This window comes from Erithacus rubecula (assembly GCF_903797595.1).
Source record: "Erithacus rubecula genome assembly, chromosome: 18".
Classification (NCBI taxonomy): Eukaryota; Metazoa; Chordata; class Aves; order Passeriformes; family Muscicapidae; genus Erithacus; species Erithacus rubecula.
In genome coordinates, this window is record NC_136670.1 from 8,652,959 (window position 1) to 8,713,906 (window position 60,948).

Consider the following 60,948-nt stretch of genomic DNA (forward strand, 5'->3'; position numbering starts at 1 on the left):
TACAAATGCGTAAAGTTTGAGATCTAATTTTCTTTGAAACAGACTCAAAGAAGCCAATGGAACACAGTGCTGTGGGTTTAAGGCTGTGTTTACACAAGCAAATGGAGTTTTATTTTAAATAATTTCAAACTTGAAGAGCTTGAACTGAAAACACGAGGGGGAAAAAAATGGCATGGCGAGCAAGGGAGGGGCGTGAAGGGAATCTGCTTTTAAAAATCCTGTCTGGGTTCAGCTCTGCAGGCGCCCTGCAGGCGGGAACTCTCGGAGCCCCCGTCTTAAACCCCCTGAAGATGAAAATACGTGAACATTTATTTTAGACTCCTCAGCTGCACGGCTCCCTTTAGGGAAGCGACGGCTCTTTGAGACCTGGAAACGCACGATAATTATCTCCTCCCTGAAAACAGCTGTGGAGTGACTCTGGAGAGGTTTAGGGAGTGTGTGGGGGAGAAACACTATTTAAAAATGTTGAAAAATACTTTTAAAAGGTCGAAGCCGCTGCGGAGGGGCAGGCGGAGCTGTCCGTGGTGCTGACCCGCCGCCGCCTCCAGCCCACGCGTGGCCTCGCGTTCTCCCGCGGGCTCCTCCAGCCTGGGGCGTGGGGCTTTTGGCCCGAAATGGAAATTTTCTGGGGGTAGGAAGGGATTTTGGGGCTGCGAGATGGGAATTCCTGCCGCTGCTGAAGTTGGTAGCAGTGAGAAACTCCGGGGAAGGCGCCGCTTCTTTGCAGCATTTTGGGAGGGGAGCAGGGGGAAGTCTGGCGAGTTTGGGAACAAAGAAAAGCCAAACACCCTCTGGCAGCCCAGAGCTCAGCCGGATGGTATCAGAGCTGTCAGCTGCCTTAGGGCTCGTAGGTGCGTCGCGTGTTAATAAATGCAACAGCAGCAGTAATAAAATCCCTCTCTTAACGCTCGGAGAGGCACATGTGTGTGCTCATATCCATGCAGGCTGCCAGTGCTCCAATTTATGGGGGAGCACACGCAAGTAAACACACTTCCCTGCTGCCTCCCAGCTGAATCTATTGTGCTTTTGTTTCTCAAGTTTTAGCATTACGGCTCTAAATGAAACAGCGGTGGAGAGGAGCAGGCAGCATTGTGAGCGGAGGGGAGCCGAGTCCACCCAGCCCTCCCTTTGATTCTATCGCGGGTGCAGAACAATGGAGATGCAGTGTAGCACCAGGCCTGCTGCCTGCAGATAAGAGTTTAATAGAATTTCTGAATGCCAAAGGTTTAGGATGTAAAATATCCCTGTCTTCGTGGTGTGTCCAAAGGAGATAGAAAACAGCTTTTCAGGAGTACTCTCTACTGAATATCTCCTTTATGTTAATGGTTTAGAAGCACACCAGGCTGGCAAGCCATGGAAATGGGCATCCTAACAACCTCCAAAGCGGCCTCAACAGTTTGAAATTAGTATTTCTGTCGCCCTCTCATCAATAAAATTCCTGAGATGGGAAATCGAATCCCTCCTTCCTGCCTTGGGCCCCGTAATGGTCTGTGAGTGACATGAAGTTGCCGGCAGCACCTACCCAAGCCCAATTTGCCAGTCTTTGAGCAGTCTGAGAGGCTTTTCCCACTCCTGCCTGCACCTAACCCGCTCAGGGTGGGAGTGAGCTGGAGAGGAGCCTGGGGGCCCCGCAGTTCTGGAGCTGGAGTTTCCCACAGGAGAGTGCATCCTCAGCAGGATTCAGCTTTCCCTTCCAGGCTCTGCCTCAGCTCTCTGAGGACTCCTGGGGTTTCTGTCCATTTGTGAGCTCCCGCATCTTTTTGGAAATCTTCATTAAGATGACACGAAAGTCTTAATTGTCTCGGTGATGCTGGGGATGGCACGAGGGTGCAGGGAAAAGCGCTGGGTAGTGAAGTGTCGCTCCCCCCTCTCCTCTCCTGCAGCCGGGCTGTGTTTCCCCTCCCTGTTTCCCAAAAGTTGCAATCGGAGTGCTAATGCTCCTGTCTGGCAGCGGGCAGGGATGGGATGTGTTAATGCCCTTCCTGTCGGGTCTCTCCCCAGAGCCTCCCTCCCTCCAGCTCGGAGAGGACTTTATCCTCCCGGGGTGGTCGGATCTCCACGAAACAAGCATTTTCAAGGAAAGATGATGTTAACTCCTGAAAAGTATGATTCTTTCTTGGAGGAAAAATGCATAATGCAAGATGTACACTTTTATCACTTAGAAACAACCCCTGAAACTGTTTTCTTTTAGGACTTTTCCTTATATTGTTCTTCCGATCCCAACATCCATAATGTAAAATGTAAACCACCTTCTCCAATACATTGTGGGGTTTTTTGCTTGTTTGTTTTTGTTTTTGTTTTTGTTTTATTTTTCTTTTTTTTTTTTTTTTTTTTTTCTTTTAAAGGGAGGGGAAAAAAATTAAAATATTTATACACCTTTTAACCACCGGCTTTTGAATATGTATATCAGCTAATATGCAATACTTCCAGGTTCATAGAGGCGATAAATTTCCCAGTCTGTTCTTTATGGTGATAGGTCATCTTCCTAACCACCAATAAATATTGTAAAGTACTTTCGCTGGAGCTGTGCTAACCCAGGGCATCTGTCACTCGCTGCTTGCTGCTATTAGGAATTATTGGGCCGTACCACGCGCCGGGATGCGCGGGGGGGACACGGAGCGGCGCTCGCCGCGCTCGCCGTCCTTTTGTGTTGCTGCTGTCAGAGGAGCCCCGAGCCTCGTGCATATTAATTATGAATCAGCTCGGGTAAAATCATTCACCTTCTGCTGGGTCTTGGGGAGGGGGGAGCGCGAGCAGAGAGGGGCCGGCGGGGCTGGGAGAGCCCCAACTCTCGGTGCACTCAAGGCAGCCGCTCCATCTCTCTCGCTCGCTCTCTTTGATGCTATACTGTAAATTTATTTCACCTCAGAGAGTAAACAGATATATTGCAACCCCAAGGGTTCATGGGTAGTGTATTTACAAAGGGAAGGCGCAGCAAGCCCCCTCTGTGCCATTTCCATTAATGAGAGCGGTCATTAAGTAAATGAGACATTGCCTTTAGCAGGCTTAAGAGTTCACACACTAAGGAGTATCAGATATTTAATTGAAACCAACAACCCGTCTTACACGCGTGTTACTGGTGTAGGGAAGTGGGCTGCCCTCCAAGAACTCTCCCCCCACAACCTCCCCCATGCAAATTTCATGATTGGTTTCCGTGATGTCATTTTGTAAAGGGGCAGACAATAGCTGTGGGGAAAGGTAAGTCAATATTATGTTCTTTCGCTGACAAAGGCAGATAATGCTGGCTTTTTTTTTTTTTTTTTTTTTTTTTCTTTTTTTCCCTTTTTTTTTTTTTTTTTTTTTTTTTTTTTTTTTTTTTTTTTTTTTTTCCCTTCCTCCCCTCCCCTCCCTTGTATTGAGACAGAGGGGAAAGGCTTTCGGAGCACACAGTTGATGTAAACAGACGCAGGCGTTTCGCCTTTACAGCACGAAGGCTGGGTTGTTGTTTTGAAAATTGCACTGGAGAACCGAGGGGATTTTCATGATGATCATCATGCTCCTAGGTCCATCTTTGCTCTCTCGCTCTCTCGCCGGCTGCGAGACGCTAGTGGACATGTTACGCTTCTGACTGAAAAGAGGTTGATTAAGATGAGAAAGGAGGAGATTTATTAAAAAAAAAAAAAAAAGGAAAAAAAAAAAGCACAACGTCGCATTCAACCGGGAAACTTTCTGAATATCTCTGGAAGAGGATGCTTGCCGGGTTTGTGAAGCGCGAGATCGGTGGATGTTTATCCGGAGGGAGGTGTTAGCAGAAGACGCTCCCGGGCGCCGGGAGGAGTTTGCGCCGGCGGCGGCGGCCCCGCGGCCGCGGAGCTCTCGGAGGTGCTGACGGCCGGGCGGGACCGCGGCTCGCGTCCTCTCCGCGCTCCCCTCGCTCACCCCCAGCCCCTTCTGCCAAAACTCCAGCCCAAGTCCGCAGCCCCGCACTCCTGGGGCGCCGGGGAGCTCGGCGGGCCCCTCGCCCGGGGATGGGCTGCGGAGGGCTGGCGGCTGCTCCCTCCTGACTGCCAGACTTTTCTTTTTTCTCATTTTTTTACCCTTTCCCCCCCTCTTCTTTCCGATTATTGCCTACTTTAGAGTTCTCTATTTATAGCAGCGAGGCACAAGGGAAGTGTGCCATGTTGGTGGATTTCTCTCTATGTGTTGACCACGACAGAAATCTGCGTGTTCTTATTTTTAGCTTGCTCGGAAGAGGCTTTGCTTGGCTAATCTCTTTATCAATTTTAGCAAAGTTTGTTGTGGTGGTTGTTCCGTGGGTTATTTGGAGAGGGAGCGAGGGGCAGGGGGCTGGTGCCTGAGGATGTGCTTGTGCTGCCGAGCCCGGCCGGTCGGGCTGACTTTGGGGTGCAGTTTCCCGGCGGGTAGGACCGACCCTCCTCGGCCCCAAAGGGGGGTCGGCACCCTCGGGGGCTCTCCCGCACAAAGGGGAGATCAGCACTCTCGGAGCAAGAGGTTTGGGGCATGGCAGGCTCCCCGGAGCTGGGCAGGGGAAGGGGGCAGGTTGCCCACTGCCCCCTCGATCCGGCCGGGCAGCAGCGCGGGGGCAGCCGCTCTCCTCCCGCTATTGTTGAGCCCCCTCGCTTCGAGCAGCCGCTGAAAACAAGTGCGAAAAGCCCCTGCTAAACCCTCGCCATCGCCCCGCCGCTACTTTTAGTTATTCTTTTTTTTTCTTTCTTTCCCTTTCCCTCTCTCTCGTTGGCTCATCTGCTGTTATTATCAGCCTTTTCCATATGGCCACTTTAATTAATGGCAGACAAAAGGGAGTTGGGGAGGGGGGGGGAGGAGGAATCTAGGAATTAGAGTTTATAGTTGGTTTGTCTCTCTCTGATGCTGTCATAGAAACCAGAAGCAAAGATGCCGCCTTTCCACTTCTTTGTATGATCCTGTTTATTGTTCCCGAGCGGCGCAGATTGGAGCAGGCGCGTGTTGCAAAGCACAAACCAGCGCCGGCTGCTACCGCCGGGAAACCCGGGCACAACTTGTCCCCTTCGGCTCTTTCAAACCTGCCTGCCCTCCCCCCTTCTCTGCCCTCCTTCACCTGCTTCGGGGAGAACAAGGACAACTTCGTTTTTCTCTCTCTCTTTTTTTTTTTTTTTTTCCTTGGTTTCCTTTTTGTTGTTGTTTGTTGTTGTTGTTTTTGTTTGGTTTTTGTTTGTTTTTTATTTGTTTTTTGTTTTTTTTTTCTCCCCCTTCCCCTCCAAGTGGTATTGTGGGTCTGTGGGATCCCCGCCGCACAAAGAGTAGGAAAACTCTGGGAAGTTGTGGTTTTGCCAGAAAGCAGACGGGAGCTGTCCGCTGGGTCCTGCTGGAGCGGGTCCGCAGCGGCGGCTCCGGCTCTGTCCCGGGTGCTGGCTCCGAGCAGTCCCGGCTCCTCCCTGGGTCGGGGGTGGCGATTTCCCGGGGGTCCCGTGTGGAGGGGTCTGTGCTGGCAGCGCCGCTCGTGCCCTGCTCGGTGCCCGGCGAGGAGCGGGCATCCCTTCCCCGCATCACCGCTGTCCCGGGGCAGCTCGCGGGGAGCCAGGGGCAGCGGGGGCGCCTCGTGCTGTCGGAAAAACACAAATTCGGCCCCCTCCTCTCCTCTTTCGACTCCTGGGGCTCGGCCTGGCTGCAGGGGGGGCCCACTGCGGGCAGGTGTTTAAGGTCACTGCTAAGGGTGGCGTTGGTGACTTTGGGACCGGGGTGCTTTCTCCCCTTTCGGGAAATCCTAGGGTGGACGTGGGCTAGAACCCTCTTCCCTGAAGATCCCAAACCTCCCTCATTTTCCCCCCAACTCCACTGCCTGTCTGTCTGAACTATTAGGTCCTTTTGCCCCCAGAATCATCCTGGCCCCCAAGGCAGGGGGAACACGAAGCAGAGGGACACAGCCCTGGGTTCGGGACAGCTGCCACCTCTACATTTCCCGGTTCTTGTTTTGGAGAGCCGGGCCACACCCGTGAATGGCCCGGCTGGGTTGGGAGAGAAGGGGGCGCAGGTGCCGGTGAGTGCCCAGCGGGGACAGGACTGTCCCCAACACCCCGGAGTCTCAAAATGGGGCTGGGGGTGGGCAGGGGCAGCGAACCCCCCGTTCTGCTCCTCCCCCGCCTGTCCCGCAGAGCCCCGGCAGCCGGAGCAGTTCCCGGCAGTCAGATGATGGTGATGATGATGATGATGAGGGCAGGGCTGACTTCGCAAGACGCAGCTCGGCGTCAGAGCAGCTGCCATTTTAGCAGACGGTACTAAACCCCCCCTCCACCCCCGGAGGGTCGGCTTTGGGGTGCTGCCTCCAAACTTGGGCTCTGGATGAGACACGCTGCTCTTCTCGGGCTTTGGGGGGAGCAGTGCACCCTAAGTCAGCAATATCTTCAGGAGAGGCTGAATGACACAGCTTTAGAGCTCAGGAATAGAAACTTTTCCCTTCCTGAAGTCCCACTGCAGTTTTGCATCAGGGCTTGAGGAGCACAGGTGAGGTTACACTCCTGGACCCCCAAAATCAGTCTGTAATGCAAGATGGTCTCTCCCTCCCTGTCCGAGAGGGGCAGAGCCCTCCTTTTGCAGCCTCGGGGGGTTGTTTTGCAGGGGATGCTGCCGTCCCCCCCTCAAAGGCTGGGGGACCGAGACCCTCTGCCCCCCGAGGGCAGAGAGAGGAAGGGGAAGAGGAGGATTTACAGGAAAGGCTGGAGCCAGAGCTGGGCTGGGCTTCCCAGAAGACACGAAATGATGCGTGTGAAGGGGAGGGAGAGGCGGGGAAGCATCGCCTTACACGGGGAAATCAGATGTGGAACTTTAATGGCAAAGTAGGGTAGAGGACCCACTCTTTCCTTTGCTTTGTGAGTTTGTAAAGGGAATATCTTATTTTTCCAGCTGTAAACTCTATGGCTGAGTTGTCAGAGGTCTTTACCTAATTCCAAAGTACATCTCCTGTCGTGACTTTATAGCTGTTCCTCTGTCTCATACACGGGAGCTGAGCTTGGAGGATCCATGTTCAGACTTCCAGAGCTGGGAGCACAGCACTGTGTGTTACTCTGCTTTCCCAGGCAAATCCCCTTTGGGGTAATTTATTGTGCAGATGCTGTTTGCTTCCTGGCTGTGTGGACAAGGTGGGAGGCTGAGGTGACCCACACTCCAGGTTTATTTGGCTTTACTGTCCTACAGCAAAGGATTATCAGTCTGGGCTTAAGGGCCCCTCTCAGTTCCCAGGTATTTCTGCAGTTTTGACAGGGTGGAAGTTGCTGTCAAGAAACTCTTTTCACTTTTTCTCTGCCTTTTCCTTCCTTCTCCCCTGTTTTACTATTTTTTATGAGGAATAATCCACCCATGTTCCCATGCTGGTCTTCCTGGGTGTGTGGTGCAGAGTCCACTGGTGTCTCTGACACCCTTAAGGAAGGACTGGATGAAACCTCCCATCTCAAAATATTTTTAATCACTTCTGAGGCTGTTTACCTTTGCAAAGTAGAAATCTTAAAGAGGAGAACCATGGTGTGAATAGAGAACTGGAGTGACAAGCACAAGCTCTGAAAAGTTTTTGGAGTGGAGAAAGGCCCCAAAATGCCTTGTTCCTAGAATGAAAAGAATTTATGTGAGAGTTTCTTCTCTGGGATCTGGCAGCCAGGTCGTGGGTAATGGCAGACAGCAGGGTTGGGACATCCCTTCTGCTCCCTTCAGAGATGGGAGGGGAATCTGCCCCCTCACAGCCCCACAAACATTTTCACCAAGGAGAAAAGGGCTCAGTGGGTTTATATTTGGAGTTTCCCCTCTTGGCAGGTTAATCTGTCAAAGGGGATTTCTGGAAGTGCAGAGTTTGCCCTTGCAGAGCTCAGGAGCTGCTTTGCTGGCTTTGTCCTTTGGGACAGGGCTGACACACAGAAGGTGAAGAGCAGTTTCCCAGCATCTCCTCCCCATGCAGCTTCCCTGGGAGCAGCAGCACAGGACAGCATCCCTTGGCTTCCCTGAGCTGCTTTCCCACAATATCTTGCCTGGAAGGGAGGTTGTTTCTGCCCTGGGAATAGCTGAAGTTGGGCACTGAGGTGAGGATATCTCAGGGGCATGAACATATGTTGAACAATTCTGTTTAGAGACTGTAAACATTGTAAGTTAGCAGAGTGGAGCAGATCCTCGAAAACTTTAAACACTATGGATCTTCTAAGGACTTTATCACTGAAGACACAAGTTGGAGTTTTAAGGAAAAATAGCAAATATACATCCCAAAACAAGTGTTTTTATATTGTACAGGTTATTTATCCCTGCAGTGTTTGCTGTTGGACCTGGTGGGGAGGCAGAGAAGATTTCTGGGCTGGAGAGGTCCAGCCAAACACGCTGATCGCTTCCTGTGGAAAGTTGGTCTCTTGAAGCAGGAGTTTGCCCTTTGAGGGGCTGTATTTTGACCAGCTCTGGGTGCTTTTTCAAACCATGCACCCCACCATGCTACAGCAGCCTTTGGGGAGGCAATGCCTGTAGGAAACTGGTCCAGCAGTGCCCTGGATGGACCCAGCACTGGGAGCTGTGGCTGGTTTTGGGCAGAGCCAAGGGGAAAAGGCAGATGTGGCTGTGGTTTGTTTGTGGATGAGTGCAGGGAGAGGATGTGGGCTGGGAGTGTGGCTGGGGCTCCATCCCACTGCCCTGCTCCTCTGCTGCTCCCATCACAGCATCCTGGAGTGCCCAGTCCACACACACATCCACGTGTGACTCGGATGCCAGGCATGTTTTGTAGCAGCAAGGAAATGAATTAACTGGGAAGGTTTGCCCAGGAAAGGTTGGTCTGGTGTGAAAGGATGTCAGGAAAGGGAAATAGGGAATTCCCAGGCATGGTTTGGTAGAGGAAAAAGTGGCTGGGATCATCTTGTCCTGCCAGCTGGGCTGTTCCCAGCAAATGTCAGTCTTAGAGCAGAATACTGAAGTGCCACACTCTGCAATCCTCTGATTTTCAGTTTGGTTTGGTTTAGGGGAAAAAAAAAAAGAAAAAAAATAATTTTCACCTAAATTAAAATACTTTTGATCTTTGTCTTTCATTGAACTTTTTGCTTCAGAGAGAATAGATTAATAAACACTTTCAAATGGAAAAACATAGTTTGGAAAGGTTCCCCTTTCATCTTTAACACACAGCTTTAATGCTAACCTGAGTATGAGTTGGCTGTTCCCCCATTCCTTTTCCCTCTTTTTTTTTTTTTTTTTTTTTTTTTAATCTTAACAACAATAACTTTGCTATTATTGTGATCATTCTGGCCTTTACTGGTCACTTTTTATTCTTTCCTTTTTTATTTTGAAGTCAGCACGTTAAAAAAAAAAAAATCGCAATGTTATTTTAATCAGACCAAATGAAAGAGCAAATCAGAGCGAGAATTTTAATCTGCCCCAAGCAAAACTGCCTTGTACATCTGTCATGTTGGGATTAGTGGAACTCTTTAAAGAAGCTGCAGACTTTTTAAACAAAGTATTAAACATTTGTGACCTGATTTCCATTCTTACAATATTCTCATTAATAAGAGTGCAGGCTGAAAAGACATCTGTTAGGTCCTATTTGTTTTAAGAATATTAAAGGCTAATAAGAATATTGGAGAGTGGGGGGTGTTGAGGGGGGAAGTCTAAGTGTAATATTCAGAGGGAAATCTCAGAGCTGCAGTTTTCCAAAGTGATTTTGGGTTTAACTTGGTGCAGGATAGAGGGAAATGCAAATCTTGGACCTCGAGCTGGATGCTCCATGCTGTTGTTCTGGTTGGTTCAGGCTGTTGGTGCTTGTGAGAGGCTTCCCTTTGGGCTGGGAGATTTGCCTAGGTTTCCATCCCTGTTTTAGGGAGAAGAGAAGGGAAACTCTGCCTTTCCAAGATAAAATTTAGGCTGAAATAGTGCAGAAGCAGAGATAGAGTCTTCAATTATACACAAACACAATTAGCTGTGTCCCATGCACTCATCCAGTGCTGCTTTGGACCAGCCAGGAAGCAGAGCCCAGAGGGGGTCAAAATGTCCTTCATGGGCTTGCTGCTTGTCTTTTGCTTGATGGGAAGGCAGTTAAAGTAAATGGCCCAGCTTGGACCCCTAAGGAAAAAATAAAGCCAGGCATGTGTTGGTAAAGTACTCCCTGAAAGAAGCCTTCAGTATTAACGTGCATATATGGTTTAAGAGAAGGTTGCTGTCGACTGCAATCTTTGCATCTTGTTTATGCTTGCTGGGTAAAATATTAACTAAAGCATCTGAACATAAAGTTCTGGTGTGAAAGAATATCAGCAGGGGAGAGCCATATGGTGCCAGGCTGCTAACAAAATACCAAACGCTGGAGATTCCTTTTTGCAGAAGCCTGAAAACTCTCGTTCCCATCCATAATACATGAGTTCACGCCTTTGATTACTCCAAACATTAGTCCAAGTGGTGCAGGAGTCTCTTTGGAGCTTACACAACTTAGGGCACGCAGTGCTCTTCCCCCCTCTTCCTTTACATAAAAGAAATCGATGTCGAGCTGTTAAGATACAAATATCCAATATGCTGTAAGACAATATGTTTCCAAAACTGCTGTGTAAGCTGCCTTCCCTCTAATTAAATATAAACTGCAGTGGGGACTCGGCTTTCTTCGTTCCTCTGCTTGAAATTGTTTGGCAAGCGTGTGGCTCTCCCCAGGACAGCATCTGCAAGCGAGGTTGGTGCCAGTTTTGGGGAAGCCTCCTGCTCCTTGTGGGTGCAATCAGAACCTCTCTGATCAATGCTGAGGGCTGTAATTGTCTCTCTGAGCAGCAGCTCCCAGCACGTTTATCTGAGCCCCCTCTGCAAGTCCAGGGTCGGGTGTATTCAGCAGCAAAGGATTCAAACTCAGCATTAGGAGGATCCCCTGGTGAATATTATTATAAGGTACAAGAGATGGCTCAGGGGAGCTTTCATGCACACAGTATTTAAAAAAAACCAAGTTATTGCTGGAAAAATCTATAGGTGACAGTCTGAGGATTTTGAAAATCTTCACTCTTTTTTTGAACAATCCCTTGAAACTAACAATTTGACATTGAATAAGTTGTGCTTGTCACGGGGCTGGTTAAGGTTTGTGGTGAGCACCCCATTGCCTGAACACCTACAGAGTGCAGAGAAACCTCCCCAGCAGCTGCCTTTGGTTAACTCACATTTCAGAGCTGGAGAATTTCCCTGCTCCTGGTGTTTCTCCAGGTCTGGGTGGCAGCCATGGATTTGGTACCAAATGCATTTGAGTCCCCTGTTTCAGCTCTTGGACATCCAAACCCTCTGGAAGCACACCAGGTTTAGCACTTAAATCCAGAATTAAGCCTTCCTTTCAGCACTGGCTCTTCCCATTGTGGCTGTGTGGGCAATGCAGGGTGATGGGATGGACATTAAGTCAATGCCAAAACGCTGCTAGCTGAATGTTTGGGAAAAGTTTTACAGCAGGGAAGGATAAAATCTGCAATACTGTGTCCCAAAGAAAGGCTGCTCTGGTGAGCTGCTGGAATAAGGGAAGGTGTCAGGTGGGCTTTGAGAGAAGATACCTGATTTCAGCCTAAAACTGCCTTCTAGGGGCTTGAAGCTTAAATGGAGTCTTTCTGAGGGACGTGTGTCCTGTCCTTGCTCTGCATGCAAAGCCAAGTGCCTCTGTGATAATGAGAGGAAAATAAATGAATTCACTTCCATGGCAAAGGGAAAAAAATCTTTATTTGTAGGAAATCAAAATCTTTGGGTGGGTGGGATTCTGGCTGATATTCTGTTGGGTGAACTTAGCCCAACTTGAGTGGCTCTGCAGAGAGGAAAGGGCTCATCCCTCTAAAAGCTGATGTGGCCATGAGCACGTCAGGAGTCCCAGCTTCTCCTGCTTTTGCATACATTTCTCTTCCACAGTTATGAAGCTTTGCATCTAGTGAGCTTCTGGCAAGTGGAGTTAAAGGTTTGTTTGTTGCCCTCAATATTTTGATGTAATTAGTCAGTGAGCAACTCACTGCTTTTGCCCAGAGAAACGCACTCTCCAAGAACACAAGTGACAGGAGAGGATTAATAGCCTTCTGGAGAGAGCTGCTCCATTTTTTATTTAATAAAAAAGGAAAAAAAAAGGGGAAAAAAAAAGGGAAAAAATGTGCCTGGGAGCAATGTTGTTGCTTTAAAAAAAGTGACATTTGAAATGGTTAACTCTGCCTGCGGTGTCTCAGCAGAGCACAGAGTTGTCAGCTCCTGTCCCACATTCCCTAGAAACTTTCAACTCCCTCTCATCATGGAGCATCCCTGGCTCCCAGGGGGGCAGGTGGCTTTGGCAGGTTGGCTCATCCTGCTCATTTACCCACCAAGCAAGGACACCCTGACGGAAAGGGGAGGATTGGGAGAAAATGGTTTGGAGAGGAGAGAAACTTCTGACTTGCAGGATATGAGCTGGTGCTTGGGGTGACTGCACTGCAGGGGGCTGTGGGGTTCTCCTGCTCCTGGCTCAGTTTTGGGACAAAACTGATGCAGCACAGAGGGCTCAGCCCATGAAAGAGGCTGGAAGTGAGGAGGAAAGCTGCTCCAAGAACAGTGCCCATGGGCATCCAGCTGCTGCCTCATCCTCCTGCGTTGCATTCCCAAGCAAGTGGAGGCTGCAGGAAGGACAGAAAGGTATCACTCGCCTCTATTTAATTTCAATTACACAGAGCCTGCAGGAGCGCTCAGAGCTGTGCCAGCAGGGCTATAAACTCAACATATTTGATGATTCTCCTTTTCTTTTTTTTTTTTTTTTTCAGGCAAATGGTGCACAGCAGCCTCCCCATTCAGCAGCAATAATCCTGGGGGGCTGTGACACTCATGCTGCAGCAGTGACTCCTGTTTAATGAGCTGACCCTTCAGAAGGCATTAATTGCCTCATTTCATGGTGGGGAGCGTGGCACCCTGTGCCTGCCCCAGTCTGGGGGTTCTGGTGAGGGCATGGCTTGGTTTGAGTGTGCCAAGCCCAGGAGGGGGGTGCTGGTGGGGGTGAGAGCCAGCAGGCACTGAGCAGAGCTGCCTCATACCCCTGGGGAGCTGTTGCTGCACGATGATCTCACCTCCTTTTATGCCTTATTGCTTCTGTCTGCCTGACTCCATATGACACACGCTTACGTGTCAACTTTTCACTTCTTATATGGCAGCAGAGAGAAAAGGCTTAATATCATAAAGACAAGCTGGCAGCTGGGAAGGAGCCCATTTAGTCATCTAACTTTGTGTCAGAGGCACTGCCAGCCCCTTCCCTGGCTCTGCCAGGCAGCTTCTCCCTCCTCTGCCCAACCTGGTGTCACATGTGATAGAAATCCCTGTCAGGAAAACACCTCCCTGAGCCACACTGTTGATGAACCTCACTTCTGTGCTGAGGCCAAGGCAGTTTGTGTTCCACAAACACATCTGTGCCCAGCTTGGGCCAAATTTGGGCAGAAACAATGTGGGGCTTTGTTTAAGCCTTTGGGGTATTGCAGTTGTTTTTACCCAGAACCTACAGGGCTGAGGGTGAAGTGTCACAGCAGATTCAAAACAATTTGGGCTGTGAGAGTCAGCACTGGGGCATCTGACAGCTATACCTGTGGATGGCTAAAATGGTAGAGGAAAGACCAGTTCATATTTCCACTGTTTCTTCTACTCTTTCCCTACACACTGGGGAAATCTGTATTTGCTGCTCAGGAGCAGGTACTGGACCCTGTGCTGTCTCATCCCAGGAAGGTTTTGTGTGCAGCTGACTTTTTTCATTTGGCTTCCCCTCAGTGCTCAGCCCTGTGCAAGCACAGTGCTTGGGCTCTCTCTTCTCTTATCCCTTCATTTCCAAACTTGTGATGGAGTGGTTTGGATGCAGTGTGTCAGACACTCGAGCCAGATCAACAGCTCCAGCTCAGTCTGTTTGACATCCATCCAGGCTGGGAGAACTTCCCTGTGCAGGCTCACAGCAGCTGTGGGGAAGGGGACTTTGGTTCCAGCAGTTGCTGATGCCTTCTTTCACCCCTCAGCTTGTTGGGGTGGGCTTGGGGACACCTTGTGCCCATGCCCACAGCACAGAGAGCTGGTGCTGTGGCTGCTGTTGTGGTGGAGGTGGAACTGCTTTCCACCAGAGGTGTCCAAACAGCTGGGAGAAAGAGAGGTGAATTAGGGGAGTCCTGGAGCTGAAGTCCCAGACTCTTATTTGTTCCCCTGAATCACTGTGGCTCCTTCCTCATGATCCCTTCTTCAACCACCCTTCTCCCTGTTCATCCTCAGAGCCCTCATGTTGTCCTGGAGCCCCTTTGTACAGCACAAAGAGCACACACAGCCCTGAAGATCTTCCCAGGCCTCCTCAGGTGGGGAAGGATATCCTTGCCCAACACCAGCACTGCCAGTGGACACACTCCTTGTTCCCCTTCTTACACTGGTTGTTTTCCCACTCCTGAGGGCTCCTGTGCACCAGCAGCACCACAGGAAGGGTTTTACAAGGCTCTTGTTACCTCACCCCAAGCCATCAGATGTTTCCCTTCAGCTGTCTTGGGGCTGCTTCCTTCCCACTGGTCCAAGACATGCTTGTCCAAAAGCATCTCCAAGAATTTATCTGCACTGAATTCTCCTGCTGGTGTTTCGACAGGGCTCCACAGAGGCTTTCAATTTGGTATGAAAAGTAATTATTGCCAGGGTGCAGTTTAGCTGTTGTGTTTTACAGTGCTGGTAAGGTTAAAAGAAATAATAATAATAATACAAGAAAGACTCAGCCAGAGTAACTGCCTGCAACATGCTATTTGCATTTTTAAGGAAATACTTCTTTGAGACAGCTTGGGTGAAAGGTCAGCATTTGCATATAAATGGAAAAGAAAGTGTGTGATGCTGGAAGTTACATCTATATTATTTTCTCAGCAGTGAGCTGCTGTACTGGAGATTAAGGGACGCCGTTTGCATTTGGCTTTTGTTGAATAGGGAAGGTACCAGGAAAGGCAAATTAGAACAAAATAATGAGGGAAATGTGCAAGAAGAAAGAAGCAACATCCTGTTTCTGGGAGATGCTCTCCTGCACGCCTGGCCCCTCACACACCTGCTTGCTCATGGACTGGGCAAGTGGGTGAGTGTGGCTGAGAAGGGCTCCCTTTGCCTGCACAAATCAGGGATGCTGGGGATGTGCAGGAGGGGTCCCTGCTGTGAGCAAGCCTGGCAGAAAAGAGGATGATGGTGTTCATCATTTGGAAGTGATAGGCTGGGGCTGACTTAAAAAAAAAAAAAAAAAAAAAAAAAAAAAAAAAAAATTATATTATTATTTTCTGTTTTCATTCAAGCTCAGGTATGTTTAGAGAGGAATTATCTATGAGGTGTCTTCAATTGCAGTAGGAACATTCACACTTTGTGGCTGGCAGGGCAAAGGCAGAGAAATCACAGCTCCGGTCTCTTGCCTTGGAGGGGTCCACACTGGCTGAGAGATTTTCCAGGCTGCTCCCTGGGCTTTGGGAACACCACTCTCCGGTGGCCCCAGTGCTTTGTTCCCCCTCTTGTTGGTGGCCTTGCTCACCACACTCAGAGCAGCTTTGTGCTTTGACAGCTCCCCCACGGAGCTGGGGGAAAATCGGATGTGGAACAATGTTCACTCTTTAATCTTTTTGATCAATCCTGAGGAACAGGGTGCAGGCAGCAGCGGTGCTGTGGGCACGCGGCTTTTGTTCCTCTCTGAAGAGTACACAAGTGGTACAAGGATAGAAGGTGAAAAACATCTCCTTTCATACCTTCTGCTGTGTGCTGTGCTGCTGCCACTTGGTAGGAAAAGAAAAAAGGCTCTAATAAAAACTCTTATTAACTGGCCGTGAACACTGGAGCATGAATATTGCTCCTAATGAGGAGACACCGCAGCCTCATTTGCTTCCCTTGCGCTGTAGGTGCACGGGGCTTCAGCTCCTGGGTGATGCAGAAGAACTGGGGGGAATGTTTGTCCTTCCCTAGGGCACAGTTTGGTGTTTAGAGGTGCTGGCAGGGGTGGAAAGAGGACCCCAGATGAAGGGTGGCAGCACAGCCATCAGCAGGGGCTGGGGATGTCTGTGCTCTGCTCCTGGTGGATTTTGAGCTTGTTAATGAACCCCACCACTGAGGGTTTTGCTCCCTCTCCAAGGAGCAGTTTTCCTTGCTTCTTCCCATTGCAACATGTTTTTGTGCTTGGGGAATTTGAATCTTTTTGTGATTTGTCCTGTCCTAGAGCCATGGGGAAGGCGTGATTCTTGTTCCCATCAAGGACCTGACAAAGAGCTCAAGAGCAGGCAAAGGTGCCAGTGTGACAGGACAAGGCATGAGCTGGCAGGGCTGAGGTGACCACAGGGGCTGACACAGCTGCCAGGGCAGGGGTGGCAGCTGACAGCATCAGAAGCAGGATGAGCCAGGAGGTGAGGTGGCAGGGGCAGGGAAGGGGGACATGAGTCACTGTGCCTCAGGCAGTGCTGGAGGAGGCAGCCAGGCAGGGGATGCTCCCTGGGCTGCAGGAATGGCTGGAAGGAGAGTGGCAGGTTCTTGTGGCTGGAAATGGGGAAGCAGCAGCACGGTGCTGGCAGTGACCTGTCCTGCCTGCCTTGGCACAGAATGGTGCTCCCCTCCCGTGCCCTGTGCCCCAGGACCGGCAGAGCAGAGCAGAGCAGAGCAGGGCAGAGCAGAGCAGGCTGTACTTGGCTGTCAGCACCCAACACTCGGAGCCGTGCTGGTGCTGAGCCAGTGGCTCAGTGTGTCAGCAAGGCACGCTGTGCTGCAGGGGGCTGTTTGGCAGGGAAAGCACTAGAAAGGCTTGTTCCTACTGAAATCAAACCCTTCCTTTCCTTTGGGGAAGGGGGAATAAAAGGTCAGAATGCATATCACAGATTTCATGACGTCGCAGCGTGTGGTTTGGTAGCAGGGTGGATTAAGCCAGAACTGTGTGTTTGTTGGGCAGTGCAGTCACAAATGCAGTTCCCTGGTGCAATGAGTTGTTGGGTCTCTGGACAGCCATGTATTGCTGCCAGGCACCCTCTGGATCGTGCTGCTGTGAGAGGAGCCACAGCTGGGAATGATGGGGGGATGTGGAGCAGGGAGCCCATGAGCAAACTTGGTGAGCTGTGCAAAAACAGGCACAGGTCCACCCCAGCTTTTAGGAGGAAACTGCTCATGACCCCTTAATGCTTCTTTTTATAGAGTTTACAAACCCATTGGGACTTCTTCTAGGGGAGAACATCAAAACTCAGCATCCCCACCCCTGGAATTGTTCTAGGCTATGTTGGATGGGGTTTGGAGAAATCTGGGATAGTGGAAGATGTCCCTGCCCATGGCAGGGGGTTGGAATAAGATGAGCTTTGTCTTTTCTAACTCAAACCATGTGATGATCTCCCTGGTAATTGCCCAGCTCCCCTCTAAATGTGATAAAGGAAACTGTCTTCAGTTTAGCAAATGAACAAAGTAAAACCACAATCCAGCCAGCCAAGCTACATCTCCCATCCATACATCCCATCTTAACTAATTATTAAATCATATTTGCTGATAAGTATGAGATGTAATATCTATTACACAGCTGTTAAACCTCAATTAATACGTTTTAATGATCAGTCGTTTACTGTGCAATATACAATTAACATCCGGTATTAGATCTTAAATTAAATGCGTGTTTGGGAAGCTAAATTTGCAGCACTGAACACAGCCCTGCTGCAGTAAACAGAAATAATTGCCTGGAATAGGCAGCATCGCTGTGCCCTGAGAGGGGGCTAAACCAACACTCCTGGAATCAGAGATGAATGGAGGAGAATTGCTGAAGAAGCTGGGTTCTACTTTTTCAGTGTATTTTGATTCCTACAGAGGTTTTAATTCCTTTCCTTTGGAAAAAAGCACCTGATGCAGAGCTGCTGTGTTCCTGCAAGTGGGAAGGTTGAGGTGCGTGGGGTGCCAGCTCAGAGGGGTCTTTACTTGATAAATGCTGGGCAGGAGTGTGGGGCTATTAATTGTGCTGAGTCCTGGGGCTGTGTGAGGGCGTTCAGTGCTGGAGTTTGGAGCTGAGACTGAAGCCTTAAATCAAAGATAAGGCTCATGTTACCTGCCAGCAGGAAAGCTCTCATTGCACCCAGGGCTTGGGGCCATGCAGGGAAGTAAATTCAGTTATTGGTGTTCTCCAGGCAGTGGCCACAGAGATGCATGTGTGGGCAACAAACTGCAAAATCCCAGAAACACAGAATGGTTTGGGTTGTGACCTTAAGGACCATCTTGTTCCACTCCCTCCAGTCAGGGACACCTTCCATGACTGCAGGTTGCTCTAAGCCCTGCCCAACCTGCTTCCAGGGATGGGGCAGCCTGTGCCAGGGCCTCCCCACCCTCTGAACAAAGAACTTCTTCCTGACAGTAAATCTAAATCTCTGGTTTAGTTTTAAACTGTTCCTCCTTATCCCACCACTATTTACCCAACTAAAAAGTTGCTGTCTCTGTTTTCTATACAATGCAGGGTGTCAGGCCAGCAGTGCAGAGGGATGCAGTAGCCCACAAGTGGCTTTTCCAGATTAGAGAAAGTGTAAAATTTGGTTTTGAGATTTTTAAAAAAATTCACATAAAAGTCGGGGCCACAAAATGCTCCCTCTAATTCCTTACACTTCTGCAGTGCTTTGAGAAATGAGCCCACATTGTCTGGTGGGATGCTGAAGCATTCAGGCTGTTCTCAGCATGCTGCTGCCTTGTTAACTCAGGACTCACCTTTCCCATGAAAAATGTGCCTGAACAAAAATGAAGAAAAATTTTCCTCCCTTCCTTTTTTTTTTTTTTTCTTACTCTTGGAGGAACAAATGAAGATTGATATGTTTTTCCTTTAGTCTTTCAGTTTAAATATGGAGTGATGCATTTTATGAGGAAAGGAAGCCTTCACGCCCCATGTTTTCTTTACAGCACCTTCCCCTCACCCCTCACTTTGCCATAGCAGGTGTAACCTCTGCAGAGATTTGGGGACAGGGTGGGGCTGCAACTGGGGCCCCCCTGGTGCTGTGAGGACATGTGTGAGAGCTGACTGCCACCCCCTCCTCATTTTCTATTCATCCTCACCCCAAAGCTTCCTATGAGGTTTGTTGTGTTTATTTTTGGGGGACTTTTCTGTGGTTCTTCGGAGGTTTCATTTTTTTTTTTTTCCTGTCAAATTAACGCTTTCTTGTCTCTTTGGAAATGTGAAGTAAAACACACATGAACCTGATTAACACTCCAAATTGCTGTGGTCTCCCTCCCAAGTTTCCACATCATCTTGTTTGGGATTGGATGAGGGTGACTCAAATATTTCAAGGAACTCATCCTTTTTGTGCCAGGATTCCACACAACTTGCAGTGCTTTGGTTCACAGTAGGTATCCCAGAAGTGGACTGATAGATTCAAGGTTTGGCAAAGAGCTTTGGCAGAGGATGGCAGTGGCTTGTCAGGAATGTTGATAGGGAAAAGCAGCCTAAGGCTCCAGAGTGTGCTCCAGTCCTGCCTGGGTGGATGGTACTGAGGAGGGAGAGGGAAAGCTGGTGATTTCCTTAGGGATCTGATCCATTAGGCCAGCTGAGTGTCTAACTAATTCTCCAAGGGGGTGTGGATGCAGGTTCTGCAGGCTCTGAGCTATCACTGTCCATCCTCAGTGCTGTGAGGAGACTCCATTACATGCTGTTCCCTCTGGGATCTGCTTCCCCTGGGCTAAAAAAATGTATTTCAGGCAACATGACCCAGCTCCTCGTGGGTGGCCCAGGCAGGGGTTAACAGACATGTCCTTCACACAAGCAGGGAGCTGTGTTTCTGCTGAAGGCAGGATCCAGAGGGAGGTGGAAAGGGCAGAGCCAGCAGTGCAAGCTGATCCTCCCTGGGGACCAGATGCATTTAAGCTGCATGGAATAGAGGAAATCTGATTCCAGTGTTGACAGAGCTGCCTTGGCCATTCCAGCTGGGCTGGGCAGAGGGACTGGGACAGGCTGGCAGGCTCTGAGCCAGTGTGGCCAGCACACCTTCAGCCAGGCCAAGGCTGCTTGCCCCAATACTCATCCTTTCCTGCCTCTTGCTCAAAGGGATGGAGGCCTGGGACATCAGGATGGGGTCTTTGGCAAGGATAACATGGCACTTTGAGCCAGATTTAGCCACAGCAGCTTCCAGGTTTCACCCTTTGCTGTGGCCTGGGCTCACATGAGAAAACAGGCCCAGAGAGGACGAGTCTTGCTGATTTTTCCTCCCCATACTTGAATCTCATGACATCTCATCCTTTCAAAAATCTTCTAAGCTATCTTTCATGTCATCCAGGATCCATTGTTTGTACAGTTTAGCCCTCTCTCTGCTCCTGCCCCTTCTGTATCCCATACAGGATGCTCCTGTTTTAAAACATGCTGTTGGGAGAAAGGTACTGAGGAAAATGATAGATAAGCAAGCAGGCAGTGCTGGCCTATGAATGTGCTATTGAAACATCTTTATTTCTTCTTATTTGATATTTCCCTCCTCTGTTCTCCTTTCTTCTGTCCATTTCTAGCTTCTTTCCCTCATTTTCCTTGGTTTTCATCATCTGCTTGGCCATCTGTGCCTCCCCACTCCCTTTCCTCAGAGCTTCTCTGAAGCAAAATAATGTTTCAGCAACTCTTGGATTTTGTCTGCAAGCCCTGAGCCTTTTCTGGCCAAAACACAGTGCTTCAAACAGGGTTTGGAGTCTCTAACACAAATGATTTTCCTGTGACACCTAGAAAAGTCCTTCCAGCTGCCCTATTGGCTTCAGAATAGCTGTTTTAGGACAGATACATAAAGGTGACTTTGACAAGGAACCACATTGGATATAAATCCCCCTAAAATGGAATTATCCCAGTCTTGCAATGTTAATTTTCAACTGTTATCCAATTGAGGACTGAGCTGAGCAGGGTTGCAATGTTTGGGGTAGGCTGAGGGTGGAAATTCTTCTTGGTTTGGGCTCAGCCTTGGAACAGCACCCTGGGGTCCTGCTCGGGGCAGGGAGACCCTGGGATTTGTACAGCCATTAAAGACATCAGCCAAGGAATAAACACTGCATCTGTACCTCTGGCTGGTGCTGGGCTGACTCTGGGTCTGACCCCACCTTCCTCTTTCCCTCCCCAGAAAATGAGTTTCGGGGTGAGCTGCTGAGTCAGAGGTGGACGTGTGGAGAGAAGATCAGCAGCTGCGAGGGAGCCGCCAGCCTGCAAGGCACACGCATCAAGGTGAGCACGCCAGCAGGGACATTTCTGGGACAGTGACACCCCCACCCCACGTGTTGGCATGGGACAAGGGCCATGCTCCTTCTGTACCAGCTGCTCCTGGGGGAGTGGAGCCTTTCCGGTGCCCACAAAGTGATGGGCAGGACTGGGAGACCTCCTTGTTCCAGCCAAGCCTCCTCTATAGTGAATCCGGGCAGGGAGGGCGTCCAGCTGCCAGGTTTGGCTTGGAGTGCAGATATTTAAATCCTTGCCTTCCTCTCTGGTGCCATCCTTCAAGGGTGGCTCAGATCTGGGTATTTAGGTCACTCCCAGGCCTGTTACAAGAAGCCCTTTCTCCAAGGCGCCGGCTGGTCGGAAGGAGCCCCTTGAGCACCAGGTGAAGCTGTGGTGCCTTTGGAGGGGACAAGAGAGCCATTCATCCCCAGCGGGACCCTGGACAGCTCCTGGGGCTCAGCACAGCCTCTCCTTTGCTGCTGCAGCTGTGGCTGATGAAAGAGGTACAGCCAAGGCTGACAAACCTCCTGGCAGATTCACTGCCAGCCGATTAGGAAGCTTTAATTAAGCAGAGAACTGGGCTGTTCACTGCACAAACGGTGCTTCCTGTCCTATTTTGGCCTCTCAGTAGTCAGGCACTGTCTCCAGTGAGTGCATGGACCCACCTGGGTGATGAGGAAGCTTCTTTAGGTGACTGATGTTCCCAACTCTTCCTGTATCCCTAGATAAACCAAACCCTGGGAAAACCCCAAATCAGCAAAAAATCCACACTTTAAAACATCCTTCTTCACTAACAAGCTGTCAGCTGCACGCAGGTGTCGCCAGGAAAGCTCACACCTTCTTAGAAAGCACAGTAAGCAGTTGTTGCTATATTTAAAATGAGCTCAATTAAGGCTTTTCTATTGAACCTGCCAAATAAGCACTTAGGTTAGATTTAATAAGATTGTCGTATGTTAATAAAGTAATGATTACAAAAGGTAACATTCCCAGTACCTGGTGCTCATCTGGTGCACTGTCTCTAACAAGCACATCACGAATATTAACCATTTCTTGCAATCCTCAGCTCTGCTTATCTGTGTTTTATCTGAGTGCCTGGCTCAGGGGTGAGGGGAGGGGAGTCTGAAGGGAGCCTGGATATTGTGTGAGTGTGCAGCTCTCTTACCTCACGGGGGGAAAGGTCCTGAGCACTCTTTAACCTTTGGATCTGCATTGTGTGCACATGCTTGCACTTCTCTGTGTGCTCATAAATATATATTGTATTTAAATGTAGTTTTTCATGCCAGTCACAGCTCGTAATCCACAGGATGCGCAGCGGTGAAGGACAATGGGATGTGGGGCACGTTTACTTATTTATTTTTGCCTCTAAAGAAGCCCAGGCATGGGATAAAATTTCCCATGACAGGTTTGAAATGAGATCTCTGCAGTGCTGGGGAGAGCTGATCTCTGCGTGGAGCCAGCTGAGCCGGGATGCTGCTGCCAGGCTCATCCTGGGACACGGTGTCTGGTGACAAAATTAACCTTTGCCTCCCAAATCTCTATTTTCCTGTGCCACTGGGATCTAGCTGGGAGGCAGCTGAATAGCAGGCAGGTTGTTGGTGAGGGCTGATTGCTGTCAGGACAGGTAGAGTGGATGGTGTTGGGGCCACCAGAGCCCATCCCTGCTGTCCCTTCACAGAAATACATCTCAACAACCCCCTCACATTGTGCCACTCAAGGATAATCTCATGGAAAAGGCAGCTGGCTTATCACAGAGCTGGAAAACAATGAGATTGAACAACTACAATTTCCCCCCCCCCCTCCCCTACTCCTCCTCTTCTGGCATGAGAGCTGTCAGCACGTACAGAGCCTCTCAGGTCTCCCTGGCATCGGGACTGTGTGCTGTAGCACTTCCCAGGAGTGGAGAGGAAGGTGTGTGTCAGCTTCAGCCACGGCCTCTGGAATCACCCAGCCTGATTCTGGGCTGTCAGCGCTGCCAGGCTTCGGTGCAGCTGCGCCTGTGTCAGACGTGATGCTCAGGAGCAGCTTTTCTGCTCCGCTTCCCTCGGCTGGGGAGGATGCTCGGAAAGCTCCCCCAGAGCAGCACTGGGTGCTTTGGGGGGGCTGGAGCCTTTCTGCAAATGCAAAGTGACAGCAGGGCTTCAGGAGGATGTTTGTGACACGGCTGGAGTGTCGGATCCGAGGTGGGCACAAGCTGTGGGTTTGCATCTCAACATGTCAAGGCAAAATCCTCCCCGGCTGCAGCCCGGGAATGCCGTGCAGGGTGTCCTTTCCTGGGAGCAGCCAAAGCAAAAGGCAGACGGGAGCTTATTCAGCCGAGAACAGGACTCACAATAGGTGGAACGTCAGGAGGATTTAAATCAAGCAGCTAGGAAGACCCTAAAGGAAGAAGAGGGAAAAAAAAATCCTTCTAATCTCAGAGTGTGGTTATAAAATAGCAGCTCGGAGCTACTCTTGAGTCTTTTTTAAAAAGTAGAGGCACACTGTTGATCAGGAGTATTTCTTCCTCCATCTTCCCTCATTTATTTATTTTAAAAATTCACAGCCAGAGAAGGTCCAGCAGGACAAAGTCCCCCCCATTTTCTGCAAGGTAAAATGATGCCATGGCACTTTACAGAGAGGAAAGGGGAGAAATTTGTAGACCCAGATTCCAGGTCTCTCCACCTCTGTTCAGCCTGCAACAGCCAAGGAGGAATTCCTCATAAGAAACAGAAGGGAGGGAAAAATCAGGATAGGCCATTCAAGCCCATCCTCACTGAGAAGCAGTTTTGCTGTCTTTTCCCTTGAGGAGCTAAAGAGGAGACTCTTTGGATCTTCAAGAAGGAAAGGACCAAGCACAAAACCCTTTTTCAACAATTCTGTAGTAAAAAAATGGCATTTCTTCTGGTCTTTTCCTCTTGCTGCCAGGCCAATATAAGTTGGGGAGTTTTAAAAACTAAAAATAGAGGCACTGTGTGTCTGTCTGTCCCTCTAAAGCTCAGATGCTGTTCTTGCAATTGGCATTTTGCTACATCTACAAATAAGCACTGATGGAAGCTCTGCTGCTTTCAGTGTAAAATAAATATTCCTGCTGAATCCTCACCTCCCTTTGTCCAGCTGAAGGGTTTTTCAGCGTGTTTATTTTCTCTGAGCTCCGTGGTGCTCTGGAATACATATAAAGTATTACTGCTGACCGGGGGGAATTTCAGCAGGGCCTTTAATGGCAGATTTGCATAGAGCTGTTGAAGCCCAGGCACACCTGGGCATCAGCACGTGCTGGGTTCCCAGTGGGTTTGTGCTCTGTTATATTCCTTGGGCTTCCATTGGAAAGGGAATGTGGATTAAGACAAGAAGGAAGAAGAAAATGTCAACCCTGTAGGTACTCCATAAAATGAAACTTCAGATCCGTGCTGTATTGCTGTCTTGCAGCAGAATAAGACCTTGACTATAGAATATGGCTGTTAAAATTCACATTGTGCTCAGGTTAAACTCTTTTTCAAGTTTAGCTGTCTGAACATCATTGATTTAAGTCTGCAGCATTGACAAATTATCATTAGAACTTGTATTCTGCTCTTGCTAGGGAGCTCCTTAGTGCAGGGTAAACAGGATAGGGGACATTTCTTACTTTTAGAGAGAAAAGAGGGGGAAAAGGGGGAAAACAGAGATGAAGTGGTGTTCTCAAGGTTACCCTGACTACCACAGGCACAGCACTGATCTGAATCCTAAAGGGAGTGCCCTGAGACCCACCACAGGGTCCTTTCCTGTAGTGTTGGGTAAGGAAACTTGCTAGATGCTGATTTTGATTTAATCTTAGAGATAACTCATGGATAAGATGAGGAGGTGTCGAATTCTCTGTTTTTTTCCAGCCAGACTAATGTGCTTGTGACTGGCATCTGGCAGCAATAATTTATTTGCAGGTTTCCTTTTAGGCTGCTTTGTTTTCATTCAGAGTTAAAGCAATAAGACTGAAATCCAGACAGCTCCTCAGCCTGGCTGTTATGTGAACAAGAGAGAGACCTAATGAAAATAGCCTGTCGGTCTCCAGGACTGCAAACATGCACTGTGTGACCTGAAATTTCACATTAAAACGATCTGTCTGGAGGGCTTCTGGCTGAGAAGGCAGCAATAAAGGACAATGGTTTCATGTAACCTTCCTGCATCTGAGCCTGATACCACGGAGCCTCCAGAAGTGCAGTCAGGGCTCTGCCAGCTGCTTAAGTTGCCTGGGAGGAGCAGAGGCTGAGCTCCAAAATGGATCTTATTTCTGCACTTTGGAGGGAAATGAGGATTTTTGAGGATGATCCTGATGTTGGTTTAAGCTGAAAAAAGGAGTTTTTGATGGTAGAAAACAGGATCTGGGAGTGCAGAGCCCTCCCCAACCCAACGGTGATGTAAATAAAACATTATAAATATACAGCAGTGAGGCTGTGTCAGGTTCCCTAAACAAGTTTTCCTATGGAGAAAACTCCCAATAATTTAGAAGTTTGGTGTTAGGTTGTTTTATAGTTTGTTTGTTTATTTGTTTGTGCAATAGGTCAGACAAGGCAGACTATTTGGCTTTTCCATTCTTTGGTCCTTAGCAAGGTTGGATCACAGATGTCCCTTCCAGCCCTGAGAATTCTGTGATTCTGTGGGTCTGTTCCTGTCTTAGGTGGCTCCTGTCCCCTTTGCCCATGGGTGGGTGAATCTGCTCCTGTATTCCAGGGTGTTTGATCCTGCCTTGAAAGAGGAGTGGGAAGCAATGGCAGGAATTGCTCTGAGGTGCTGTGGTGTAGTGAGGAGCCTGGATGCCAGCTCACACAATATTTAACTCCTAAAGATAAATGCGACCTGAAATGGGATCTCCTCTATTTACAGATGAGCAGCTTCAGCCCATCCCAGCCACCTGGCTAAGAAAAATGAAATTTTGCTTTGCTTTTCCTGTCCATGTGGGTCCCAGTCCCTCTATTTTTGGCCAGATCTGGCCCCTCACAGGCACTACCCATTGCTCTTCCCACAGCCTGACCTCCTCTGCCACTTTGCAGGAAACTCATATTGCCAGGTCACTACCCCAACACACGCCAATTCCCTGAGAGAATCATCAAAAAAGGAAAAAAAGAGAGAGAAAAAAGAAAGAATCTCTGCAATTCCTGTTGGTTGGAGGCTCCCAGCAATCCAAGGTGGCAGCGTGCAGCAGCACCAGGCTCATAAATGTAATGAAGTCCCTGTGACACCTGCTCCTCTCCACACTTTAAACAGGAGCCACTGGTCTGCAGGGAACCAGGGCTTTAAAAATACAAATTATAGTAATTGTCTGCTGTGTTATTGGGGAGATTGTAATAAACGTGGAGCACAGCACTGCCGTGCCATGAGCTGAATGCTGACAGGATGCATAAATTGCTCCAGGTTTTGATTCTCCTCACCTCCCCCCATCTCTTTTTTTTTTAAATCTTTCCTTCTTTCCTCTCCAACATGCCCATCTAACAAATCATTGCATGTTAACATTGAATTTCTGGAAAAGGGGCAGTGTGAAGGAGAGAGGGGTAAACTTCATCCCTCCTCTGAGGGTTTTTTGCTGTGATGCCCCAAGGGCTGGGGATCTTGGTCCTCTCTCCCTGCCTGCCCCAACAGCTTCCCTCCCTCTCTGCTGCCCCCAAACCTCAGGAAAAGCACCAAGCAGTGCCTCCTTTGAGGGTGAGGAACTCTGGCCCTTCTGCTGGGAGCTGGGAGTAGCATTCATCAAGATGTTTTTAGGGTGCTTGTAGGGATTCTCTAACTGGGCCTGGAGGATATTCCGAAGAGAGATGTTTTTATTATGTCAAATCCAGCTTGTAAATGGTTCTTTCACCTCATTTTGGAGGAAATGCCCCACATGGTAACACTGCAGTAAAACCCAGATTGTCTCCTCCCTACCAGGCTCTGATCCCCTGCCCTGCTCACACCCTGATCTTGCCATTCCCCCTTGACAATTACTGCCAGACACTCCTGCCTGCAGAGAGAGAATCTGTGTCAAGAGCGAGACGTAAAACAGTTCTTTGACCTCTTCAGCTGCTCCTCTGACAACTTTAATGAAATCCCACTTATATTATTCCAGCCACATCTTTGTGCCATGCCATGGAGGGCCCTGCTTTCCTGCTCCCACCTCCAGGCACTGCCTGCTTTCAAAGGTGCTGTACCCCAGAGGTGGCTGCACTTCAGACTCCTGCTACCTTGTGGCATGTGGTGATGTTTAATTAATATCCAGAACTTTGAAGTCCCCAGTGTTACTTATTCATGCCCCTGTTCCCTGCAGACCTCGTGTTTGATGTCCACGTTGTGAGTTATTTAGATGCAGTCCTCTTTGTGGCAAATTTAAGCAGAGAGGAGAGGTTGTTCGTTAGGGCACTTGTGAAAAATTGCCCTTTTCAGGCAGGAGATCAGCTCAGACACATATTCAGGGATTTCTGATTCTGTGTTGGCATTCCATCCCAGTGTTCACAGCAGCTCTGTGCTGCAAATCCAGAGAAATCAGTTCTGCTCTTAACAAGGACTATCTCAGGCACAGCCAACACATCTGGGTGTTTGTCTCCCTGCGCTACTCGACAAAGTCCTTCCTGTGTCCCAGAATGTGGGAATTAATTTAAAGTTGCTAAATCTGGGCACTGTGGGTCAACAATAGCATTGAGGTAGGAAGCCTCCATCTCAAAAACACAGGAAAGCTTTCCCAGACACCCAAGTATTTGCACAAAGTGACAACCACATATGAGCTTGTCCTTTAATGATGATTTTCGGGTTGCCTTTCAGTAATGATGCTTTTCTTTCTGTTGCAGATGAGTTTAGAAAATGACGATAAGAGAGCACGCACTCGGTCCAAGTCTCTCCGAGGTGAGTGGGAGCACTGGCCTGTGCAGACCTCAACTCCTGCACTTTCCTTGTTCCAAACAGCCTTTGGTTTTTCAAGTTCAGGTTTAACTCTTCAAGTTATGCTCACTACCCCTGCCTCACTGAAATCTGTCTAAAAAACCCACAAAAATCCCACTCACAAAACTTTATTGGCCCTTATGATGTTTAACCCTCTTTCTCTATACGCAGCTGAAGGAAAATAACAAGTAAATAAGGAAAATTAGCCCCTGTGCCTGCTTTGCTGTAGGGGATGGCAATCACTGGAGCTTCAGATCAGCTCCTGGGGCTTTCATCAGGCTCACTCTGCCAGCAGCTTTGAAGTCTCTCATCTGAGAGTGCCTGGCAGAAGTAGCTCATGCTAAAGAAGCAAATGGGACATTCGCGGCAGGGATGGGAGGACAAACAACTGGTTAATGCAAAGATTGACTGTGATTTATTTCCTGTTTAAAATTTAAAAAAAAGCCTGAAATTCTTTGCATGCTTTCTCCCTGGGAGGAGGTGAGAGGCTCTGACAGAGCCCAGGGTGTCACCTCAGGTAGTCCCATAGCCAAGTGTGATGGTTACAGAGTGGCCTCTCTATTTTTTGATTCTTTTTGGTGGCTGTAGATGTGACAAGTGACAAAGGTGGCTGGAAGTGAGGAACCAACAAGGTTGGAAAGGTGTGATGGCTGCAGGGACTGCAGCTTCATCCTACAGCTGGGCTGGGCCACCCTCCTTTTGTCCTCACCTTCCTTCCTCCCTGCTCTTCACAGCACCTGCACCTTTTCAAAACAAAACCAAACCCAGATGTTACCAGCTGTGTTGAACTGAGCTTGAATATCTGGATTTCACTGCTTTGTTGCACATACACAAAGGTGCTCGTTCAGGTTGCAAATTAGAGTGCCCTGATTCTATTTATTTTCTCACATCCTGCCTTCCCCACACTTGAATCTGGGTTTCTCGATGTGAAAAGGTAATTTATTGCCTGCACCCTGGGACTCGTCACTGCCTCCAGTTTGTTGAAGCTTGTGAGTCATCCCACCGGGAGCTGGATCCCAGGAAACCCAATTAGCTCAAACAAATTGAGCAAACGTGTTATGGTTTTCAGCCTGGGCAAATTTAGACTTGTGCTGAGGGATTTTTTTTTCCTCTTGATTATTTGGATTCCTGGCTGGATGTAAGGTTTCAGCTGCAATGTGAAGTTGTTGTGTGTTCTTGTTGTGAGCAGTGAGAAGCCCTCTTATTCACAAACAGGGAATAATCCCAAAAAATCCTACAAACTCTTGTTTACCCTATACCACAAGTCACAAATCCCTACCATATGTCTGAGCAATGTCAGGGGCTCCTGCATCAGTCTGAAGGGACAGGGAGAGAAGAAAAATGCTGGTGTTATAGAGGTGAATGCAGCCATTGCAGGAAAACAGTTGTGAAAGACAAAAAATTGATGAGCAGATTTAAAAAGCAAAAAGAGAGATGAAGGCATGAGAAAACATGGTCTTTATTTAGAAGTGTTTGAGTTACATGCATGTAGAATAGTTCCATTGACTTCAAAGTCATCATGAATTCAAAGAGAGGTAGTTCCTTACGGGGCCAATGTGCACTCACCTGCTTGAAAATCAGCACAGGTGTGAGGATTTACAAGGCAGGATTATCATTTACCACAGGCTGGCATGCACAGGATAGACTGGCCCTTTCTTTTCCAAATGGGGTGTCTGGGGAGGAAACACAAACCCAGCTGCTGGCAGGAGAGTTTCAGTCTTGGGTGGGCTGGGCACCTCTGTTGGTTTCTGACCTGCTGTTTGTTTCCATTGCTGCATCCTGCCCCTTGCCCAGTGCCCACGGAGCTCATCGGCCAGGAGGTGAGGTAAGGACCCTGCTCCCCTTGCCCATGGGAGGGATAGGGGGGACAGGGTGGGACAGGCTTGAGAGGAACCCCTCAGCTGGGAAAGCTGGGTGAGGGAAGCAAACCTGCAGGACTGATGGGGTCTTGATGGGGGCTTCTGTTGGTGGTTGTTTCCAAGTCCCCACTTGACAACACACCAGAGAAATCACAAGAGTTACAGAAATAATCTGAAGCTCTGGATGAATCACACTAGACTAGTGTCCCAGCCCAGATCTAAATCCCAGTCAAACCTAATGCCCACAGTTTGTGTTTCAGGATCATTTGGAACACCATCCTACTAAACAGAGGTTTTTTTCCACGTGTTTGTCGCATCTCTTCTGGTGCTGGGTGCTCCTTCAGCCCCCCTGTGATCTGTTCAGTCACCTCTGTTCATTTAGCAGTGCTGGGATGCCAACAGCAGCAGCCAAAAGAGCAGGAGCAGAGCCTTTGCAGCCCTGCAGAGCTTTCATTCCATGTATCAGCCTCCCCACCTGTAACCTCCCACTAAACCTTGCTTATGCCAGGAGCCTTTAGCTGCACAGGCATTCAAGAGCAGGGGCTGCCTCTCCCTGCAGCCTCCCTCGTGTGTCAAAGAGTAATTGGACCTAAACCAACCCCATTTCAGAGCATTTTGCTCCTCCACTCTCCTATTACTCTGGAGAGCCGGGAGGAGCCAGCATTGGGCATGCCGCTTCTCCAACTTTTATTGCTGAACACTTGAGTGGAGGTGGTAATTGGAGCAGGTGACATATCTAAGGGGCAGGACAGAGTGCTCCACAAAGCCATCTCTGCAGCTGTCACCTAATTGCCTGAATAACTGGACGATTAATCGACTAATTGGAAGCAGGGCATCGTCTGCATAACAATAAGAAGCCCTTTTGTCAAGCAGATGAAGGCTGCGGAGAGGGGGAGAGCTGATCGGTGTGGTGGCTCTTGAGGGATGGAAAGCTGCTTTAATAGACCTCGAAGCCCGTTTCCCCTTTCGGGATTCTTGCCAAAATACACGAAAACTCCCCAACGGAGAGTGGGGAGGGAAAGCCTGGCCCAGAGCATGTAGAGCATCACCTTTGTGCTGGTGCTTTTTAAAGGCATTAAATCAACAAAGTGAAGCCAGAAACATCCCAAATCGGCACCTGCTTTGGCAAACCTCGATGCTGAACCACTTGTCTCTTTCCTACATACTTTTTATTGCAGGCTTCATTTAAGCACATTAAAAATGGAGTGATGGGTAATCCACTTTAATTGATACAGGGGAACTTATAAAAGCCTGTACCATCCTCATCAGAGCTGCTCTTGTTTGCTATTGAATAAGGCCTTTTCCAGGCAAGTCACTGGTGACATAAACACTGCTCTCCTTTTTGGTGTGCAGTCACTGAAAGTGTGGCTGGGGCTGCTTGGGACAGAGCAGCTTCAGTCAGTCCTAAGGGCAATTAAAATTAAACAGACTTTTAGATCATAACAGCGAAGAGGGAAGCTTCCTCTTCCAATTGCATGTGTTAGTGGGATGAGATCTTGTTGCCCATGACCTCAGTGTCCTGCTGGAGAAGGGACACTGTGCTGCCAGGTCAGACCCCTGGTGTGGATGCTGAAGAGCTGGGAGCCATTCCACAGGAGATGGCCTTGGAGGATGTGCATCACCACGGGTTCAAGCCAGGAACAAGAAAAGGGGACAGCAGGAGGAGGGGGCTTATCTGGAGGAGCCATGAGGTGCAGCTTCCACCTCCCCAGAGCAATGTGTCCCCTTAGGGGATGTGGTGTCACCATTGCCCCCTCAGCATTTCTTTGCTGGATTCCCACCCTCCTGACAGCTCAGCAGCACTGTCCTGCCCCAGTTTTGGGTTGATTTATAGGTTTTGAACACAAAGATCTGACCTGTATTCTAGGGAGTTGAACCACAAAAAACCCACGGTGCTCACAGAGCTGCTGCACCCATTAGTGCAGCCAGACCCTCCTCAGCTTCTGCAAGGGCTGAACTCTTCTGAGATCAGAAACTCTGAGTCCCTAAAGCCTGACTTGGCACTTGGTACTATTTAATGTTGTCCTGTGTCTTTTACTCTGAGAATAACAGGCTGGCCAGATCCCCTCTGGGCTGGTGATGCCTTCCCCCTTTGCACTGTCATCAAGAGATTTCATTAGCGCTTCCAGCTTCCCAGGCTGAGGGTGATACAGTGCTAAATGAGGTTATTAATCCTACACGACTCCAGGATTCCTCAGACATCAGGCAAGTCACTTGGGCATCCTATAATCAATGCCATAATCTGGTTTTGCCAGAAAATGTTTGCTTTAATGCTTCTTATCTGGAGCCCTTACAGCTCCTGGAGCTGGGACTAATTACCCCTGCAGGGGAGGCGCGTGGTCCCGTGTGAGGGATGCTCAAGCCAAGGCAGCAGTGGCTGTGAGCAGGCTCAGAGCTCCCTGCAAGCCTTTAACTCATCCCCTCCTGCACAGCAGCAGGAAAAAATTGCAGGGTTTTGGGAGATCTGCTCACCTAAACCCCATCCATTCCCCCAAAAGCAAGGTTTTGAGGATTTTAGTCCTGGCGATCTCCATCCAGTGTGACAGGCAAAAACCTCCTTGATAAAATCCCAGTCTGCTCTTCCCTAAAACATACGCATTTCTTACTGTAAGTGGCCCCAGTTCCCTGACAAGCCACCAGATAAGGGAAAACCCCATGTTTTCCTCCTGAGAAAAAGAAAACTGGAGTGTAGCAGCGGGGAGGCAGAGTGCAGTAGCTGTCTGCCTTTAAAAGCTTGCTCTCACACATGCAAATCTTTAATTAAACATACTCATAAACTACAGCGAACTGTTCATCTAATTAAATGGGGTGAGTAATTCCATTAATTTTTAGCAAACTGCAAGGCTTCTCTCCTGTCCTCCCTTGGATTTCAAAGGGACAAACGGAATCATTTGAAGGAAATTAGCTTCCTGTTCACAGTTAGCTTGTTCCTCAGGCACAGGACCTGTTTAACTGAGTGTAGTTTATACAATCCTAATTAATTCTGCTGGCCCTCTTGCTGTTCCTGATGGTTGTTTGTTTCTCTCCCAAGCTGTCCAACCCCAGGCTGCAATGGCTCAGGACATATCCGTGGGAAGTACGCGAGACACAGAAGGTGAGGTGGGGTTGGAGGGGTTGGGGATGGAAAAATGTGAGCAACAGACCCAAAGACAGGTGTTCACTGGATAAAGTCTGGTTCAGAGCAGCAACCCAGCTTGTCTGCCCCAAATCTTCTTGTTTCTGGCTCACCATCAGTTCCTAAGGGATCCTGGGGGGATCTACTTCTCCAGACCCACAGCAGCCTTCCTACAGACCCCATAATAGGCCAAAAGTGTCTGAGTCAGCTGTCTGGGGTTGGTGGGAGCTGCTGATGGGCAGAGATTTGGGTCTGCCTGGTGCCTTTATGGGTGGGGAAGGCAAGTGAGAACACACTGGCTGTCTTGCAGGCCATGCAAGCCTTGCTGAGGGTTTTCATCACCCCATGGATTCTGAAATTGGAGCAGCTGGTGGATGTGTCCCAGAAGCTGGTTCTGCATCCCATGCCTGGTTTCATGGTGCTCATCACCAACATTAGTTCTGGGATGCCACATCCCAGCATTTGTGTACTGATTTCTGGAATAAAGTTGATGTGGTTACACAAAGTCAAGGTCTAAGAGCACATCTGGCCACAGAGGGTTAAAGCAGCTAAAAATCTGGGGTGCTGGATAATTTTTTTGATAGTTTTTGTGTATTTGTTCCACTTATTTTTGCCTAACTGGTTGGGATAAGGCAGCCAGGCCTTTCTCACTCAGCAATGCTTCCTCTCTACTCCTTGATCCCATCTGCAGTTTACAAAGCTGCCCTCTAGCCAAGAAGAGGAAACTCCAGGATGCTGAGGCCGAACATCTGGTGTCGAAGAGGAAATCCCATCCACTCAAACTGGCCTTGGATGAAGGCTACAACGTGGACAGTGATGGCAGTGAGGAGGCTGAGGCCAAGGAGGAGTCTGGCTCTGATGAGTCTGAGGGGATGCTGGAGGAGGACGAGGCAGAGGTGATGGAGCAGGAGGAGACCCGCAGCCCCGAGGCAGCAGAAGGTGCTTTATCATTATTGATTGCGGAGCTGTGTTCTGCAATGAAGAAAGGAGTTATAGCTCCCCTGAATTATGTACAGGATGGGTCCCTCAGTTATTGGGGGGACCCATTGTTGGGTAGAAGCACAGTGGCAATGCTCTGGTTAAGCTGAGAACGCACAGTGCCTCCAGTGTCTTAAAAGTGAGAGATTTTCCATCAGGGATGTTCCCTAGGGGTAGACCCATGGAAAGAACAGAGGAGCTTGCTGTGGGGTGAGGAAGGCAGCCAGGGTCCCACACAGGTGCCATGAGGGGTTCAGCAGGATCCTCCTTCCTGGACAGATCTGACCATTCTCCAAGAGCAAAGGAGTGGCAGGAAAAGGACATGGGAAGGGACATAGATTTTCAGCTGGGGTCCTGACACTGCCTTGCTCACTGTTTTGGAGCCCCAGCCTGGGAGCACTGGCAGCAGGGGAGGCAGTGGGAAGATGGTGCATCTAAGTTCCATATGGAAATCCTCTTTCTACCTGCCATCCCCAAATTCAATAAATTAGGCTGCTCCAGGGGTAGAACTGCCAGGCTCTGGTTTCAATTAAGTTTAAATATGACAAAGTTGTATTTTATGAGTTTATATAATTACTTTCTTCGCCTCCTTTTTTATTCCCTCTTTTTTTTCTCTTCCCCCTTCTTTTCTCTTTTACTCCTTTCTTATTTTCCTCATTTTCTCATTTCCTCGGGTTTTTTTTTTTTGCTCTTTTCAATCTTTTGTTCTTCCCTTCTTTCTATTCCTTCTTTCCCCCTTCAGAGAGAAGCCCAGCAAAATCAACCCACTATGGACAAAACACAGCAACAAGTACATCTGGGCCCAGCAAGGCCAACTACAGCAGCTACCAAGAAATAATCGCCAACTCTCTCCTAAACTTGGGCCAAATAGCAGAGGAAACCCTCGCCATCGAAGGGCAGCTGCCCGAAGCAGAGCTGCAGGGCTCCAAGCCAGCGTCCAATGTGGTGCATTTGGTCCATGAGGATGCAGGAGAGGAGCTGGTGGAGGAGGAGTGTGACAAGGAGATCATCATCCAGACGGAGGACGCGGAGGAGGTCATCGAGGTCACCAGCGAGCGCAGCAGCGAGTTGTGTCCGGAGCCCCGGGACGACGCGAACGGAGAGGAGTCCTGCAAACTGGAAAAGGCTGACGCGGAAGAAGAGGATGAGGAGGATGATGACGATGAGGATGACGAGGAGGAGGAAGAGGAGGAAGAGGATGAGGAGGAGGAGGAGGAAGAGGAGGAAGAGGAGGAGGAGGAAGAGGAGGAGGAGATGGCTCCTGAAGTGATCTGCGAGGAAGCTCCTCACACTTCTCAGGACCCCCAGAAAAGCCACTGTGAAGGGCAGTTCAGCCCCAAGCCCGAGTACTCAGTCATCGTGGAGGTGCGGTCGGATGACGACAAGGACGACGACGCACGCTCCCAGAAATCAGCCGTGACCGACGAGTCGGAGATGTACGACATGATGACCAGGGGCAACCTGGGGCTGCTGGAACAAGCCATTGCCCTGAAAGCCGAGCAGGTGAAGATCGTGCGGGAGCCCAGCCGGCTGCCAGGAGAGCACGTGAAGCACTTCCAGGTGGAGGACAAACAGAACAAACCGCTGGACAGCATCCGGAAGAGCTACTACGGCAAAGGTACTGGACAAACCTTTGTGAATCTCCCTCCTTCCCGTCCCTGGTGGAAGAGCTGAAGTCTGCTCAGCACAGGCTATTAGGCTGATGTGGGGGAGTTCACAGCCCACAGGGGGAATTCAATCACAAATCCTCTATATCCAGAGTGATGGGGACATCCTTGATGTCAACAGTGAATGCATAAAATTGTGGTGTCCTCTATGCCATCACGAGGGTTCCTCCCTCTGAGCAGAGGAATTGCCTGGCTGAATTGTCAGTTAACCTTGAAAATCTCAGCCTGAGCAGAAGGGCTGGTTAAAATCCAATTGGGTTTTAAAGTAGTGGTTTCTGGCCACAGAAACACGAGGGCAGGGACTTCAGCATTCCCTGGCTGTGAGCCAGGCTGCCTGCTCAGTTGCTGTGAGTATCTCTGTGCTCTGAGCTGTGTTAGTTCCTCAAATCACTTTGCCAATTTCAATTTTCGAGATTCCAGTGCTGTGCTTCCAACTCCAGGAGAAAAACCTCCAGACCCTGCTTGACTGGAAGGATGGAGAGAAGCATCTTCAGCACTTCTTTCCACTTTTCTCCCTCCAAATCCACTAAAAACCTGCTTCCCTCTGCCCTTTCCCCACAATCCTTAGATCCTTCAAGACCTGAGAAGCGAGAAATCAAATGTCCAACTCCTGGCTGCGATGGGACTGGACACGTCACGGGGCTTTACCCTCACCACCGCAGCCTCTCCGGCTGTCCGCACAAGGACAGGATCCCCCCCGAGAGTGAGTACAAGTGGCACACCAAGGGCTGCTTCAGTCACTCTGGAGCCTAATTTTTGTGGGGGAATTTCTCAAATGATTTGAATTTTATGACTGAATCCCTAGAATGAGTCTGATGTTGTTCGTTGGAGCATAACAAGAGTTTTTGGCAAGGGATGGTGCTTTTCCAAGTTGATCCTGAATGCTGTTATCCACCAAAGTGTTATCAGTAATCACAGGAAACATGGTGGGGATTTACTTGCAAGTCCTGTACTTCTTAAAGGATTTTTAGCACCATCCTGTGGAGAATAAGATCCCATCTCTGAAAATCAGAGAGGGGCTTTAAAAACATCTGCCCACCTCCAGAGGTGTGTTAAGCAATGCCCATATTTACACTGGAAGTTGCATATTTTTCCTACTTCAGGACATCACGCTGGGAAAAATTCTTCCTTGCTGTCCAAAAATGCTGCCGTGTAAAAAAAAGAGGAGTGATTCAGGATGTCCAGGATTGCTGAGTCTCCTGGGCCCTAGCCACGGCAAAATTCCCAAAGTGCTATAACAAGATTCACCTATTCTACAGAAAATATTTATCATCCTCATAACAGATTTTTGTATATACATGTGCACAGAGAGAGATTGTATTTCCACCTCTCTACCAGCATCCTAAATAGCTTTCTGAGTACAGATACATAAAAAATCAATGTTGTACGTTTATGATAATGGCATAATAGACCAAAAGAAAGAGGAGCCCTTCCTTATCAGTAATTTCAAAGGTTGCAGGCATGACATAAACACAGAACTGGAAGAAACAAGCAGAAAGTACAGTTATCTTCACAGGCTGGAATGCAAGCAAAAATATTAATAAATAACTAACACAAGCTGTGGGCTTTATAAAAGCTTGCAGATCAAATTATTTTCTTTACTTTAAGGTCAGCACTGCAGGAAGCAATAATCCTGAAGATTAAAAATAAAAAAATGAAAATCAAACAAAGACTGGTCCTAAGGATAAAAGCAGAGCTACGACTTCAATCACTTAAAACTACCTGAAACTGGAGACCTGGTTCCAATGCAGGAGTGAGGAGGAGGGGCTGGATGGGGGGAACTGGATTGCAATCAGAAATTGAGGAGAAGGCCCAGGCTCTGTGCAGAGATGCTAATCTAGCGCTGACCTGGACACTGCTGCCTTGTAAATCTTTTATTTTTCCCTCTGCAAACTCTAATTACAGCATTTCAACTCCCTGATTTCCAACCAGCGTACAAGGCTTGATGATTTTTTTTCTTTTTTTTTTTTTCTTTTTCTCTCTGATTTTTATTAAGTTGTTTTTCTTTCCCTTCCCTTCTCCCCTTCCCCTTCTGGCTCTGAAGTCCTGGCGATGCACGAGAACGTGTTGAAATGCCCCACGCCCGGGTGTACAGGACAGGGTCACGTCAACAGCAACCGCAACACGCACAGGAGGTACCAGCTTTGCCTTGTTACACGGGGTGGCACCACGGGGAATGGCTCCAAAACGACAGAGGACAGGGTTGGATTGGAAGGAATTCTTCCCTGTGTGAGTGGTGAGGCCCTGGTAGAGGTTGCTCCATCCCTGGCAGTGCTCAAGGCTGGGTTGGATGGGGTTTGGAGCAACCAGGGAGAGTAGAAGGTGTCCCTGTTCATGGCAGGGGGGGTGGGATGAGTTGAGCTTTAAGGTTCTTTCCAACCCAAGACATTCTACAATCCATGACTCCATGATTCTGTGTTGATGAGGTGAAAGGTGAATTTGTCCTATTGTTTGTTCAGTGTGGAGGAAGCAAACATTTTTCTCACAGGCTCGATGTAGCTCTGGGTGTATGAAATGAAGGTTTTTGTGCTCATTCCTCATGCTTGGTTTCCTTGTCTCTTTTTCTTCTCCTACAAAAAAACCCCAACCAAATCCCACAGTTTATCTGGGTGCCCCATTGCTGCTGCTGAAAAATTAGCCAAATCACATGAAAAGCAACAAACCCAGTCTGGTGATCCTGCAAAGACCAGCTCCAATTCTGACCGGATACTCAGGTAAGGGGGAACAGGAAGGCTCAGCTCCATGTCCCCACACTGCCCCAGCCCTCTGCACCCCACCACACTCCAGGAACAGCCACTACCTCTCCCTCCAGCTGTATCTTGATACTGCTCAGTCCTGTTATTATGATCATAGGTCTTGCCAAGGTGGGGAGATATTTAATTGATGATCCCAGGGAGAGCATTGAGGACAATGAATTGCTTCTGTAGCATCAATTAATGCTGAGGCTACAGGCCAAAGGGTTTTAGCAGTGCAGCAGAAGCACTTGTGCCGATTGCTCCACAGCACAAACTGCCAGCCAGGGCTGGTTATTATATCAGCATTATAAGTAGGGTGGGCTTGGGGAGGGGGAGGAGGAGGAGATTTAGGCTACACACAAATCACTCCATGGCAGTTGTGCATTAAAGTCCACCTGTTTTTCTTCCTTAGCCTGCATGCTTCAGAGGAGAGGAACCTGCTGCTCGTTTCCAAACCAGTCACATTAATTTTGATACTTTTCCTGTCTCTCTCTTCCTGGGAGAAAGGGCTGTCTCCCATTAAGGATGTCCCTGTTAGATGCTGGCTTCCGTAGCTGATGTGATTCATGAGGCTACAGATGGATTGGAATATGGTTGGTTATTTTGCAACGAGAGCAGGATAAAAACCGCGGTGTGAGCCCCGAGCAGCCCTCCCACAAAGGCATCGAGCTCTGATTCATTTATTTATCTGCTCCCCAGGACTGCTGAGCACCCTGGTGCTCCAGCTCTCGCTACTTTGGAAAGGCCATTTAGGGCGATTACTTATTTATTTGCAGCGGAGCCCGCGCTGAGCGCATCACGAGGACGGTCCATGCTCCAAGGAGCTCCCGCTCTGAGGACTCTCTGGTGGAAAGAGGTCACGGGAAGGAGAATAACAATAGGCCATTTATATACAATTTATATGCAAGACAAATTGATTCATGATAGGCAGCCCCGTAGCAGCGGGTCTCTAGGAGGGGCTGAGGCAGGGGAGAAGCCCTGGTGCCTCTGCAATGAACCTGCAGCAGGGAGCTCAGCTGAACTGGGGTCCTCACGCCTTTGTGTGTCACCCTGTGTCACGAGGGTCTCATGAGGGAGTTACTGCACGAGTTTGTTCTCTTCTGGGAAGTGCTGCCACACTATAACAGCCTGCAAGAACATTGTGCTGGATGAGGTTGATGCCTCGACGTTTTGCTTAAAAAGAGAAAAAAAAAAGACGGTGAAAAAGGATAGAAAAATTAAAACTGGAGTCTGAGAGATCCAAATCAGATGCAGACTTGCTGAGGGAGAGCAAAAAGGCTGCCACTGCTTCCTCATCCCCATTAAGCCTTTAGGAACAAGGTGCAGCTGTGCCCCCATTGTGTCCGGTCCCCTCTCAACAGTCACCTCATCAAGGAAAAGAGAAATAATTGCTGTTCATTGTTTCATCCTCAGGCCTATGTGCTTTGTGAAGCAACTGGAGATCCCTCAGTATGGAAGCTACCGGCCCAACATGGTCCCTGCAACCCCCCGGGCCAACCTGGCCAAGGAGCTGGAGAAGTACTCCAAGGTCACCTTCGATTATGCAAGTTTTGATGCTCAGGTTTTTGGCAAACGCATGCTTGCCCCAAAGATTCAGACTAGCGAAACCTCACCTAAAGCCTTTAAATGTAAGTTGGGAGCAGGGATGGACTCGCTTTTTGCATTTTCTGCCTTTCTCAGCATGTTGCAAGGCTCTTGGGGTGGTGGCTTTGGGGTGAAGGGAGAGTCTTGGATCCCCCTGGGATGGGGAGGGATATGCGTGTACCAAGATGAGCACCTTTGATGATGAGGGGAGTCCATGGCTGCTGGGAAAGTTTATTGGGAATAGAGTCTCTTTGGCTGTGGGATGAACTGTGGTGGGAACATTAATCTGAGTGATGTCTCGAGGTGGGATAAGTTACACAGTTGTCCTCAGTTGGTCCCCATTGCTCTGCAGCTCATATCTATTGATCTGGCTTTCCTCATCTAGCTAAATGGATTATAGTTTTCTTCTCTTCCATCTTATATATGACCCACTCCCCCCATTTGTCTTCCCTGCTGTGCTCTGCTCTTCAGCTCTACCTATCGATCACCTACCTCTATCTTCCAGCTCTTTCCTATTGTAGCCACCCACCTCTGCTCTGTTCTGAGGACCTTGCACTGTTATAACTGTGGGTGAAAATGAAATGGCTGAATAAACCCTGAGGGGCCAGGGTGAAAGGGCAAGAGGAACACTGCATAAGGACACAGCCCTTGCAAATATGTTGATACCAACTGCACACCTCAAGACATTCTTTCGAGAGGCAAAAAAAAAAAAAAAAAAAAAAAATAGGAGCTCAGTTTGTAGAAGTCAGCAGCCTCAAGAGGGCTTTCTGTTTGGCTAATCCCACTTCCACAATCCTGCTTAATCCTGATGCAGCTGCTCTCTAAAAAAGTGCTCGTACTTGAAAGCATCCTGGTTGTTGCACTACAATGGGAGCGCCCTTTATTACAGTACTAAATCTGTACAGGATCAGACAATGAAATTGGATGGAGGCCAGAGAGCACAACTGCCACTGTCATCCTGGGTTAGGGCTGATGGAAAAGTAATTTGTTTCCCAGTACAAGTGATTCTCTCACTGAATAGATTGTGTTATTTGCAATATTAGCAAAGAATTTTCAGGGTAATTGTACTGACAAAAATAATTCCAGCAGACCCACTAGGATAATCCTTTCTATTTTTTCTCATCACTTATTTCACTAATTTGCTGATTGCGAGTCTATTAGTGGTAGAAATACTTATGAAATGGAAAAGCATCGCTGAGCCTACGGTGTGAAATTGAAATTGGCATCTCCCAATCCTGGATATTGTCAGGTTGGGTTGGCGGATTCTCGCACCCCGCCTCCAAGACATGGATTAAACTGGACAGGAAAACAAGCAGCCAGACACAAGAATAACCATGTGGGCAAACCTCCAATGAGTTAATCAAAGCGACAGGATGAATATGATTGCCAATCATAGCAGGGAAATCTGCTCCTTTCACTGAGAACTTATTTTAAAGAGATCTTCATCCAGAGGGATTTATATTCCCCCACATGCGTGTGCATAACTCCCATTAATGTCAATATGCATTATATACACACGCAACGAGGAAGAAAGCAGTGCTGGGGAAGATTAGTATTTTATAGTGTCTTATATTACGAGTTTGTAATGGGAATAATGAAATCACTTTGCTCCATGGCTGCATCAACTGAGGTTGGCTTTGTTTTGCCATGATCAGGCCAAATCTTATGAATCTTCCCTGGGTGAGCCTCCCACTGAAGGGAAGACGGTTTCCCCCAGAAAGAACATGGTGGAATGAATTTAGAATTTGAAGATTTTGATAATTGATTCAGAATACAATCCTGTAACTGCTTTAAATCAGATGATTTCCTGTTTGCACCCACTGAATCTACTGAGGGCTCCTAAATGGCATCAGCTTCAAGTTTTATCAATAGGGAATTATTTGTTATTATTAGGGAAAGTTTTATTGTTTGTCGACCCTGAGAAATAATTTAATTTCACAGTGTCTGAATAAAAATTGCATCACCAGGCTGGCTTTGCTGCTGCTGAGACATACAGGAGCAGAGCAGCAGCGTGGCTATGTGCAGCTGTGCAATAAATCCTGTTACTCTGGCATATTTAAATGATATGTCAGCTGTCAGAAAATCCATATTTCACCAGTGTCATCCTTGGAAGCTCGTATTTTATCACCATGTTTTTTTTGTTAATGGAATTTTATAAATTTCAAGTTTTCAAACATGTTACTAGAAATCTCCCTGTAATGCAGCCCTGGAGATATGTTATGGACAGAGTAAGACAATAAAAAAAAGAGCCAGGAAGCTTCTCTATGCTTCTCCTTTAACTGCTTTACTGAGGAGCAGCTCTAATGAAGAAAAGCACTTGTGTTTTGGGTATTGATGGCAGAGTCAGTTCAGGAATTAACCTTTCACACTAAGCACAAGCTGCAGCCAGCACTGCTCCTGTTGCACGTCCCAGGCAACAAACCATCCCCTGGATCGGGAATAAGCCCAGGAACCGGGCATACATTAACCATGTCACACCGACTTAACCTTTCCCTGCTGCTTACACATTAGCCTTGTGTTCTTCCTTCTCTTTTTTTTTTTTATTCCAGCCAAACCTTTTCCAAAGGCCTCTTCCCCCAGCCACAGCCCCTCCAGCAGTTACGTGAAGAGCACTTCATCTTCCTCCACAGGCTTCGACTACTCCCACGAGGCGGAGGCTGCGCACATGGCGGCCACCGCCATCCTCAACCTCTCCACCCGCTGCTGGGAGATGCCCGAGAACCTCAGCACCAAGCAGCAAGAGGCCCCTGGCAAGGTGGGTGAATGTGGCCAGGGAACACTGGCCAGGGGCTAAGCTTGAAATTCAGGATGGGAGAAATACCTCGGTTTGCCTTTTGTTTCATTTTGGTTTTTTAAATGTAGAGGGATGCAGGCATTCATGGAAATTCACGTTTTTGGCTCCTGGTTTTGGGTTTGGAGGAGGGAATCTTGGCTCTTGGAGTGATGTGGAGGTGCCTATGTGAGATGAGCATCAATCTCAAGCCAAGTCTTGGGCTGAGACTGGATATTAGGAAAAATTTATGATTTATGGTGGTCAAGCCGTGGAACTGGCTCTGCAGGGCAGTGGTGGAGTCACCATCGCTGGAGGGATTTAAAGGACATGTGGATGTGGCACTTGGGAATGTGGTTTAGTGGTGGGCTTGGCAGTGCTGCGTTAATGTTTGGACTTGATCATCTCAAAGGGCTTTTCTGACCCAAACAACTCTGTAATTTCGTGATTCTCAGAGCTGGTTTCAGTTGTTCCCTGATTCATATCTGATGCCATTTGAAGTTTCCCTATTGTGTCCGGACTGATCTCCAGCTGTTTTCCAGAGGAACACAGGTTTTCCCAAAGTTCCATGGAGCACTCCCAACCTTGGGCAAATGTTTTGGATGCCATGAAGCATAAGTGGCACTAGATGTCTGTGCTCAATCAACTGAGTCAAAATGCCACTCTGCTGGTAGTAGAGGGGTGCCTTTGCATGACACATTCCTGAAATATTTAGGGAAGAGCAACCCTTTTCATTCAGTTCCTCCTACCTGACTGTGGAGAGGATGGGACATGAATACCTGCCCACTGCACTGCACAAAACAAATGGGGGCAAAATCCCCATGGGGACTTCCTGGCAGCTGCTAACATTGGTTGTGTTTCCAACCTTCCAGTCCATGGACATTGAGGTGGATGAAAACGGGACCCTGGACTTGAGTATGAACAAGCACCGCAAACGGGAGAGCACCTTCCCCAGCAGCAGCAGCTGCAGCAGTAGCCCCAGTGTGAAGTCCCCAGACGTATCCCAGCGCCAAAACAGCACCAGTGCCACGAGCAGCACCATGACCTCGCCCCAGTCCAGCCAGACCTCCCGCCAGGATGAGTGGGATGGGCCCATCGACTACACTAAACCAAACCGTCAGCGGGAAGAGGAGCCAGAGGAGGTGAGCAGGGGCTCTTCATGCTGGAAAAACAGCTCAGGGAACATTAAATGTCATGTTTGCCAGCATAGTTCTATTTTTCCTCAGAACCCCAGTTTGTCCTTAGAACTAAGAAAAGAAATATCCCTGGCTTTGTCAGTGCTCTCAGGTATCAGCCAGGGAAAACCAGACAAGAAGCAACTGCTCTTGGATCTGTTGGGATGCCCTTGCAAAGGGAGAACCCACCACTTTGCTGTACTGGGTCTGCAGTGTTTTCTCCATTGCAAATCCTGTCAGCTCCCTTGCAGCAGTGCTGCTTCTGGTGATGTTTTTCAGGATGATTTATATCTGCCATTAGCAGCTACAGCCCTGCATGGCACGGACATTAATCCTGCAGGGGGGAATCCAGCCATGACCCAGCTGGGGTGAGGGTTCTGAGAGCATCACCTGCCTCTCTGCTCATGGGGAGGCTCCTGAGGAAGAGTGTGAGGGGGTTGCACTGATCTTCATCCCTTCAAGACCTTGGGAAAGCCACGTGTAAATCCCTTACAGACATGGTTTACACATTTCTCCTACAAACCCAGGAAGTGACAGGCTGTTGGATCTCCAGGCTGGGTGTCGTGAGGTGCTTGCAGGGGCTCAGGAGTGCTGAGCTAACCCTTAGCTGAGATGGACTTGGGATCTCTTCCCACCACAGCTCAGCAGCAATGAGCACAGCACAACTCTGCCCCTTTCCTTGCAGTCAGAGCCTGCTGCTCGCTCTTTCGCCTCCTCGGAAGCTGATGAGCAAGAAGTGTCAGAGGAGAACTTTGAAGAGAGAAAATATCCAGGTGAAGTTACTTTAACCAACTTCAAGCTGAAATTCCTCTCCAAGGACATCAAGAAAGAGCTGCTCACGTAAGTCCTGCCTTTTTGTCTCTTCCTCCAAAATCTATTAATATGTACTTAGCCAGCATGGTTGGAAACAAAATTAGTAAATACATGTTATAAATAAGAGCTGTAGCTCCCTTTCTTACTGTGATTGACCTTACTCATCCTCCTACAACTGCTGATCAATGAGGCATAATATGTTCTTACATTACTTTGCAGTGGTGAAGGGAAGCTGAGAGATTTGTGTTCTTGGGATTCATAGACAGGATTGTGGGAAACTCCTTTCAGGGCCAGTTTTTCCTGGTATTTTCCTGCAAGAGTGTTTCTGGTATGGTGATGGCAGCTACCCAATGTCCTAAACCTCTGGGATTTTGGGACACTGGCTGATTCTGTGGAGCCAAGAGCACCCAAGGGATGTCAGCACCTCCCTGGAGGGACTGTTGAACACAAGATGTCTCATTGAGAAGACAGGATTTGTTGGTTTAGAGCAGTGGGTCCCAGCATTGTGATACTGCAGGAACACAAACCATGACCTGAGGCTGCAGCACGTTTGCTCTTGTGTTGCACTTTGCATTGGAGAGAGTCCTGGACCCAGCTCAATCTGTCTGTCCATCGTGTGGGTGGAAGCCCAGATCCAGATCTGCCCTATTGGACAGAGTGTGGCTCTGCATCCACAGTGATTCCCACAGGAATGGTTAATGTTTAACAGTTTGAGCCAAACACAGCAGCTTGGACCTGGCTCTGGTCTAGCAGCACGTTGGGATCAGCCTGGAGGCTGTGATGGGGTGTCTCCCCTCCCAGCCATCCCAGCTGTTCCTGGCTCCTTTCCTGTGCATCTGACCCTCCCACACACCACACAGGGAGCTGGTGGCACCGTTTTGCTGATCTCATCCAACTCACTCGTTATCTGCAGGCAGGAGGAGAGGGAGCAGCCAGGCAGGCAGGGATCTGTGGGGCCAGAGCAGCAGCAGCATCTTCCCTAAATGAGCAAAGCTCAGACCAGCTGCCCTAGGGTTTTTTAAAGGGTTTTAAAAAACCCACCAGTGATGTGAACAACAATTTCTGAGCCAAAGCCCTGAAGTCCTCTTGTGCTTTAATTTTATTGTGATGGTAGAGAAATTTCCTAAATGGAAACAGCCCTGGAATAAATAAATGGTGTCATGGGCAGCCCTGAGCCTTCCCTCTCCATTTAATATCCTCGTTCCTCTCTGGCCCAAGGGCTGTAATGAATTAGCTGTAGTTAACTCAGGAGCAGACTGGCCTGCTGTGTCTGATGCTCCGTGTCTTGGTGCAGTTCTTGTGCTCCTTCCAGGCAGGTGCCTCTCACCTGTATCTTCCCATCACCCCCAGGCACAGCCAGAGGTTACTGTCATTTCCTTTCAGCAGCAAACTGTGCTTGCAAGCTTTTCTGTGCAGCTGTAAGTGATGGGAGAAAAAATCATTTCAGAAAGCTGAAATCAGAAGCACCTTATTCAGATCTGAAATCTGAACAAGAGGATTCCTGCAGCCAGAGCTTCAGTGTTGCAGGAATCATCCAACCTGGCAGCAGCAGCCAGGGGTGGCCACATCTGCCAGGCTGCTGCCAGTCCCACACTGCCACCAAACCCTCCCATCAGCTAAGGGTTTTAAACACTTTATTTGCCCTTGTCACCGTTTTTTTTTTTAAATTGCGTTTTTAGGATCCTTATGATCTTTCAGAATAAAAGGGGAGGAAGGGGAGCTGAAAGGGAAACACCTGGTTTATATCCATGCAAACACAGAAACACACACCAAGATCTGATGGAGGGGGCTGGTGTCAGGGTCTGGCAGCAGGGCTGGGCTGAGATGCCCCAGACAGACCCTGAGGGGGCTCTGCCCACCCGTGGGTCTTGGGGAATCCGTTCCTTTCCCACACTTATGCTCTTTGTTGTTGTTGTTGTTGCCCAGTTGCCCAACCCCAGGCTGTGATGGCAGTGGACACATAACGGGGAACTATGCCTCTCACCGCAGGTGGGTCGAGGTTTTTTCCATGGTTTGAACTTTAAAAGCAACTTCTTTTTCTTTTGGTATACTTTGTGACCATGTGGATAGTTTGGTTCTGTTTCCTTCTGTTGCCCCTCTCCCTCCCCATGCCCCAGCCCAGCCCTTTTTCTTTTTCCTTTTTTTTTTTTTTTTTTTTTTTTTTTTTTTTGCTTATCCAGATATTCCATCTCTTCTCTTTCAGCCTTTCTGGTTGTCCTCTTGCTGACAAGAGCCTCAGAAACCTCATGGCTGCCCACTCTGCTGACCTCAAGTATGTTTGCGCTCAACTTGGAACTCCTTTTTTTGCTTTATTTCCACCCTTTTTTTCTCTCTTCTCCCTTCCTGCCCCCCACACCTCTTGCTCTGCTTTTGCTTTTCCATCCCCTCCCTTCTCCTTCCAAAGAGCTGATCAAAACCTGCCTGTGAGGAGCTCTGGTGGAGTCCAGCTTCCAGCTGCTGTGATGAAGAGGCAATGGCCTGGAGGAAGGATAATTTTGGGGAGGGGGTTGATGGCAATGATTGGAAATAACCTGGATGCCTGGCAGGTTTCTCTGGGCACTGTAGACATGTAATTTTCTTTTTCACTTGGCATCTTTTCCCAAGCTCTTGTTGCCTAGTGTGGGCCATAACCCTTTTTATTTAACATTTTTGTCCATCTTAAATAATCCAAAGCCTGGAATTATTTTTGGTTAGAGACACAGCTGGGAACTCATCACCAGCCCACAGCCAAGCCAACTCTTTTGGAGAACCTGGGGTGCTATTTTTATTCTACTTTTTAGGGGCTGTTTGGGATGTAGTGAGAGAGGTTTCTCTTCATTTCCATGATTTGTGAGGGAATGAAGGAGGGAGGGAAAAAATGCTTGGTGAGGACACATCCTGAGCCAGTGATCAAGGGCTCACAGAAATCCAATTCCCCATTTCTGTTTCTGAAGGGAGGAACCTGCTTTTGACATCTTGGTTCAGGTATCTTCCTCTGAATCCCATATTCAGCTTTGCTGCTGTCTTCTCCAAACTCCTGCCTTGCAGTAGGAGCTTATTCTTCACAGGTGGTTTTCCCAAACGCTCTCTTAGGTTGCTCTTCCTAAAGAAAGGTGAAATTGTATTTAGTTGGGAACACTGGGGAGACCCCAACCCTCTGCACCCAGTCTGCATCTCTGGGGTGAAGCCCATTGTGAATTGTTTTCCATCATCTCTTTCATGGGCCCAGCCTAACCTTGTAGGCTGAGCCTCCTCAGAGTTCCCAGCTTTGCTGAATCCAGTTTTTGGATCATTCAGACACTGAGATATTCATAACTACAACTGAGGAGCCTCCACTGAGAGTAAAGCCTCATTAAGAGCTTCACACTGCACAGGGTCATAATGTAAAAAAGCCAAAATGCTGTGCCCTGTGTGCAATCAGGGGTTTCTGGAGCCACAGGGGAGCCCCACTGGTCACTAAGGTCATTGGAAAAGTCCCAAATCCTTCTGTGGTGGCTCCTGGACTTCTCTGTGCCCCACCACCAGTGTGGGGCTGGTGCCAGGAAAAGTGTTAGTTAACCACCTGCTCCTTATCACAGAGGTGACAAAGTGGCAGGATTAGCTGATATTAATAGAATTTGCTGGTGGATGGCAAGGACTGCTGTGATTAGTGCTAAGTACACTTAATCACACACTATACATACACAGGTTTTGAAAGGACCTCTTCAAAGAGCTTTGCTGAGCTGGTGTTTCTCCAACAGTTTGAAAGAATTGCCAAGTGATCAGACAATTGGTGTTACAGATACTAAAAGCTCTCAGGAGCAGTGACCATTCCCAGTAAGGGCCAGGAAAAAAGCAAATCCCTGGTGCTCATCCCTGAGACTGAGCATGGTATCCAGCCTGGCTTGCAGCACCCTGTGCTCCCCTCTGGCACCCAATGTCAGGGATTTTTATCAAAGTACTGTGTAAAAAAGGAGACTTCTGGCACCAAACGAGCTTGTTAATATTATTTCCTCAAATACTACTTTTTTTTTTCTATGTCCTGATGAGGATGGGAGCAGAAGAGGGAGGAAGGGATTTTGAGATATTATAGATTGTACAGTCATAGCTTTTCAGAGCTCCAGATAAGACCATGTCAGTGTTTCTATTATAAATTCTATTTCAGGGGTTAATATCCCTGATATAAAAAAAAATAGCTCCAGGCTGGAACATGCAATAAAAGGTCTCTGTTGGTATGATTTGTCTCCAGATAATTAAAAATAAAAATCAAATTACTTCTCTCTCCTCCTTAAAAATCCTGAAAGGAAAAAAGAGTTTAGTGTTAGGGTTTTCATAATTTGCTCCCACCCTGAAGCTAGAACAACTGAGAAACAGTTTTGCTTTCTACTGTAACAGTGTAGAGCTGGGGAATATCACAGTCATGTGCCAAATCTGTAATTTCTAAATGAATTGAAGAATTTGCACCCTCACTGAGGTCCTGCTGGATGTGTCCTGCTCTTACTGCACCAGACCTATGTGCACTTATGCTTTCCTGGCTCTGAGCCTCCCTGCTACCCCTCTAGAAGCAGGACATGTCCCTGCTCTCCTACCCAAGGTGAGGTGACAATTTTTTTTGCCAATGGAGATTATTCAGTGACCTGCAAATGCCAAGGTCTCCCTCAGAGCTGCTGCAAATAGGAAAATTTTGATATTTTCTGAACAAAGAAAAAGAAGATTAAAAAAAAAAAAAGGTGTTTTCCAAACTGCCAACTGTGGGAACCTTTGCTGCACTGACTCTCAGGGAGCAGAGCATCTGTGTAGAATCACAGAATAATTTGGTTTAGAAGGGACCTTAAAGGCCAAACCCCCTGCAGTGAGCAGGGACATCTTCAGCTACACCAGGCTGCTCAGAGCTCTGTCCAGCTTCAGGGGTGGCATCTAGGAAAGGATCTTGCCTTTCCCAAGGATCCTCAGGGGCTGCCTGTGCATCACCACATCTCCATCATTTCAGTGGCACCAACCCCTGCCCTGCTGTGGGTACCAGCCCCTCATCAAACAGGCACTGGTGGCTTTCAAAATAGGGGTTTTTGGAGAAAGTGGGGACACCAAAAGCCCTTTCCCCACGAGAATGGGCTCTGGTGGGTGTGCCCTGAGCTTTGCTGGCTCTGCTCGGGAGGAGCAGCTGAGCATCTCCCCTGGTCCAGTGGCAGCACTGTGGCTTTATCCCCACACCCCTCCCCAGCCCTCATCTCTTGGCTCAGAAAGCCCTGGCTCACTGGCAGGCTGGTGTGCACATCCTCTGAGCATTCCTCCTCTCTTCCTCCTCCCCATGACCATTTTTCTGTCCCCACAGCCCAGAGCAGATCTTTGTGCTGCTCTTCCCATCCCGAGCCCTGCTGGCTCCAGCCCTCAGTGATGTGGGGCTCAACTCAGGCTTTGTGCAGCTTTGGGGGTCCCAGAGCCATCCCAGCCTTTGCTGGATGCTCACCTGGCAGCCCAGGGCTGTGGATGTGCCTCAGGGGTCACTGTGTAAGGCAGTGCTGACCCCTCACAGGCTGTCCCCCTGCTGACTCCCTGTCCCCTGCCCTTGCTGGTGTGTCAGGGCTGGCCTGACCTTTTCCCTCCTGTTTCTCCATCATTTTCCATCAGAAGTGTTGGCCAGTTTTGCACTCTGCAGACCCTCCTGCCATGGGCTGCCTGTTTCCCCTCCCTGAGATTATTCTCCCCAAGTCACCATTCCTGAGCAAAAACCTTCTGCTGGTGGTGGCCATGGTGGCCCTGCTGTCCAGAGCTGCCAAATTTCTGGGTTCTTGTCTCTGCTTGGGTCCATCATGCTGGCCCTGGATGGCCCCTGCTGTCTCCTTATGCCTCCCTCAAGATGACAAACACTCCTGGAGGGGTGTTTTAGTCTTTATCAGCTCCTGTGATGACACCTGTGTCCCCTCATGGGAGAGCAGCCCCTCACTGTGCCCCCAACATCCCAGAGTTGTTCCTCTCCAATGTCACATCCTGCATTGACTTCAGTGCCACAGATATTCCAGACCAAATCTTGTCCTTGCAGAGGGGGAAAGGGCAGGAAGGAACAACCTGCTGCTGTGCCCAGATTTCTCTTTGAGCAGAGCTGTCACAGAGTGTCCATCCCCTGCCCCATCCCCAGGCTAACCTGAGCCTCCCTTGCCTCTGCAGGTGCCCTACTCCTGGTTGTGATGGCTCTGGTCACATAACAGGAAATTATGCATCACATAGAAGGTAAGATCTCCCTTAAATTATTTTCTCTCTAGCCTCTTTCTGTGTTGCTTTCTTTTTTTTTTTTTTTTTTCCCTGCAGTGGGCAGAGTTGTAAAGTTCTGAATAAAACATTAATGTTACTGACAACTGAAGCCTATTTTCATCTCTTTAATCTGACTTCTTTTTTTTTTTTTTCTGATGTTTCCAGCATCTGATTAGAAGCTCCTTTCAAGAGAATAAAAGACAAAGGGTCAGATTTTAGCTGATGCAATGTTCCTGTTAATATTGCTACCTATTTATGACTTCTATTATCACTTTAGAACATTAATAGCAGAGATCTGAGCCTTCTGTTTCAACAATTCCATTAAACATTGCAGGCTGTTAGCAGATATCTTCTTATCTAGACACCATTAATTACTGTCCATCTCCCTCAATTTTTTACTATTTTTTTTCCTCCTGACTTCTCCTCGTGATGTGAAGCTGCAGAACGAGAGAGATCAAAAACACTGTGCCAAATTCAAGGGAAAGATGACTGAAGCAGGGGAATAGCAAATGCAGAGATTCTGCCAGTGAGACAGGCCTTTCTTCTCTTTTTAACCACAGTCTGTCAGGCTGCCCTCGTGCCAAGAAAAGTGGGATCAAGATCACCCCGACAAAGGATGATAAAGAAGACCCAGAGCTGATGAAGTAAGTCTGGAAATAACTCCTGACAGAGCTTGTCACTCCATCCACTTGGCCTCACACAGATTCACGTGGGGGATCAGCACCCACCCCACACCCCCCTCACTCACTCTGCCTTGAGCATCCTCCACCAGAGCTCTTTGCTGTGTTTTGGTGCTGCAGTTTTGATATTTGATGGAAAAAATTGGGTGGTAAAATTGGCAGGTAATGGTGCAGTTTTCTTGCAGATGTGAAAGGTGGGTTGGTAGAGCACCAACAGTTTCTCTGCTACCTGTACTTTATATAATTCCTGGAAAACCACACCAGTGCTGTAAATGAGGGTAAAACACCACAGTGAAGCCAAACATTGCAGGTTTTTGGGAAGCAGAGGGCTGGCAAGGGCTGATGGACTGGGTTAACTGCCAGGAGCACTGCAGAAGTAGAAACCACCCAGAAACCACTGAGTTGGGTCAGGATCTGTAACCCTGAAGAAACTGTGTTTTGTGGAGTCTTTGCCAGGACAGAATATTCAAAGTGCACTGAAAAAACCTCTCTCTGCTGCCTCAGGCTGAAGTTTTCAAAACATCCCAGGGGGTTTATTCCTGTGGGGAATAGAGATTTGAAATTGCTTTGTCCACCTCAGGAGTTTTCATGAGCTGTGAAATTCATTTGTCCTGACTTTTAGCAAGTCTGAGCATCACAGGCTCAGCATGTGGGGTCTGGGATCTGTATCTCCTTACACAGCTTACAGGACATAAAAGACAGCACTGACAACAGGACCCCATTTTTATTTTTATTTTTTTTTTGTTACCTCAGAGCATCTCCAGCCTTTCTGAAGCCTGTACACTCACCCAGCAAGTGCAGGTGGAAGGGGATAAAAGGAAATATGGAAAAAATTATCAACCACTTCCAAGAGTTTCTGGGTGTCCAAACCCCTTTGGCCCAGCAGAGTGTCTCCAAATGGATCTTTTTAAAATTCCATGTGCCCAGGTTTTGGTCTGGAGCAGAGGCTGAGCCAAAGTGGGACCCAGTGGGGGTGGAAGAACCCTGCAGGGGCTGTGGGAAGCTGGGATGTGCCTGCTGGGGGGGAAGGACCTTTCAGAAAAAGATGGTATTTGAGCCATCTGCTCTGTTCTTCCTCCTCAGTCTACAGGAAGGAAAGCCTCCCAGTTAAATGAGCCGTGTGATAATTAGCAGGAGTTTGCAGAGTTTATTAAAAATTAAGCAACCTACTCGAGAATCTGCAGGAAAAAAGCCTCTTTTGGCTCAAATACACTGAATTGCTGGTGGTGTTGCAGTGCTGTGCCATTAAGCAGTGACACAGGGAAGGAAAGGGCAGGCAGCAAACTGGGGATGTGCAGCTGCTGGCTGCTGTAGCTTTGCTCATTGGAGCCCCATTTGGGAGGTGACCCCTCCCCATGGTTTCCCCAGGGACACTGCCCTGTGGGGCTGGGGAAGCTGAGGTTTTACTCATTTGTGCCTTCCCCATTGAGGGCAGGACAGGGCAGGAATGTGCAAGCAGTTTCCCCAATGTGGTTTCTCTGCACAGAAATCACTTCCCAGTGTGAGGAGAAAGGAGTTTTTATTTTGGCTGTTTTGTTATGGGGAACATGGGGTGGGCAGGCAGGACACCCACAGCAGAGTGAGGGTCCCCAGCAGCATCCTCACCAGGGGCTGGGCTTCTCCTAGTCCACCCTAAAGATGCAAACACTGGGAGATAAAGTTGCAATAAATAATATAATTGTTTGGGTTGGATCTTAAATCTCACCTCATTCCAACCCTCTGCCATGGGGTGGGACACCTTCCACCTGATTTCTCAAAGACCCACCCAGCCTGGCCTTGGACACTTCCAGGGGTGGAGCATCCATAGATTCTGTGGGTTCCAGGCTCCAAATGGGATTGGAGCATCACTAGACCTGAATTTTCTGACTCCTAGAAAGCTGGTGTCATCCACCCCCAGACAGGTGTTGGTAGGGCTATGGACATGGGTGCAGGAAATGTGGGATGGGCTGTGAGGGTCTCTGCAGAAGGAGATGAAGGCATTCCCTAACACCCCATAGCCCAGACAGCAACCCCCCATTCTTCCAGTAGAGCCAGGAGGAGCAGAAGCTCCTCTGAATGTGCAAAGCAAAGTGGCACAGCAGTCCCTGGCTGGTGCCTTCCCCCAGCCATGCAAGTTTGTCCCACCACCCACAGCAAGGTGTGCCTGGTCTGGCTTTGTGTTAAGGAGCTTTGGCTCTAAATCCTTCCTCTGTCTGCCTCGAGCTCTGCTTGGAACCCGGCCGAGCTTTGCACATCATCACCGAGGAGAAAGTCATTTAGTCCCTGTTGTTTGTGCTGCTCATCCCTCAAGTAATTTGCTGCAGACGTGCTTGAACAGATCACCTCAGCCTTCAGCCCAGCCCACAGGGTGGGAGCATCCACAGGTGTCTAATTGATCAAACACTACTGGTGCTCCCATTAAATAATAATAATATAAAAAAAACCCCAACTTTAAAATATGTCCAAGACAGCTGTTTTGCACAATAAGGCTCTGGTTTATTTTTTAACAGTGAAAATGTAATAAAAGTTAAATTAACGGTGTAAAATATGTAATGGTTGGGCTGTAATGGCTGCATATGAAATGCTGGGGTTAGTCTCTTTCTCTCTTGCTCTTCCCCCCCCCCCCTCTCCCCCTTCTCCTTTTCCTCCTGAGGATTCAGTAATTTGCTCGTGATCATATAAAAGCAATGATGTTATGAATTTACTGAGGATCCTGCTGGCAGGGATATTATAAGTGAATTGTGCTGCATTTGCAGCTGATTAAAATCGAGATCAGCATTTTTCAAATTATCTTGGGAAAAGGCTGGGTGTAGGGCCCCCCTTTTGCTGTCATCTCCCTTTTGTGTGGAATGTAAACAATCAGGGCAATAATTTCTGCGGTGAAACGCAGCTTGTGATTTTCAGGAGCAGCTCAGCGAATGCTTTTGCTGGAGAGCCTCAAAGTCCCTAATTGCTTCCAAACCGAGGACATGGGGGTTATTTTTGTCATTTCTTACCTCCTTCCACCTCCCTTATTTTTGAGTAACCTCCCTTGAGTAATAAACTTTTAACTGTGTTTATAATTGACAAGCATTTTAAAAACAAATGCAAACCACAGCAGAAACCTTGATAGATACACTGGGCTTGTAGGATGGCTGGATTTAGGGAGAGTGCCATTAGGGGAGGAGGGAGGAAAGAGATGCCTTTTAGAGAGTCACTCGTGTGCTTGGCAGCAGCACGGGCTGTGTTGGTGCTTCCACAAGGCTCCTCACAGCTCCTGTGTGTTTCAATGGCCATAAAGAGGCAGAAGTCTGGTAAGGGCAGGGCTCATGTGCTGCCTTGATGGTAATTCCCACTTTATCCCCTCGAGAGCGTGGGTTGATCCCCACAGAGAGGCAGGATGTGAGGAGGAGGAGGAGGAGGGGGTAAGTGAGGCCATGCTGTGGCTGCAGGGTGAGTGATGGCTCAGTGGTTTGTGCTGTCTGATGGGATGCAGCACAGCCTGAACAGCTCCTGGCCCAGGGAATGTCTCCTGGCCCCTGTGTCCCCAAGGGCACAGACAGTGCTCCTGTGCTGTGTTGACTGTGCTGGTGCAGGGTGATAAGAGATGAGCCTGGGTTCATCAGCAGTGGCACTGGGCAGAGCCAGCAGTATGTGTGTGATGGTTCAGCCTTGGGGTACAGCAGGATCCCCTGTCAGGCAGCCCAACCTGCCATTTTTGTCCCCAGTGAGGCACCAAATAACTGATTTCTGACACCACTGGGACTTAATTTGCTGTGTGTGATGTGACCTCCACAGGCTTCCCTCCTGCAGAATTCTCCTTGATTCTCTTTGCCTCTTTTGAAGGAGCAGCCGTAACTCTTAATTTCCCATCTGCTATTTCCATCAACCAAGCACCTCCCCTGTAAACTCCAGATGAGACCCAAATGCAAATGCTCTCTTCCCAGGCTTCCTCACTCCTACAACTCAACAATTCCCTTACACCTTTACTCCTCCCTCCTGCTCCTTGCTGTTGGTTGTTGTGCTGTGACTGTGGGTGATTCCCACAGGTGTCCTATTTTGGGCTGTGTGGGGCTGGGACACATTAACAATTCCCTTACACCTTTACTCCTTCCTTTTGTTCCTTGCTCTTTGTTGCTGTGCTGTGACTGTGGGTGATTCCCACAGGTGTCCTATTTTGGGCTGCATGGGGCTGGCACACATCAACAATTCCCTTACACCTTTACTCCTCCCTCCTGCTCCTTGCTGTTGGTTGCTGTGCTGTGACTGTGGCTGTTTCCCCGTGCCCAGGTGTCCTGTTCCAGGCTGTGTGGGGCTGGGGCACATCAGTGGCAAGTACGCGTCCCACCGCAGCGCCTCCGGCTGCCCGCTGGCAGCTCGCCGGCAGAAGGAAGGGTCGCTCAACGGATCCTCCTTTTCCTGGAAGTCCTTGAAGAATGAAGGCCCAACCTGCCCCACCCCAGGCTGTGATGGTTCTGGCCATGCCAATGGGAGCTTCCTCACTCACAGAAGGTAAATCCTTTTGGTTTTGTTGTGGGCAAACTGAGCTGCCCCAAGGTGCTGCTCCTCGTGCGAGGCACAAGAACTGGTACTGTTGATGCTGAGTTCAGTCAGGTTGAAGTTTACTGGATGGAGAAAATGTGTGGTTGTTTTTAATATTCACAGAATCACAGAATGGCTTGGGTTGGAAGGGACCTTAAAGACCATCTAATTCCAACCCCCTGCCACAGGCAGGGACACCTTCCACTGCACCAGGTTGCTCCAAGACCCATCCAACCTGGCACTGAACTTCCAGCAATGGGGCAGCCACAGCTTCTCTGGGCAGCTCTGCCCTCATGACCCTCACAGGGAAGAATTTCTTCCCAACCTCTAATCTAAATCTCTATTTGCATGCTGAAACAGCCAAGACAGCCAGACTCATGTCACTCTCCTCACCTGGCACATATCCTCTTTTAGGAAGCAATGTGTTTTTAATACTTGCTTGAAGAAAATTGCTCTCACTTTATAAATGGGGCATTTTGTGGCATTATTCATAAAGCAATTTCCTCTGTACCATAAAAAGCTTTTAGAAGAACTGTCTCGCAGCTTGAATTCCACCAAATGGCACATGCTCTTATGTTGGGAACATAAGCACCTATAAATACTGAGAGTTTATGAAACCCATTTTTACTTGTTTTTCAGTTTGTCAGGGTGTCCAAGAGCTACTTTTGCTGGGAAGAAAGGAAAACTCTCAGGGGATGAAATTCTCAACACAAAATTCAAGACCAGCGATGGTAGGTTTTTCACTCCTTTGCCTGGCAGGTGTGCCAGGGTCTTGAGCCCATAGATCTTTTTCTTTTTTGACTGGGAAAGTTTCAGCTGAAATCTGGGCACACATTTTGAGGGCATCATATTTTGAACACCCATTCCTTGGGTTTTATGGGTGTTCTTGGTAGCATGGTAATGGTCCCACTCCTTGAGTGACACATTTTAAGGGAGAAACAATAAAGAAGGTAAAAGAAGTAATGCTGATTTTCAGATTCTTTCCCCCCCTATATTCACTGGCATTTTTACAAATCCTTTGCAGTCTTTCAGCAATTTTCACCTATTCAGGGCTTTTAATACTGAGATATTTCTGGATCTGGAATTTTGTTGGCGATGGCACTTTGCATTTCCAGTGCTATTACTGAGCTTTCTGTGGTATTTGACAAGGTTCAAGCATTGAACTTGAATACTTAGATAGTTTGGAACCTATAAATACCTGCACTCTTCCAGAAATACTGCTTTATTTTATGGACCTTGTAATTTCTCATCAAGACATGCATTAGTTTTTTAAATGGCATCTTTCCAAACTCAGGATTAGAGAGAGTGACATGATTGTTCAGGACAATCAACCTTGCTGGGTGTGGGGATGTGTTGGACTCCAAGTGCTCTGCTGTCCTTTGCTTTTGCATTTACATATTGACCCGTTCAAGTATCATTGAACTGTGATGACAAAAATATTAATCATAAATAAAATAGAAAGAAAAAGGCAGGTGAGAGGTACATCCTGTAAAAGCCAAGGTAAGGACAGTGCAGCAGGATGGGCTCAGCAGAAAACTCAACACTTTTGCTTTCCCCAAGAGCATTTGTTGACTGCCTGTGACCTTCTCTCTGCAGTTCTGGAGAACGATGAGGAGATCAAGCAGCTGAACAAGGAGATCAGTGAGCTGAACGAGTCCAACTCGGAGATGGAAGCAGCCATGGTGAAACTCCAGTCCCAGGTTTGTGTCCTTGGCTGTGCATTCAAGCCCAGGGCTGCAGGGTGTTGGTGGGTGCCACTGGTGAGGGCTCTAACCCTGCCGTGCTCCTTGCCCCACAGATCTCCACCATGGAGAAGAACCTGAAGAACATTGAGGAGGAAAACAAAATCATAGAGGAGCAAAACGAAGCCCTGTTCCTGGAGCTCTCAGGGTTGAGCCAGGCTCTCATCCAAAGTCTTGCCAATATCCGCCTTCCGCACATGGTAAGGACCTTGGACAGTGCCCAGCCCAAGCTGGTGTCATCGAGGGGGATGTGCAAATCCAATCCATGATAAGGCTTTTTCACAATTAGAGAGGGGAGAATTTCTTTCCATACACCTATGTGTCCTTTATAAGATCAGTTCTTTTCCCTTATCTCTGAAGCTTGCATTTTATATCTCCCTTTTGTTGTCATTTTCTGCTGATCTCCCTTTTTATCTATTGTTCTGTCTCATTACATCTGGGAGCACTATCACAAAATAGGAAACTTTATCAAGGGCACCCAGTGCCTTTTAGGCTAAGACAGCACAAGCAGAGATCAGGAGGGATTGGATTTCAACGTCAGAAAGATCTTAGAGCTCCTATTATAATGCAGGTAGTTTCAATTCAGTTTTGAATAGCTGGCAGCTAAAGAATAGCATTCTTAAAGAGAGTGTATTTTGTTTAATTTAACAAGGTCTAACAGCCCACAGCATGTAACCATAGAGTTACTGAGAAATGAAAAGACTGCATTAAAATAGTAAAACCACAAAAGGCTATTAATTACCTTCTCTCTATTCCCAGGAATGTAATTACTGTTGTCAAAACCAGGTGTGTGGAGGTGGGGCTCATGTTGTTGAGGAAGCTGTCCTCTTACAACTCATAAAGACCATTGCAATGATCAGAGGAATGAGCGTTTGATTTTTTTTTCCTATCCTTTTTTCCCTTTTTTTTTTTTTTTTTTTTTTGGGAATCCTTTTCATTGGGGTTTGTATTTAAATTCAGGCTGGTTGGAGACAAGCCATCCTCCAGCAGAGCAGATTTGGATAGTATTCACCCAGCTGCCTAACTGGCAGAAAACCACTTGCTGAGAGCTTTTTTGTAAAGTATTTGACACATAAAGGTCAAATAAACTGTTCAGCAAATATTTTTTCAAGGTTTCAGGCAACTCTAATTAAATGATGCCCATGAGATTTTTATGCTCATTTTATTCCCGTTCTTTTTCTTCCTTCTCCCTCTCTTTTTTCCCCCTCTAAGCCCCGGTTAGATACTTGCAATGCCCCTCAAAAGCAGAAGCTGTGCTGCAGCAGAGAGCTGGGCTGGGCAGCTGTGAGCCCAAGGTGACCCAGCTTTGCCTTTGGTTCCCTCTGTGATGTTTCAGCAGTCCTGTTGTCCTCCAGCCCTTCATTTCCATGCCTCAATTCAGCCTCCAGCCTGCCAGGCTGCCTGCACACACTTAACCTGATGCTGTTAATAGCTCCACAAGGCCAGTGCATAAAATTAAGGACCTGGTTAAGATCTGGTGGGATTAGGGGATGATGAGATTCCTGTAGATGCAGCTCTGCACACAAAAAGGCTTTGATGTGGAGACCTTTGGTCTGTACACACAGAGGATCATGGAATGGTTTGGGTTAGAAGGGACCTTAAAACTCACACTGTTCCAGCCCTCCGCTGTGGGTAAGGACATCTTCCACTAGACCAGGTTTGTCCAAGCCTGACATTGAGCACTTTCAGGAATCCACAACTTCGCTAGGCACTAAAATACACAGATGATATATTGGAAAGACTTTCATCCCCTTCCTGCTCTTCTACTAAAGCTTTTATTATTTTTTTTTTTTGGCTGCAGGAGCCAATTAGTGAGCAGAACTTTGATGCCTATGTGAACACGCTGACAGACATGTACACCAACCAGGAGTGCTACCAGAACCCAGAAAACAAGGACCTGCTGGAGAGCATCAAGCAAGCTGTCAAAGGCATCCAGGTGTAGTGCAGCAGGATGGAGAGCAGCAAGCAAACAGACTGTAAGATGGAACTTCCCCTCCAAGTATTCAGGTTTACAAGTTAGAAAACTAGTTTAAAGAATGAAAAAAAAGAAAAAAAAAAGGACCAAAATGTAACCAAGAGGCCATTTCTGAGACATGGAACTGATCAAACTCAATGTTCTCGTTTACTTAACTTTGGACCTTCTTGAGAAAAGTGGGATTTTTTCTACCTGGACCACGAGGTAGATCAGGATGGAAGGTTAAATTCTCCAGTAGGCTGTGGGGCTTGGTAGCAGGTGAAGAGCAGGCATCTTTCATGAGTTGTTTGCTCTTGCAGAATTGATCCAAGGGTTAAAACATTACAAGAACAGGGTCTTGTCTGATCCAAGACTAGTGTATGACTGGCTTAAACCCTCATGTTGTCTATGGTCGTATGTCCAGATCACCTACTCACACATGAGTTATGTTCTATGTTGCTACAAGTGCTGGAGCTGCAAGCTACCTGTAAATCTGAACCTATGCTGGGCCTCCCAACCCTGAAGTGTTCAGATATCCACTGGGCATGGGAACTCTGAAGTATTATAAAGTAGCTTATTTTTATTTTCTGAAAGAAATCTGAAGAGCAGTTCTGGATCTCCAGTGGAAAGCGCAATGGAAAAAAGGTTCTCAGGGAAGCTTTTGGAGTTTGCAACTACAGTATTCCTTTGTCTGTCTTAAATATGAGAGTAGCTATTATGAATAGGCCAATTCCAGATATTTCAAACAGAAGAATTTCTTTAACGTGTCATGGTCCGGTGTATATGATTTTTTGGAAATCTGTTTGATGACAGTTCTGGTTCTTTTCATTATTGTGATCATCCCTGCAGTGGCGCAGTACTGCCAGTCCAGAGATCATACATCAATGCCAGAGAACGGTTGAGATTGCGATGAACAAAACAAAACAAATCAAATCAAAAAGAAGCAAAAAACCAACAAAAAGAGAGTTGTTAATTGATGGCCAGAAAAGTGCTTATGTACTGTGAACAGAGTTGATTCCTGACACGTTTCCACAGGGCAATGAGGACGGTTTGGTTTGGTGTTCTAGGATTTGCGCGACATCCCAGCGCGAGCGCCACGCTGCAACAAAAGAAAAGGGGAAAAAAGGAAAAACAAAAGAGGATTCAGGTATTGGGAATTTTTCCAAAGAAGTTGTGAGCAGCTGGGTATGTGCAGCCCTCTGTGCACTTAGAGAACATCTCTGTGAATGTGTTTTTGTGCAGGTGCTGCTGTGGAGCACCACTCCACGGGG

The 60,948-nt window shown here is 48.2% G+C and overlaps 1 protein-coding gene across 1 annotated transcript; it reads left to right on the top strand.

The window, feature by feature from the left end:
- The first annotated feature begins 3,364 nt into the window (after positions 1-3,364).
- Positions 3,365-59,794, top strand: MYT1 (myelin transcription factor 1). Its single transcript, XM_079322058.1, has 23 exons — positions 3,365-3,822; positions 20,952-21,052; positions 27,808-27,862; positions 29,693-29,723; positions 32,789-32,851; positions 33,564-33,811; positions 34,593-35,468; positions 36,086-36,220; positions 37,562-37,652; positions 38,118-38,231; positions 39,666-39,880; positions 42,386-42,591; positions 43,479-43,748; positions 44,467-44,621; positions 46,521-46,583; positions 46,798-46,866; positions 50,718-50,780; positions 51,362-51,445; positions 55,730-55,951; positions 56,621-56,712; positions 57,578-57,681; positions 57,780-57,923; positions 59,525-59,794. Exons 3-23 carry the CDS (start codon positions 27,808-27,810, stop codon positions 59,663-59,665), a joined length of 3,441 nt encoding a protein of 1,146 aa, XP_079178184.1. The 5' UTR covers positions 3,365-3,822; positions 20,952-21,052; the 3' UTR covers positions 59,666-59,794.
- The last annotated feature ends 1,154 nt before the right edge of the window (positions 59,795-60,948 follow it).

Coding starts and splice junctions, on each gene's coding strand:
- MYT1 (XM_079322058.1), top strand. CDS start 27,808: ATGAGTTTAGAAAATGACGATAAGAGAGCACGCACTCGGTCCAAGTCT. Junction 29,724..32,788: donor CTCATCGGCCAGGAGGTGAG/GTAAGGACCCTG, acceptor TTCTCTCCCAAG/CTGTCCAACCCCAGGCTGCA. Junction 57,682..57,779: donor TGGTGAAACTCCAGTCCCAG/GTTTGTGTCCTT, acceptor CTTGCCCCACAG/ATCTCCACCATGGAGAAGAA.